Source organism: Mesoplodon densirostris, chromosome 2 (genome assembly GCF_025265405.1).
Source record: "Mesoplodon densirostris isolate mMesDen1 chromosome 2, mMesDen1 primary haplotype, whole genome shotgun sequence".
NCBI classification, from domain to species: Eukaryota; Metazoa; Chordata; class Mammalia; order Artiodactyla; family Ziphiidae; genus Mesoplodon; species Mesoplodon densirostris.
Window position 1 is genome coordinate 131,958,807 of NC_082662.1, and position 72,089 is coordinate 132,030,895.

Here is a 72,089-nt window from a genome sequence, read left to right on the forward strand (position 1 = left end):
TACTAAATAGCCTCTGGCCCAGGATTGACCTCTACATATAAAACTTCTGTCCACTTTGGTTGAGAAGGAACTATAAGTGAGTTTAATTGTTCTACCTACTTTGTTTCCAATAAATAGGTCTCTGGTGCTGATCTGTTTTTATAAATTTGTGAATGAACTCAATTAGTAACATTTTTTATAATATTAATATTTAATGTCTGATTTCAAGTCGTGGATGAAAAAATGCTAACATCAATGAAAACGACTACTTGCCCAAATAGATTAATAATAGTAAGAACAGTTAAAGTAGATTTTAAATCTACTGTCGTGTTTATTTACTTTCCTGAATTGTTCCCACTGTGCCACTTCCTTACTTTCTGAATATGACAGGTTCATGCATGACGTCCTCCTCTAGATGCTGTGCCATTAAGAAATCTCACTGATTATAATAGGTGATCATCTATGATGGATAATAAGATAAATATGCTTGTGCATTTTCAATCACAAATCCATGTCTTGCACAATGAAATGATTTTACTAGTTGCTTGATCACGGGGACTTCTTCCTCTGAATAAATAAGACTTGACTTTGCCTCTTTATGCAGTCATCTGTTCACAGTTCTGCCTCTCTCCAGTAGACTGTGTCTCCTTAAAGACAAATGAATATTCATTCATCTTTGATCCCCATTGCTTAGCATGCATAGTAATTGTTCAACAAATATTTGTTTAATAAGTTAAACACCAATATGCCGTGAAGTAGGAAAATCTGGAGATGTGAGTGGTCAAGATGGGGGGTGTGATTAAAGGACCCCTCTGAATTCTAAGAACAACATACTTAGGAGGGAATGCATGAGTAATCAACGGGGCTGACTACTTGACAACTAGTATGTATTCAACTTTCAAATTCTATATTATAAGCATCCCTGAGTGTAATTTGAAATGGACAGACAGGAATTTTTATTTTATTTTTTCTAATGAGGAAGCAGTGTAGGTCTCTATTCTCATGGCCTCTGTTGCTTCCTATGAATATTTCTCCAATATCTTGACATAATCATTTTCAGGAAGCCAAGGGAGTCCAAAAGAAAATGACAAACAACAGAAATTGCTTTCATTTTCTAGTGTTTGGAAAAACATAAAAATAGGTTTAAGTTTTTCAAACATACTTAGATTTCACGAGATTTTACTTGGTTTATAATCAATATGATAAGATGCATATATATGTATATAGAATCATCATTCATTTTAAATTGCAAATAATGTGTATCCCCATGGTTGATTTGCAAACTGTCAATAATAAGAACCAAGCTTATGTCCTCCTAAGTCTTTTGTAGCCCCATTTTAACACATTTTCTGAAAGTTATTTCACTTCAACCACTCTAGATACTTTCTAAAAAAACAATAGATGACTTTTTAAAATTTTCATTTCAAAATGAAAATATTAAAATATGCTACAGATTGGTGCAATAATGGAAGCTACAACTTACCATGTAAGTTTGTTTGTAATTGAGCAAAATATGTTCCAATAATTTTTGCATTGTATTTGCCTTTCTCTCTGTAATTACTAACCCTTTTTCTTTCACTATGGAATGGGAATTTTGATTTCTCATCTTCAAATTTGCCTTTAAATACATGTCTACCCCTATTTTTCTTCCATCTGGAAGCTAAGTTTTCAAGAGAAAATTTGTTTCCACAAATATTGAATGTCTTCATATTAGGAATAATTCTAATGCAACTACTTTGTATTTGGAAATGTGCCACTGTGTTTAGGAAGGCTAAACACATACTTTTGGGTAAGTTCAAGAAAGATTACTCCAATGATTCAACCAAATATATTTCAAGCATATTGATAAGAAATTTCAAACTAATTGTGTGTGATAGCCATCAATTAAAGATGTAAAATGAATGCCTGCTATTTTAAAACATAATTAAGCCAAGGAAAAGCTATGCATAACTAGCATGTTCCGTAAAGATAATTGGCTCACTAACTAAATTCTAACAGCCCATTCACATTTCTAGATTTTAATTGAAGAATGGATGGAAATAGTAAGGTGAGCTCATTGCCCAATACACATAAGCATTTAACAATTTTAATTTCTGCAGAGATGCCCATATCGTATGAAATCTTATTAATATTGTGATGGAATACAGTGAATCATGCTGTGAAAGAAGCACATATTTGACTGTTGTACATGTGTTCACACACACACACACACACACAAACACACAGATACACACACATTTCTTTTCTCTCCTCTCTATTCTCATTTCAGTCCCATTTTTCCTTTTCTTAGGTAACTGGTATCATGAATTTAATATAAATACTTTGAATCCATGCTTGAAGTTTTTACTATATGCAAATGAATCCATGAAAAATACATGATTGCTTTGAGTTTTAAAAATTTGTATACATGTCATCATGCCAAATATGTAATCTTGAAAATCATTTATCATGTATATAATTAATTATTTCGAGTGAAGTATTGCATTGCATCTTAAAAATAGTTTACATATGTCTTTTGTAAGCAGCAAAAACTGGAATTTTTAAATTTATTTTTATTGTCTCTGTGATCAAATGTATTGTGATTATTGATCTATTTCTCCTTTATTTTTCCATGTTTTATCCCTCCTGGTACTAACTTCGTTTAAACACATTTTTCATTCTCTTTTTATGGTCTACCGTTTTATGAATCATATATGAAGTATTCATTTTTAGTGTTTTCTGAAAAATTTGACATATATTTCTAACTTTAAAAAGTCTAAAACTAATTATCTCATCTTCCTCCTAAGCGGTTCATGGACCCCTCAAATTTTAAATCTGATCTCCAGTATTTCAGTATATTATCTAGTGTTTTAGTTTTACTTTGTATATACCCCCATTGGCTATTATTTTTTACACTCAACCGTTATTCAGATTCATTCCAACATTACAAATTTCTTTGCTGGTCACTGTTCAGTGCACCTTCCTACTTCTTTTTATGCTTATTTTCTTTCTTACTGAAGGACATTCTTTGTACAATGGTCTCCAATCTTGCCTAAAACACATGAGAATTATGTGAGAACTTTTTAAAGCTCCCATTATTGAAACACTGCCTAGATCACTTTGGTTAAAAAAAAAAATCTCAAAGTATTGGCTTTAGGCATCAGAATATTTTTTAATGCCTTCAGACAATTCCAATAGCTGCTGCTACTGCTTTAGTCATTTTTTGTTGTTGTTGTTACAGTTTGTGGGTGGTAATTCCTCTTTGTCTGTGAATGAAAATTTCTTTACTTCTTGTTCTTGAGTAGTTTTTTAAAATGAGGTGTAGAGGTGTAGAATTTTAATTTGGACAGCTATATGTCTTCAGTACTTTGAAGATATTATTCTATTGTTTTCCAGCATCTACCTGTTTTCTGATAAGACAACGGCATCTACCTGTTTTCTGATAAGACAACGAATATTTAAAGCCAGCCCTCAAAAACAAGGCTTATTATTTCCAGGGCCCCCTTGAATTTCTTGGTTTCAACTCCTCCTCACTATTCTAATGTTGAATTTGTTTTTTCCCCTTAAATCCTGAGACTGGGGATCCCCCCCCCCTTTTGTGTAAGCTTGTTCATTTGCTTTTTATGTGTTCCTACATGTAAAAGCAACATATAAAAGAAAACACAAGTATAACAAACTGTGTGTTCAGATTGGAAGAAAGGATTCTCAATATCAGTTCAGCCTATCATATTGACTGAAAGCATTTACCTTGTTTCTTTTACAACTAACTTGAATATTATGAGTGTTACATCTAATATACAGTACTCTTCACCCTTCTTGGAATGTCTATGCTCAATAAGGACGTTAGTTGATTTGTCACTAATATTGCTTTCCCTACATGTGACCTCATTCAGAGTTCTATCCTGTCCCATATACATAGCATAATCTTATATTTTGTATCCAACTGGTATCAGTTTTCCGTTTTTTTTTTTTTTTCGATTTACTTCTAAGCTTTACTTTTAGCAGGACTGTACTGAAACACTCTTACACCTTAATAGATCTAATTGTCTGGACTTAAAATAATAGATTTCTCTATCACAGGGGAATTTGTCTTTACAGATACTGATTTCTGTTCTCTGCACATGTTTTCGTGTTATATGCCCAGTGTAATATGAAGCGAGTTAATTTATTGTGTTACATAAAGAATCCAGCAGAATAATGTTATTTAGGTTTTTTTTCATTATTTCTATGAATAACAACAACATCAACAATAATAGTAATAGAAAAGATAATTTTTACCTATAGCAAGTCTCAGTTTTTTCTTAAATGCAGTAGAAGGCCCTTCACACTCTATTTGTCAGCTTGGCTTCAGGTTTTCATTTTGTTGGCTAGAAGACAGATAAAGGGGATTATGGACAGAACTGAGCCTGGTTTCTGCTAATCTCCGACTTGAATTCTTTCAAGGGTTGCAAAATATGATTCAAGTATTTCACAGGCCTTTATAACCTTTGTCATCTGTCTGGTATATGTGCCATCATGGGTGGATTTGGAACTGACATTTTATATCTCTGATCTCAACTGTATAAATATTTGTTTAGACTGACTATCAACATAGAACACAGACATCCTCTTCTGATGTATGGATGATACAATAGTCCTTAACTGGGCCCCTAAGGATGGGGCAGGCACAAACTAACAGAGGGCAATGAGGCAAATTTACAATGAACTCAGATTTTATAGTTTCCTTTAGGTAAAAGAGTGGTTGCTTCTATACCAAAAAACTATTTCTTATAATTTGGGTTACATTAAAAATATCTCATATATACAGCCATTTATCTGAATCTATAATAGTGACTTGGTTTTCTCAAATACATTATATATGGAGTCCTTTAGACTGGAATTAAATTAATCATGGTTGTATTTTTTTTCTATTGACTTCCCAGCTATTTACCCCTAGGAAAACTCTCTTAAATAATCAAGAGAAATATTTTAGGCAACATTATGTAAATCATCACCCTTATTAGATGAATTAATATTCTTGAAGTTACAGCTCATTTCATGGAAATCAGATTAACCTGGTGTTATGGGCATTGTCATTTATCAGTAGGTTATTTGTTAATATGCTCAGTATGTGCCATAAAATATGTAACTTTAATAAGAGAATGGATCACCTCAAATAATTGATCAAATCTTGAAAATGATAAGGATTAAAATTGTGGATGTATAAAGGACACAGAAGCTTGGAGAACTTTAAAACCATCTATTTCTATCCTGTTTCCCTCAGACAAGGAAATGAAGGCTGACACGTTAGCATGGTTTGGAAATCCTTCTAAAAATTATCTGACTTTCTCTTAGAATTAACAAGTAATTTAAAGTTTTAAGAACTGCAGAACTGATCACATGAATTACCATAATTTAGTCAAGAATTTTTTTGAATATCCACCTTTTGACAAACATTGTGCATATATGTACCAGGCTGTAGAGATGAATAAAATCATCCTTAGTCTCAAATAACTGAAAGAAAAATCCCCCAATATTAGTGAATACTGAGGAATTAAGGATGCTGCTATGAGAAAAGTTTTATAATGTGAAATTTATTAAGTTAAATAAAATATTTTGCTTTTGAGATTAGAATGCCTTGTTTTTGTTCTAATGATACTGATGATAGATAGTGGTTGTATTTTGCAGAAGTTTTATGGGAGCAAATTAAAAACTTGGTAATGTGATATAAATTTGGTCCCCCAAGGCGATTTTTATTGTGATTTCTATTGGTGTTGTTAATGAGAGAAATTTCTGTGAGCTATTAGAAAAGAACATGTGGATATCAATATCTAATCAAAAAGAAGGACAAAGTAATGGATAATTAGAGAATATATATAACCAGTAAATTAAAAATATACTCACATGCTAAGGAAGCACAGTGGTGGAAGTTTTGCTCATCATAAAGCTTTAACAGTGAGTAGAAGTTATCTTGGTGTCTTGGGTGTGGGAAGATATGCTAACAACCAGTGATAGATCCGTTGTAAAATTTGGAACTGTTTCTTTGGTATTCAATTTCACTTAAGACCTGTGCTTCTGGACAGGATGGAGTAATAGGAACTGGATTTACTCTCCTGGCTTAAACTGCTAAAAGTAAAAAAATATATATATTAAACAATAATTTTAGACATTGAACAACAAACAGCACAAGACAACGGTTGTATAAAACTGTTAATTATAATGATAACCCATAAAAACCAGTGGCATAATGTTTTGTGTAATACAGTTAAATGTTGGTGTTTGAACAAGTCCCTGGTCACCTGTAAAAAATAAAGGTGGATTCTCTTTTCATATTTATTAACAAAATGAATTTCATAGGGATACAGTATTTAAATATGTTAAAATACTACAGTTACTAGAAGAAAACATTTTTGTTTTATTTAATAAAAGTTAATTTTAAAATTTTTAAAATATTTTTATGTGTTGCATTTATTGCTTTAAGATTATACAAATATGTTTTGATATAATTTAATACATGCAGCATCAACTAGAGTATTCAATACACAGAGTATTCAATGGGTATAGCCTTAGTAGTGGGACCAAATTAGCCCTAGACTAAATTGTTTCAGTTGCAACCTAATAAGGCTTACAAGGAAGGCTCAAAATGATCAAACTATTTCTTAACTACCTCTTTGAGCAAAGTTACAAATATTTAAAAAAATACAAAAACGCCCTGCAACCAGTAAAGTAAAATTCACAATATCTGACATGCAATCTAGAATTACCAGGGATGCAAAGACAAAGGAAAATATAACCCATAACAAGGAGAAAAATTAATTAATGAAAAGACACTGAAAAATGGTACAATCAGTAAACAAAGACATTCAAACAGTTATTATAACTAATTTTCATAGGTTCAAAAAGGTTAAAGGCAAGTATCAACATCTTAAATAGACATATAGAGGATCTAAAAATAACCCAAATTGAGTTCCTAGAGATGAAAAATATAGTTTCTGAGATGAAAAATAAACTGGATGGGATTAAAAGAGATGAGGCAATGCAGAAGCAAAGATTGACCTCCCTGCAAAAGCAAAATTTTGTTATTATAATCTGTCCCACTGAGTAGTCCAAATATAAAGTCTGAAATGAAAAATGCCAGCTTGGTCACCTTTTTTCATTTCGAATTTGCTTTACCCTTGCTTTACCCTTTCAAAAGTAATTAAAGTATAAAATTATGAAAATTGTATTCAATGGTATTAATACTAAGCATCTATCCATCTTATGGATTGCCCTGCATAATGCAAATATCTAAAATCTAAATATTATGTGTATATATACGTATATGTATATATATCTCACTAGCAGAATGAAAAGAAGATATGAAAGTACACCACAAGTTGTGGAGGAATATAGTAAAGGAAAGTAAAATAGTATTTTTGTTTTTAGATATAGTTGCTCTACGCAGTGGAAAAATGATATATGGATTAGCATATTTTATTTTCTGAGAAGCATGAATCAATTTAAAAGGCGAATGGGCAGATGAATTTAAAGAATGATTAATTTAAATACATTATCAGTCTTCAATTTTTCTGTTACTGACAACATCCCCTTTAAGATTTTCAAAATGCTGAAAGGTGGGATTCCAAGATTTTTAGTTGCTATAGAAGCAATTATTAGCAAATCCTTTCTTCTAATCTCATTACAGAAAATACTGCTCTTTGTGCCCAGAGAACTCCCATTAGAACAGATAGCTAGTGGGAAGCAGCCACATAGCACAGGGAGATCAGCTGGGTGCTTTGTGACCACCTAGAGGGGTGGGATAGGGAGGGTGGGAGGGAGGGAGACGCAAGAGGGAAGTGATATGGGAACATGTGTATATGTATAACTGATTCACTTTGTTATAAAGCAGAAACTAACACACTATTGTAAAGCAATTATACTCCAATAAAGATGTTAAGAAAAAAAAAAAAAAAAAGGAACTGCATTTCGGAGCAGCTCAGAACATAGGGTGTAGCAGTCTGGAGCTATCCCACATTTCCTGTGTCTTATTAAATATTGTGTATATGTGCTATGTATTTATATCTCCATCTAAATATACATCTATATCTCCTAAAATACTGTCTCACATATAATGAAGGCACAGTTTCCAGATAGTTGTTCTGGTAGTCATTAGACAAAATATAGTCTCATTTATTTAAAAAATGTGAAATGAGAGAAATGTATGAAAAACTTGATCCATCTTCTGACTGAATTTGTGTTATTAGTACCTTCAGAAGAGGAAATAATTAATTTATTGTAAATTATTTTATTCCTCATTTATTAGAGAGGAAATTTATAAACTGAATCTGTTAGGGCTTAAAGGGTTTTTTTCCAGAAGATAATATCTGTGGTTCTCACCTTACACTGAGCAGTATATCACTAGTGAACAATCTGACAAATATGTACATTATTAAGTTATTTTGTTTTAACCTGGCTTTTTAATACTATCATCTGATATACATCATATTAATTGACACTGCAATTTCTTCCTTGATTTGTATATTTTTTCTACAAACACTTTGCATTCCATCTTCCACGTACCTTATTTACTCAACCATGTGATGGTCTTCATCTTCAGACATCTTGCTGTCTGAGCTGTTCAACCCTGTGACAGTAAAAGCACACTCACTAGGGACTAGGAGTTTGAGAAGGACTTAGAAAATTGTTTGACACCTGAAAAAAATGGCTCCAGAATATGAAAAAAAAATCTGCAAAATTGAGATCAAAACTTGTGTAATTAATATTTTCAACTAATATTACTACAACAGCAATGTTACTCAGCTTTCATATAGTTATCTATAAATTATATTGGATATGTGACTTGGGCACATATTAATGCATTTGATAACATTTAGGGTAAAGCTTCTAAAAGGGCAATTGCCTAGGACTGAGGAAGGTTTAAAAGTGGCCCTGCACAGAATGAACTAGAAGTGACTTGAATGGGAGGCTGAGGCAGAGATGCTGGACCCAGAGAGTTACAGAGCAGGCGTACATTGGAGAGAGCTTTCCTATATAGGAGAGCCAAGAATTTGTTACTTATTGAGTGGGGAGCATGAAGGTAGTGGACCCTATAATGAGAATCCTAGGATTGCTCCTAGATTTCTAACTTGGATAAATGACAGGACGGTACTCTTTGGTGAATACTAAAGGAACAGCAACAGCAGCAAAAGCCTAAGAATGGAACTTTAACATATCACAATGCCACCTTTAAAGTAAATTTGGCATTCTTCTTTTTGAATGAATGAAAATGCATTAATTAAAGACATACACGTTCGTTCACACACCTGCTAATATCTGCTCTTCTGCAATCATGTGTTTTCTGTATAGTGTCTAAATATCTATTCCAGTTGAAGTAGTGCTTAAACACTGCAATATGCCTCTTTTCAGCCAAAAAGAAAAACTGTCTATGACTGCTTCAACATATTTTAAATATATGTATAATCATTGCCAACTTATCTGCTTTGCAGATACTAGTTTCCTATACAATATTTAATATCTCCCTTTATTGAAAATGTCATTGCTCAGTATTATGATTATTTTTCATTTTTATTATATGTCTGAATGTTAGAATTATTGATTAATCTCTTTATTAATGGAATGATCTCAGCACAATGTTAAATACTCTTCTTCTCTACCATTATTATATGTTATTTTAACGATTTTCCATACAGTTACTTCAAATGGGATTTTCAGATTTTTCAGGCTTTTTGAAGTCAGTAGGATAGGCTCCACTGAGTAAAAGAAATGCTGAACAACAATATGAATTAAACAAAATTAAGTAGTTAAGAAAGCACTAATCTAGTCATTGAGAAATATATAATATTTACATAGTATGTATATATAAATCAATAGTTTCAAAATGAGATAATCTATTGAACAAAATATCTTAAAATGAGAATGAAAAGATGTTGTAAAATCTCTATATGATTAAAGTACAAAAATTTTTATAAGCTTGGAATATAAATAATAAGTGCATTTTTGTCTGGGAGACAAGTTGTTATCTGGGAAACCTCAAGATATTTTGTAGATTATCGAAGTCACTTTACTATCAATCTTGAGCATTTCTCCCATCAACTCTATAATTAATATTGGAAATTAGCATAATGACTATTTCACTATCAGGAACATTGAAGAAACTAAAGTGCTAAACATTGGTTTTAACAAAAAACAATTCATCTGAAGAAGATGTTACAATGAACTGAGGAATTAAAAGATCTCAAAGTAGAGAAATTTCACTGACTGCAGTATAAACAACTTGAGGGTAGAGAGTGTCTGTTTTTCCTGTTTGCCCTCCAAATTTGGAAATAGTGTTATATGCACGGTGCAGGGTAATAAGCAAATATTTAACAAATGAAAAGTACTGAATTCATTACCTTGTGGTACAAATTAGGATTTCTTTTGTACTGTAACAAGAAGATTTTAACTTCAGCATTATGAATTATTAATGTCTTTATCTGATTCCCAGTTCTGTGTCAACCAAACTTATTTGAGTGATAATTAGAGGACTTCATGTTTATCCTATCTTCTAGGATTTCACTTTTGCATATCTGTTAATTCATAATTTTGACATTTTTATAGCACAACCAAAGACTATAAAAACACATAGAGCAAGCACTTGCCAAAGAACTCTAACTAAAACAGGTGTCAGATATGAAATTAGAGCCATGCTTGGTTATACTTCTAAGTGCTTCATCTAAAGAGAGACGTGCAACACTGCTGCATGAATTAATCACCTAGGGTGACTTTTAAACCTACCAACAGCTGGCCCCTCTATCATATCTGATTTTATTCAATAGTCTAAGTGATAATAATTTTTTGATCAAGAACTTTATTTTACTGGTTGTAAAGGTGCGTGCATGCACGCGCACACAATCCCCAGTGCTTTTAAAAATTGTGGGACAGAATTAATCATAACTATTGAGTTTAAATGTCATTTATCAACTTATTAAAGTGCAAGCATGCAGGGAAAATAAGCTAAAGACAAGACTTTCGTTCTTCAATTTATTTTTAAAAAGTCTTGTAGAAATCTTTATGAAATTAACACAAAATGGTGGTACCAAAAATCTTTTGGCTTTGTTTATTCCCTAGTCTGTGGCAATGTAAACAGTGGAAGTTAACCCGGAATTTAAGTTATGGAAAGCTATATTGTATTAAGTTTAGCCAAACATCGTCTAACTTGCCATCATATTTTTTCAAATAAATAAAATTTCTATTCCCTTCCCTCTCTCCTCATCTCCCTTAAGGTATGTCAACTCTAACCCCGACCCCCCCATACATACACCTTGTTGCCTCCGACATTATCTCCTCTACTAGACGCCCTTTTGTACTTATTGCTACACAATAGTTCAACAATAAAATGTGATAAATGCAGGCAAAGGTGTTTCAAGAAAGAAGGTAAATGTCCTTACACATTTTCAACATAGAAACAGAATTTTTCAAAAATGAGTTACAAAACAGCAAAATTAAAAAAAAAATAGTTATAAAGTTTGCAGATAATGTTGTCATCCCTCTTAAAAGAAGAGGGATAAGGCACAGAAGAAATGTAGTGTTGAGGACAATGAAAATAAGCAGTTATTGCAATCTATTTATGCTGCATTTGATGGATTTAGAAGACAGAGGCTTGAGTGCTGTCGTTATTACTTGTTTGCCATTTGATGGTGGGCAAAATATTTAATTTCATTGGGTTTCTCTTTCTATGCCTCTAAAAGGTGGATTCCCAGGCTAAGAAAATATTTCAAATCTTTTCCAGGTCTAAAAGTCACAGACCTTAGTGTACCCTTTATAAAGGCCACATTTTCACAAAAAATTGCATTCTTGTAAAACACCTTTATAAGAAAGAAAAAGCTATATTTAGAAGGTCCACTCAGTGTCCAAGGTTTTCTGAAGTCGTACTGCTGTTTATGACCAGGTGTAGGCCAGTAGGACAACACATTTGCTTTAATAACTGTCCAGATTTCTTGGAGTTAAAGATAAGTTTTTCATTATTCTAAGTGTTGACCTAAGAAATTATTGAAAGTAAGAATTGTTCTAATTTACTTCTTGAATTGCCCAGTTCTTACATGGCCTGACATGAAAGGTGATTTAAAAGATTGCATTTAAGTTTGGACATATAGCCTTCATCCTGCTGTTTCATCACAGACCTCTTACAAGATAAACATGTGCAACCATTTTGAGTTTCTGAATGGGAGTGCTCCTTATAGTATTTTCCCCTTAAAAATTTCTTGCCAACTTACTCCAATTTGAATGCAGGTAGAAATTTATAAATTTCTCCAAGAACTTACTTTTATTTTTATGACTCTTTCTGATTTTGTTTTAATACCGAGGACTTTATCAAATTCATAGACATTTGATAGAATAAAAAGCAAAAGCATAATTAGGAAAAATCCAAAAACCTCAAATGGAAAATAAGATGCTATGTTGTTAGTAACAGAAATTAGCACAAATAGACTGAAAAACTGACCACCATTGTAAACTGAGCTTTTAACTACGGGAGTCGCCAGGAAAAGGAGGGTTACCTGACTCAGGGGTCTTCTCCTCTTTCTTTGCCTTCTTTTAACAATCTCGAAAATTAAAGAAAGATTGAAATGACAATAAAAATAATTTATTTCTCAAACCATTTGAGAGTAGTTGCCAACACAATGCAATGTCTCCTCCAAATCCTCTAGTATTTCCTACAAACATATATCCAAATATAATCATGAAAATCAGGAAATTAACACTGACACATGACCAGAGAGCTACTAATCCTCAGACCCCTTTCAAGTTTTGTCAATTATCCCCATCATGTCCTTCATAATAAAAGGATCAGCCCAGTGTCACATGTTGCATTTAGCTGTCCTGTCTCTTTAGTTTTTTAATCTGGAAAATTTTCTCAGGCTTCCCTTGAATTTCATGAACTAGAAAATTTTAAAGAATACGGATCAGTTATTTTGTAGGATTTAGCTGTTTGTATTTGTCTCATGATTATTCAGGATATGTGTCGTTGGCAGGAATAACACAGTGGTGAAGCTCTGCTCTTCTCACTGCTTCCTATCAAACAATTTCGGCCAACTTTTAACTTGTAACCTTACTGGAATATTATGTTACTCATTTGATTAAGGTGTATCACCCAGTCTTCTCCATTGTAAAGTTATTTTTTTCTCCTTCATTATTAATAATTTTTGTGGTAAGGCACTTTGTAATTATGTAAATATCCTGTTCCTCATCAAACATAATTTATTCAATTTAATTATTTAAATCAGTATGAACTCATAGACTCCTATTTTATTCAATTGACTATAATACGTTTCTACCATTATTTATTTTGAGGCTTAGATTGTTCAAGATTTGTCCAGTGGAAACCCCTTCAGTTTGGCTTCTATATCCTTTGATGTTTCCCAATTATTCTGTGATATCTCCCTTCTTTTTTTTTTTTTTAACATCTTTATTGGAGTATAATTGCTTTACAATGGTGTGTTAGTTTCTGCTTTATAACAAAGTGAATCAGTTATACATGTATCCTCATACCTCTTCCCTCTTGCATCGCTCTCCTTCCCACCCTCCCAATCCCACCCCTCTAGGTCACAAAGCACCGAACTGATCTCCCTGTGCTATGTGGCTTCTTCCCACTAGCTATCTATTTTACGTTTGGTAGTGTATATATGTCCATGCCACTTTCTCACTTTGTCACAGCTTACCCTTCCCCCTGCCCATATCCTCAAGTCCATTCTCTAGTAGGTCTGTGTCTTTATTCTTGTCTTACCCTTAGGTTCTTCATGACAATTTTTTGTTTTTAGATTCCATATATATGTGTTAGCATACGGTATTTGTCTTTCTCTTTCTGACTTACTTCACTCTGTATGACAGACTCTAGGTCCATCCACCTCACTACAAATAACTCGATTTCGTTTCTTTTTATGGCTGATCCCTTACTTCTTGAAACAATAATATGTTCTAGGGTCATCTTATATTTTCCCTGTAGTGGTTCTAGAATCAGCCATTTCTCCAAAGAGCTTTTGTTCCTTCAGTTGGAGAGCTGTATTTAGAAACCAAGATCTGGACACTAGGTGTATTCATATTCATTGCTCTTGGGAAGTAGTGGTCCCAGGTACTCTCAATAGGCAGAGCTAGGGGATTTAGGTACATATATACATACACACATATGAAAACACATATTCATAACCACTTACACATATTCACAAGCACATTCATAAACATATGCAAACATATTGTCTATGTTTATTTCTATAATGTCTCTATATTGAAAATCATGTGTTCACATTAACATCCTCCATTCCCTTTCAACACACTTTCATTCTAGCTTTTGCCCTTTTCATATTTTAACTCCCTCCACAGATATTAAAATAACACTGATTACCATATCCTTAATATCCTGACTTATTTGATCAATCTTCCTGTATTTAAGTAAATTCTTGTAGCTGCCACTTTCCCATCCACACATTTTCTCCACCTGGCACGGGTTATGACTATCTGTACAGAGTGGTTGCCAAGGCCACTTCCTCACGTGGATGCCCTTTCACACGAATCAGACTTCAGCAGTCAACTCCAGGCTCCCTTATGCAGACATCCTCTCCCCTTTCTCAGACTCTGAGACCCAATGCCAAGTCATGTGGTTCCTTGAATGCCCACCTACCCCATGTTGACAAAGGTTATTTTACCTCACTTAATGGACTAATTTGTTCAAGAAGGGAAGGGATCACAACACTATAAAGCAATTATACTCCAATAAAGATATAAAAAAAAGAAGGGAAGGGACAAGGAAGGGGATGAAGGGAGGTGGACAGGGATGAACAGGTATCTTTTTTTTCTAAACAATATTTGAAGAGGTCCTTCATTTAGAAGTTACAAAGACATTATGAAGTATCAGCTGAAGAACTGAAACAACGACATATATTTACACATCTATATCCCTACATCTATGACACACAATGTACACTTAATTTTATAGCAACCAAAATATAATTTAACGAAACTTATGATGCTTAGCCATACACTTTAATACTCAGCAACTTAAAAAAATATGCAGTGCCATTTGGCTGTTAACTATCAGTCCATTTATATGAATGGATTTGTAAAACTCCTAGCCAAGAGTGCTTGGGATAGCGTCTCTACTGGTCCTACTGGATCCTCTTCTTCTTTTGTCACTCTTTTCGGTCATTTGTTGATTCTCGATTGTATCTCATTGGTGACTTGCATGACCTTTGCTAATCATATCTGGGCAAATACCCCAGCTTGGTGTCTCTCAAAGGGCTGACTGAAAACCATCTGCAACAGAATCAACTGTGGTACTAGATAAAATTCAGGTCCACAGGCCCTGTTCTGATTTCCTGCTCAGAAGCTCTTTAGAGAGTAATGAGTATTTGGAAAATACCTTAGCTAATTCTCACACATTAACACGGAAACCATGGTGTAGTTTGCATGTCTACAATTCCTCAAAGTTCACGGTTTAAAACACGTAGGTCTCACCAACTGCAGTTCTTTTATTTTAGCTTCATCAATTCACATTTGTTATTTAACCAACTTGGAAATTGCTAGATGTGTGATAGCCGCCAAAGTAAAATTTATCTATCTTCTGCAAAAACGTCTTCTACCAAATATCTCTACAAAATGAAATGTAAATACCTTCTAAGATCTTGCTTGGAGGAATCTTACAGATTTTTAAACTCTTCCAGGTTGTAGGGAATAGCAAGTGCAAAGGCGCTGATGTTGGGAAAGCCACTGCAGAAAGAAAATCTGGATGTGTGTGTGAGAGAATAGCAGTAGTAAACGAGCTTGGAGAGTAGGGCAGAAGAAATACTGAATAAAGCATGTAGGACACGTAAGAAGTTTAATTTTTATTCTAAAGTGATGGGAACGGGTTTTGCAAAATAATGTGATATGATTTATGGTGTTTTTTTTTTTTATTATTCTGGCTATTGTATTGCTTATAGACTATAAGGATTGGGGCAAGAGGGGAAGAAGCAAGGAGGTTGTGGAAGAGGCTGCCTATTGCATTAGATGAGGCAAGCAATGATGGCTTGGAGTAAGTAAAGATGGCAAGAGTAAGGTGAGAGGTAGGTGGATTCAGGATGTATTTTCAAGTTAGACTGGCAAGAATTTCTGATGGACTGGACATAGGAATTGTGGGAAAGTGAGAGTTTAAGGATGAATCTAACATTTTTGGCCTGAGCAACTGGATGAGTTATGGAGCCAGGAAAAACTGGAGTGCAATGGATGGATCAAAGCAAAATATTTAGTTTTATTTGCTAAGTTTGAAATGTCTAGTATGCATAGATTGGAGATGTTTAGTGGGAAATTGGAATTAGGAGTCTGGAGGTTAGGTGAGTGGTTAGGGCTAGAAGTATGAATTGGGGAGTCATAAGTCATCTTCCCATTAAAGTAATGGGACTAGATTAAAACTCATGAGTAGTTAAGGTAGATGGAGAGTGAAGGGGGCCAGGAATGAGCCTTAGGGCATTCTAACAGACTTTGAGGGAGGGGAGGCATCACCAAGGGAGACTTCCAAGGAATGGTGAGTGAGGAGGGGAGAAATCTAGGAGAGGATGGTGTCCTGGTAGCCAGTGAAACAAAATATTCATTCTGGAAATTATGAAGTTCATTTTCCAAAGTTTCTTGAATTGATGATCATTTGAAACTTGGTATTTTAAAAAGAGCTTTAGCAAACAGAAAAGAGAATAATTTTCTATCATGAGTGATTGATTGCAGTAGCATGGGGAATGGAAAAGTTGTGAAAAGGGAATCAAGAATTTATGTAAAAGACAATTTTAAACAAAAGTCTTCATTTAAAAAACAAGTACACAATACTTAGACATTATATTTTGTCTTTGTGTCAACAGCAGCTACAGCATGCTGTAAGTGAAAGATGAAGGATTACAGTTGAATATCAAATCAGGGAAAAAGGTGAAATAGTTGAATTCTTTGTAGATTTTTAATAGATTTCAAACCTCTATTGGTTTTGAATAATGTCATATTTCAAACATAATTTTCTAAATAATCATAACAATTTTAGAGTCAGAATAAAACTTATACAAGCCTTATTTAAATGCACATATAGTTCATTTTTATGGGTAAAACTAGGACTCTAGTCTTCTGATTACCAGTACTATTTCTTATTGCAACACACTGTTTAAATGTATAGATGATTGAAAAAAAGAGCATACCAGTGATCTCTTAAATGGTTTACAAAATATTAAGTAATTAAAATTAGGGGAAATAAAGCTCATGAGGATTAAACTACAGGAAGAGTTTAAAGGGGCCAAAGAAGTAGGAGATGTATTTCCACATGGATAAATATGATATTTTAGGAGAAAATGACCCAAGCTGCATTTATAAGGTCATGATACTAGCTAAATGAAATAAAGACAACCATCATGTGAATAACATATAATTTTGATGGTGAATTTTGAATATGGAGACTGATACAGATTAACATCTGATTATAATAAAAACCAGATAGGCAGGGTAACAAGGTCTTCTTCATCCAATCACAGCCTATCAGGAATAAGGGAACCTCTTGTGCCATTTTAGGACAATGAACTTGCTACAAAGTGAACACTTGACACAAGAAATAGCTTAGAAACATAAATATGATTCAAGAAATTCATGGATGGTGAAAGCTATGTTGGATTATTTCAAAAAGTTGGGGATGACTAGGTTAAGTAACTTCTCTTTTTAATAACAGAATAACTGTCACATGAAAGATCTCACTATGCCATTGACAAAGATAAAATCCCGGGACTCCATGGTTTCACAGTTTAATAGTCTAGAGATACAATGTCCAGTATAGTGTCCATTAGTCACAAGTGGCTATTAAATACTTGAAATGTGGGCAAGTTTGACTTAGGAACTTAAATTTTAATTTTATTGAACTTACATTTAAAAATTTAAAAACATATGTGACTAATGGCTATAGTTTTTGACAGCACTAAGAAGATTTCCATTATCATGGAAAAGTTCTATTGACCGGAGCTGACCCATAACATTTTTATTTAATTTTACATTTATTCCTCTTTGCTAAGAAAATCCTCTCTCTTACTAAAAAAACAATATTAGCAAGATGGCTAGATATAAGCTCAAGATGCAAAAGTCTATTGGATTTCTATAATCCAGGAACAAAGAGAGAGCTTAAAAATTATTTAAAATGGAAAAAAAAAACTACCTAGGAATAAATCTCAATAAAAATGTGCAAGACATTTATGGAGAAAATAAAACCTTATTGAAAGATATTAAAGAAGTCTTAAATAAATGGAGAGGTACATCTTGTTTATGGAGAGAAAAGACTCATCATAATGATGTAAATTTTCCACAACTTAATTTATATAGTCAATACAATTACAATAAAAATACTTAATAGAGGTTTTACAGGATTGCCAATTCTGAAATTTATGTGAATGGTCAAGAACAGCTCAGACACACCTAAAAAAATCCATTCATTCCAAAATGGTCCTGGAAAACTTAATTATTCATAAGAAAACAAAGAAATTGGATAATACAGACAAGTCGATTGTAAGTGAATTAATGGCTTGAATATAAAACAAAGATACACTAGAACTTTCAGAAGAAAATATACTATATCTGGGTAGCATTAAACTAGGGAAGGACATTTTAAGTAGAACAAAAAGACACTAAGCTAAAAGATAAATTTGATTTCATTAAAATTGAGAGCCGCTATTTATCACAAGACAACATTGAAAAAGCGAGAAGGCATGAAGTAACTTATTTGTGTCATATATAGCTGACCAAGGATTATTTGCTTGTATTTAAAAAACAATAGAAATAAGTAAGAAAAAGATAAACAGTAGAAAAATGGACAAAAGATATTCTCTGGACTTTCATAGAATAGGAAACATAGGCAACTATTAAACAAATGAAAGGATTCTCAACCTATCGGTAATTAGGGAAATACAAATTAAAATTGTTATGGACTGAATTGTGTTCCCTAAAATTCGTATGTTGATGCCCCATCTCCCAATGTGGCTGTTTGGAGACAGGGACTTTAAAAACATAATTATGGTTAAATGAGGTCATAATGGTGGGGCCCTAACTGATATGACTGGTGTCCTTGTAAGAAGAGGAAGAGATACGGGGGATGTATACACACAGAGAAAAGGCCATGTGAGGACATAGCAAGGAAGCAGTGGTCACCTGCAAGTCAAGGAAAGAGGCCTCAGGAGGACCCAAAACTGCCAACATCTTGATCCTGGACTTCCAGCCTCCAGAACTGTGAGAAGATAAATCTCGTTTTTTAACCCACTGAATCTGAGGTATTTTGCTAGGACAACCTGAGCAGACTAATACAAGGAACAAAAGACTAGAATGGCCATTCTAACTGGTGAAGCTATAGAGCAAAAGGGCTGAAAATTGATTCCATATCTTTGGAAAACATTTTGACGTTATTTTTTAAAGTTGAATATTTGAATTCCCTACAACTCAGCAATTCTACTCTTAGTATGTCTACTCTTTTACTTACGCTAAATCTTGCACATGTCTACCAGGAAACATTAAAATAAATGTTCATGGAAGTACTGTCCGTAATAGGCCCAAAACAACCCAAATATCATTAATAGAATAATAAAGACATTTTCTTGTATTTATACAATAAAATATTATACAGTAGTACAAATGAATGAACACTAGTTAAAGTAAAGTGGGTGAGCCTTAGAAATATAATGTTGAGTAAAAAAAGCAAGCACAGAAGACTAAAGTATGATATCAATTTTATAAATCTCAATAATAAGCAAAATCAGATAAAAATTATGTGGATGTTGAACATAAAGCCAAGATCAGAGTGATTTCTTGGGTGAAAGCAGGAAGGTGGGATCAGGGTAGAGAACAGAGAGAAGACTCAGCAGTTTTGATTCTAGTTCTTAGTTTCGGTGGTGTGTTTCAGGAGTTTTTATTATTTATCATAACTTACATACAATTAAATATATTCTTTTGTATATTATCTAATCATATTCAAAAAATCAAAATCCATTGTATACCAAAGATAACCCTTAGACATTAATTATAGAGAGTCCACTTTGAAACAACATACATAGTTACTCATAAATCTTCTGTAGTTGAAAGCTTTTAGCTATGAAATTCTTCCCCCTTCATATGAGGACTTTATGTTCCATAATGAAGGAAAATTGTTCCTACTTTGGGACAATTTGCCTTCTTTATTTAAGTGATACTAGTCCTTTGGCTGCCTAGAAATTTTAAAAACAACCGATAACTACATCTACTGCCTGCAAGAGAATAAAGGAAAAGGAGCATAGGAGGCAATCTCATACATTATTGATAAACACATACAAAGACAGTATTGGTACAGAGCTATTTCTCCATATAGCAACTCTGAATTTTATTAATAAATACATATATGTATATATATCAAACATTAATAAAAGAATACAATTATCAAATATGAGTACATTTGCTCTTTTTTTGCAATTAGTTCCAGGATTCTATTTTAGATTATTACTTCATATCTGCGAGAGTTGGGTGTGTGTTTGTGTGTTTGGTTTTGTGGAAGTTGCATTGTGCTAAATTTTACATTTCTTTCTTGAATTAAATGGCTTTTGTTATCCCTTGGGAATACTGAAGATAGCAACAGCAGGTTACTACCTACCGGTGGAAAAGTATAAACAGCAATTTTAGCTGCTAGTGATTCTGAAATTGCCCTTAACTTTGCCCTTCTAAAAATGCTCCAAGAATTACGTTTTGCAAATCCACAGATTTACTATGCATATTCAAGTCATTTACGTGGACAAAGAATGTAGCCTGCGGTACCAGTAACAAAGGATGTTACAGCCATCAAGCCATCAGCACCCTGAGGGGATTCAGGATGGAGAAAACAGGATACTGGCCCTAGATAATTAAAGTGCATATCAAGGGAAAGATTTCCATGAGACCAGATTCCTGCATCTCACCATATATAGGAAAGTGCTAAATTTATTAAGTTAACTTAGTTTCTTTAATTAACAGTAATCTTTTAATGTTCCAACTACCTGGGGTTTTTTTTTGCAACAACCCCTAAATATCCTGTGCCCTCCCTTACCTTTTCAGAAGGGTCTCTCAGAGCTATCTGAGAGGCTGTCTCCTGATTTAAGTCCTCAGTATGTCCTCCAAATAAAACATAATTCTCAACTTTCAGGTTGTGCATTTTTTTCAGTCAACATTTAATTGTATGGCTCACGTAGGTACTATGCCTAGATGTAATGGGATGAGATGTAAATTATTAAAACTAGATAAATTCTGTCAGCTCTACCACTAGCTGAGATCCAGGCTTTCATCTCTGGATACTTCTGTCATAGACCTTGGCAGATATGGGGTCTGTGTTGGTCTTAAATTATTCTTAGAATTGTGGGGACTCATTCATTCTTTCAACAAAATTTTATTGATTATATTCTATGTGTCACTTACAGTTCTGGGTCTTGGAATATAGAAGTCAACACACAAAAATACAAGGATAAAACACATTTTCTACCATATTAACTTTCTTCATTCATTAATTCATCCCTAAGTCATTCAACACGCATCTTCTTATTGAATACTGATGAGGGGTCAAATGCCATGCTAAACACTGAGTATATAACTGCAAATGAGATGGATAGGCCCTGATTTTGATGTCACTACTATCTTTTGTCCTGCCATATAATGGGACAGCTTCATTATTCCCTTTACCCTAAGTTTTTATCACAAATTGCTAATGAAAATAAAACTGTTAGTGGAGTTTCAACATGCATAGGTAAATGAGAACAGAGAACTCCCCTTTCGCATGCCCCATTCTCCTCCTTCTAACTCCCTATGTGAACTCACTTTGTGCCAAGACCAAGAAGATGTGCCCCAATAAGAACTAAGCTGATTTCCTCACACTGACTGGGGCTTTGCTCACTTAGAAGACTTGATGCTTAGTTTTGATAAGCAACTAGAAGACCATGGAGACAACCTATAAAAATGATTTGTCTTGGGAGAAAATACTAAAAAGGGTCAATGTGCTGTTCCACATGTCTAACCTCCTGGGATTAAACCACAGGCACCAAGATCACCAAGTGTACGTGGCAACAATGAGCTAAAAATGAAAAAAAAAAGCATCATACTGTTATTGTATTCGTCTTCCCCCAAGGCACTCTCTAATAAACACCACAACCTCTAAGGGAATTGAGACCAGCTTCCTTGTGAGGTAGGTTATATATGCATCTTTTTCCAAGAAGTTAAATCATATCCAGCTATCAGCACACCTTACTTAAGGTGATTGTAATGTATGAGATTAAATGTTCCTACCTGATTGGAAACCTTCTTGTCCTCAATTCATTGGCTATACTGGATTATTTTTCTTGGGTCAGACCTTCAGACTTCTACCAGAAATCGTTCCTTTGGGGAAACAAGGCCTTCCCAGGAACTCAGGAAACTGAAATGGAAACAGCAAGAGAGAAGGAAATTATTTGGACATATAGACCTCAATTGTTTGGTTTTAAGTAAACGTCCAAGCAAACATCTTCTAAATGGTATAATAACTTTAGGGAAATTCACGGTTTCTAAGTTTGTGTACTCATGAACTGAACATATTATAAGAGTACAGGTTGCATTTTGTGTCTTCAACTCAAGCAAAGACTTCAAAAAAGGCCCAGTTATCCTTTGTTCATTAAGATACAAAGAGAGGGCAAAAAGGGCAAGTTTCTAAGTCTTTTTCTTTAAAATTTACTTCCTTTCTTCAGTCTTCATCAAGATCTTCAGGAAATTAACTTTACTAAAGTTAATTATTCATAAAATAAACATAGGAACCTGCAGAAGACTATTTCACAGAGACCTGTAATGTACAATATCCATTGCATACATGCACCATGAGCTTGTCTTTTCAAGCCCTGGCATACACAAAACTCTGTGTGTGTGTGTGTGTGTGTGTGTGTGCACATGTGTGTCTTTTTTGTGATGGAGCCATAGGGAGAAAATAAAGCTATTGGCTGCAATTCAGTGATGTAGAAAGATTTAAGGGTAAAGGAAAAGGCTACATCAAGCGAAGCAATAAAGTCATGAGGTTGTGCTTCCATAATAATAACAATAGCAGTCTTCTGTAACCAAGGGAGCAGGCTCCTCAAATTATAGTCACACCTGTTAGACCATCTGCCCATAAATTTCACACTATCATTAATGGAAAACAAATGGCACTGTCTCTCCTTCCCTTTATCCATTGGCCATTCTCATTCAAACGATTTTTCTCTTCAAGGTCATACTCTTTTCTATCTGTTTAAAAATATTAGGATTTAGGAGGAGTGATACATAATGTGCCATGCCTTGGTACTTGTACCAGTGATGGCTCTCTAAGGAGCACCGGATTGTTAGGAGGCTATAAATTGAATTCCCCTAGAAGCAGAACCTGAGGCAATAATTTGAATGCAAACTGTTCATCTGGGAGGTGCTTCCAGAAAACTCAGAAGTGGAGTGGGAATTGAGAATGGAGGCATGGAAGGAAGCCAAAAGAGGTGCATTACTGAATAAATTACTCCTGCAGGGACCTGCTGCCAGTACTTCAGGGGAGTTCTGTGAAACTCTACAGAACATGTCTCAGAGTTATCCCAAGAATCGGTGAGAAACTTGAAGTACTTATCTTCCAGTCCCCTCTGTCCTTGGTTGAAAGCTACACCCAGATACATTAACTCCTGTACACTTCTGGCCTGCCCTAAGGTGGATAATTGCAGGTGGTAGCATGATTCTATCAGCATATAGTGGAATGATGAGTGCTGGGGAGATATGAGTGGAGCAATGAAACCATCTAATACAGTTGGGGCAGAATATATTAATTATTGGCTTGCAAGTCCAAATGGATAACCTTAAATTCCTGGGTTAATGGTTTTACTTTGCGGTATTTAAACATGATGTATGAGTAAAAATTCCTCTATTAGATCAAGTTTAAGATCCTAAGTCCCTAATCTTCTGGAAAACTGTGGGTATCTTTTAACAGATTTTTGAAAAGTAACATGATTAAGATTTCAAATTGACCATTCATTCATTCATTCACTCATTCAACAAACATTTATTGAACACCTAAAGAATGCCATGGGTTAAACTAGGCAGGCACCAGTGTTACTGTTACTAAAATCATTATCGTGCCACCTAGAATTCAATGTATTGTGACATTCAAATAAGAAAATCCATAGTTACCATAAAGATTATTACAGAATGCTATAGGAAGACACGGTAAGACCTTAATGCATGCTGTGGAGAGTAGTATATGGGGGATATCAGTAGGGCTTCCTGTAGAAGGCAATTGAAATGGGTATGTAACATGAAGGAAGGGTGAATTTTTGAGGAAAAGAGAAGATAAATTCATGTTTGCCAGAAAATGAATGGTTAAGGATCAGTCCAGAAAGGAGTTCCATTCATAATCAGTATAAGAAATGCTCACTGGGGCTTCCCTGGTGGCACAGTGGTTGAGAGTCCACCTGCCGATGCAGGGGACACGGGTTCATGCCCCAGTCCGGGAAGATCCCACATGCCGCAGAGCGGCTGGGCCCGTGAGCCATGGCTGCTGAGCCTGCGCGGCCGGAGCCTGTGCTCCGCAACGGGAGAGGCCACAACAGTGAGAGGCCCGCGTACTGCAAAAAAAAAAAAAAAAAAAAAAAGAAATGCTCACTGGAGTGTAAGAAAAGAAGACAATGGAGAGGGTAGAGGCCAGACCATGAATGGTCCATGTATGTATAGTAAGTACTAAGGTCTAGTCTTTGTGTTCCCCTCCAAATTTATACGTTGAAATCTTAATTTCCGGAGGTGATAGTATTAGTAGGTGGGGCCTTTGGGAAATGATTACGGTATTAGTGCTCTTACAAAAGAGACTCCACAGAGCTCCTGAAGCTCTTCTGCCATGTGAGGTTACAATGAGAAGTCTGGAACTCAAAGAGGGCCCTCATCTGACCATACTGGCACCCTATTCTTGCACTTGCAGCCTCCAGACCTGTGAGAAAAAAATGCCTGTTGTTTATGAGCCACCCAACCTGCAGTATAATCTTACAGCAGCCCAAAAGGACAAAGAGAGTTTGGGTGTGAGATTTTACTCCAAGAAAGATGGGAATCCACTGAAGGATTTTAACTGGTAACTTAGAAGAGAGACAAGTTTCATAACACAATCAGGTATTTTTATAAGAAACATTTGTTTCATTTTCAGAACGATCACTCTGGAAATACTGTGACTAGATTTTTGGAGAAGGGTGACGGCAGTCCCGGATATAGAAAGATGAGTTAGTAGTCCATTAATGTAAGTCAAACAAGAAAGTGGAGATCAAAGTGTGAATTTGTGGCTGAGCGTTCTTTTCTGTTAGCACTTGAAAAATGTTATGTCAATGCTTCTGACTCCAGAGTTTTAGACAAGAAATATGCTGTCATTGGAATTGGTGTTTCTCAATAAGTGATGCATTGTTTCTGCCTGTCCACTTGCGAGAATTTTTTTGTCTCTACTTTTCAGAAGTTTAATTATGACGCGTCTTGGCAAGGATATCTTTGTGTTTTTCCTCTTTGGGTTTGTTCAGATTCTTGAATTTGTGTTTATGTCTTCTAAAAACCTGGGAACTTTTTAGTCATGATTTCTTTGAATACTTTGTCAGTCCTACTTGCTCTCTTTTTTCATTCTGGAACTTTGATGATATGAAAGTTAGTGCTTTTGTTACTGTTTACAGGTTCTTGAGATCCTGTTCTTTCTCCCATCTCTACCCCTCAGTCTGTTTTGCTCTGTACATTTGGTACATTGTACTGATCTCTTCCAAGTTCATGATTCTATGCTTTGTAATCTCCACTCTACTCTTGAGCAAAGTTGTTTGATTGTTGTATTTTTCAGTTCTACTGTTCTCATTTGTTTTTATTGTTATAACTTCTAGTTCTTTGTTTACATTTTCTATTTTTCACATTTCTGTCAAGGAACGCATAATTGCTCATTGAAGCATTTAAGTGACAGCTTATTTAAAATCCTTGTCTGATCATTTCAATAGATGTCTTATCTCAGTGTTGGTGTATGTTTATTGTCTTTTCTCATTTATTCTGTGATTTCCTGGTTCTTGGTGTCATGAGTATTTTTCCATTGCATTCTAAACATTGTGAGTTATTACATGACTGTGTATCGCATTTAATTTTATTATTACTTTTTAGAAGGAAGTCATCCTATTTGAGGCGTAGTATGAGGACTGGGGGGTTACGTACAGATTTCCATTGGGCCCTACTGACAATACCGCAGCAAAAGTGGGCACTTACATTGTCTCACTGCAGACAGATCAAGTAGAAGTTCAGCTAGCCTATTGGCCCTTCTGACACCTTCCCCCCAAAAGTGGGAACATTAATATCATTTTGTTGCCTTTTAGTAGGAGTGGAAGTTCATGTCCCCAGTAGTTTTCTTGACACCAGGGGAGGGGAGAAGTGAAGTGTTTGCTGTCCTTCCTCCCACTTCATTCCTTCTTGTTGATCCCGGGTGTGGGTAGAGGGTCAGCTACCTGCTGGCCCCACTGACACCAGGGTAAGAGGAAGAGAAGTGCCAACTAGCCCTGCTTGTGCCACCTCATTCTGTCTTACTGCCTCAGGATGGTTATGGGGATTCAGCACCCCAGTGGGTCTCACTGACATCATGTGTTGGGGGTTAGTGGGGTGCCTACTCCCTCCAATCTGTAACACCCTATTCTTATTGATATCAGGGAGAGATGGAGGCTAAGTCCCACCATTGGACCCCACGACTGTGTGAGGGCAGCCCAGTGTTAACTAGCCTGTCAGGCACCACCTTTTAAAGTCTGTTTGCTCATGGAAAGGGGTGGAGGCTCAGCTCACCACTGGACCACACTGAAACAACCTGGTGGGGAACCAAGAGCGCTGGCTCTTCTGGAGGGCAGGAGTGGGGTGGTGTGGAAGATCAAATCCTACCTTGGCCCAACTGAAACGACAGGACATAGGGGATGGGTGCAATATTCCACTTGGCTCGAGTAGTGTGTATATTCCACTGGCACTTGGCTCGAGTAGTGTGTATATTATTGCCCAAATGGTCTTCTGTCTTTAGCAACCCCTTTCCTCATACTTTGGCTAGGGGGAACAGGGTTTTGTGGGGTTTTCTTCAAGTTTTTTTGTCTGTTGTTCTGTTGGTGGTTATTGATTGGGGGTCCTGTAATACCCTCTCCAGGATGTATGGGAAGCAACAGGAAACGCAGGGGACTCATCACCACATTATTCCTCAAGTCCCAAAGTCCCTAGTTAAGTCTGCCTTCTCATTTCCACCTTTCAGCGTCTTCCTATGTTTGTTTGTTGTTATGTTCAGGGTTTTAGTTTTAAGTGGGAGAACCTGGGAGAAATGGGCTACTTCATCTTCTTGGAAGCAGAGGTCTGGAGGTCTTTTGATGTTAAAAAGTACTGCTGACTGTAAATTAAAATTTGATGATATACACCTTGCCCTTTAAGAATTATTCTGCTAGATGATGTGGCTTCCCAAAGTTGCTACAATTTGATTTTCATACTTCTAGAAGCCAAGTGTTTTGCTGGAGTTTAAATTTAAAGATAAGCAAGAGATGAGGCTAAGATGATCTATGTGGTAACAGATTAAAGTTGGAAACATCAATATACATTCATGTTTAGCTTAATATTGCTTCATATTACCTTAATACACATGGTCATGTAGAGAGATACTTAGAGATATGTGCATATACATGGGTAATGTACACAGATATTATCTCTTTGCTCTGTCAGCTGAGAAGATCTAGAAGCAATGACATCTGAGCAGCAATTAGCACACCCCACACCCAGATCCTGCTGTCTAATACCGTTCTCCACTAAAAAGACCTAGTTATCCTTGAAGAAATAGCTGATTCTAGGACTGGGGCAGTAAATATACAAGATTTATATACAAGACCATCTTATAGTGTCAGAAAGTAAGGAAGTTCCAAAAAAAAAAAATATATAGGACGGGGATACCACAGAGTGGCACAAGAGCCAACTGAAAAGAGTTCACAAGGGTCAGGACTAGAGCAATTTGAGGAACAAAGTGACTAAAGTAGAATTAGATTATAACCCAAAGTATAAAATAAAAATCCATGAGTTCTTCTGATATAAATAAATAATTGGATACATAAATGCAGGAGAACAGATAAATCTCCAGTGCAAAGGAATTCCAAATAGTTTATGTAGTACTCCATCTTAAGCATAACTCCCTATTCCTTAGTTGTGGGCTGAGCATATTGACTTCCTTCCAAACAAGTACAGTATGAAAAAGGGAAAACAGTAATCTTACAATGGAGAAACCTGAAAAACACTACCTCAGCCTGGTGATCAAGGTCCACCTCAGCATTCATAATGCATATTGATACTTTGTACACTTGATGTGATCTGACAAAATAACCCTTCTACTCTGTGGTCTTCCTCCCCAAAACACATAATCCCAATATTATCATGAAAAATGCATCAAACAAATTCTAGTAGTAGGCATCCTACAAAAACCTAACTACTCAAAATTGTCAAGGTCATCCAAGGAAAACCTGAGAAGCTATCAAACCCAAGAGGAGCCTAAGGAAACATGGCAACTAAACGTAATGTGATGTTTTGGATGAAATCCTGGAATAGAAAAAGGACATTAGGTAAAAACTAAGGAACTGGACTAATGTATGGGTTATAGTAAATGATAATGTATCAATATTTGTTAATTGATTGTAACAATGTAACATACTAATGTAAGTGGATCATCATAGAGGGAAATAGGTATAGTGTATATGGAAACACTTTATACTATCTTCTCAATTTTTCTGTAAAATTAAAACACTTCTAAAAAATAAAGTCTATAAAAACGCTGTGTTTTCTTGTTTTATGATTATGTGCCTGTATTTCCTAATAAATATGTAAATTTGCTTTACCTTCCTTGATACTGATATTACAGAAAATACTAAGTAACTCTGAAAGAATTTGTAACTCCAATTCAACAAGCAATAATTCTTGGTATTAACTTTTTGGAAGAACCCACTGAATAAATCAAAGCAAATTGTCTTTAAAGGCTGAATTTCTTTTCAGTGTTTAATCTTTTATATGATTAATGCATACCACAAGCATGATTCTGTTTCAAAGGGCAGAAAATGTTGATTGTAGGCAATGACTAAAGTACAGTGAAATATTAATGCCTGATGCTATAACAACTTTAATGTATTTTATGTTTTCAAAATGATGAATTGTTTTTTCAGTTAATAAAGTACTCAATTTTATACATTTCCTACCCACCTTTTCCCAAAACACCCACAAGGAAATGATACTATCATCTGATATTAGGTTCATCGATTTAAATTGGAGTTTTTGGTAGCTGTGGTTGCCAATGGTACTGGAATGTGTGATACTTTTACAGATCCTATCCATGGCAAAATCTGATCTTCACAAGGTAAATCACAGTAGGTGCGTAAAGCCAAATGACATATAGCTTTGTAGCTAGATTACCAAGCATTTTACTTGGAGGCGCAATAGGATGTAGAAAAGGCCATTTCTCTTTCTGTCTTTTTCTGCTCAAAGGTCACTCACCATCTTACTTTTCCTCAGCCATCTCAGAAGTTTTCCACAAATTTAGACTATATAATGTCACTTAATGTGAATGTAGCTCAACATTCTGTTTTAGTACAGCTAATCTCACATTATTTTATTGGTGCTAAATATGTAAATCATCAGCAAATTTTTGTACTTAACTTTCTTTTTTTTGATGTGGACCACTTTTTAAAGTCTTTATTGAATTTGTTACAATACTGCTTCTGTTTTATGTTTTGGTTTTTTGGCTGTGAGGCATGTTGGGACCATAGCTCCCCGACTAGAGATTGAACCCACACCCTCTGCATCAGAAGGCGAAGTCTTAACCACTGGATCACCAGGGAAGTCCCTGTACTTAACTTTTAGAAATAATTAAAATAAGCTATTCAACACATTTTCCCTTAAAAGAAAAAAAGCAATTCTTCTTAGGCTGGCCCTGGGTACATACATGACTTTGCCATTTTTTCCATGCACTATTTTCTTATCTGTTTTACTGTGTCACATTTGTTCTACCTTCTCAAAAAGAAGCATTTAAAAATTCATCTACGTGTTCATGCATTCATACATTTATTAAATAAATCTATTGAACACCTACATACGGCACAGAAAAGAAGGCAGAAAACTAATCTGGGTTTCACAGAAAGTAATGAACTCAGTTAAAGTTTTTGGTGAAAACAGGTGTTATTCAATCTACTGGAAATTACATTTAATCATGGGGACTCACAGACTCAAGGAAAACCAAGACCTAAATAATAATAAAGTAATAAAAGTACTAGCCATTTACTGAGTGCCTGCTTGTACCTGACTCTGAAACTCTAAAATTATTACGGGTGTTTTGAGGATTGTCTGATATAATTGTAATCTCCATTTTACAGATGAAAATAACAAGGTTCAGAGACATTAGGTTACTTGCTAAAGTGAAGTGGTCCAGAAACTACAGAACTGGAAATTGAACCTTAGACTTCATAATGCCAAAGTCTGTGCTTTTAATCACAATGTGTGTGTGTGTGTGTGTGTGTGTGTGTGTGTGTGTGTGTGAGAGAGAGAGAGAGAGAGAGAGAGACAGAGAGAGAGAGACAGAGAGAGAGAGAGAGAGAGAGAATGTGTTTAATAGAGAACTTCTGAGAAATGGCAAGAAAACTACCAGGTATCCATAAAACAATAATTTAGGAGCTTCCTACTATACAAGTAATTGTTAATCATAGGGCTGAACTAAGGATCTCTCACTTTTGAACTAAGAAATCAAAAGCTTCCAGAAGTTGAGTCTAAAGTTTACACTTACATAAGATACTTCATACAGAATGCTAAAGTATAATAACTAAAGAGCTCTGAAAATATTGGAAACATTCATATTAGTATGGTTTCATATTGTGGATAATAGAGGATTTAAGAAATTGGCAGATGCAACTGCAGACTCATTTGTTATCATTCTTGTGAAGGGCAAGATAAATGAACAAAATGAGAAAAATGAAAAAAGCATGGCTAGCAATTTTAGGTATTTGCTTAATCTCCATACTAGGAAAGACTAAGCAAAAAAAAAAAAAAAAAAAAAAATTCTCGAAATTTTATTTTGAAAGCACCTACAAGTGTATATGGTCTTTTTATACCAAATAACTTCGAATTATGAACTGTCAAATAAGTCTAATCTCCTCTGATGATAAAATTGCTGACTTTATTTGAAACTATGAAATGAAAAATGAGGTAATAATCAGAAATTCTTAAGAAAAGGAGTAGAAAAAACAAAATTATAAGAGTTATGTTAAAAAATATTTTGAAACAAACATAAAATCCCCATTACTGGTACAGAGCTTTTAAAACCTTATTTTGGTTTTAAGTGTTAATAAATATTTATATGTTTACATAATTACTGTCATAAGGAAGACACAATTTTAAGTCAGCTTTCTTCATTCTTTCTTTATTAAGCATTATTCTATTTTGCTCCATCATCTTGTAATTATAATATAGTAACTGTGTAGCTTTCTACTAAGTGGATATAATTTCCTTAACTATTTTCCTATTGTTAACAATTAAAGGTGTTTCCAATTTTTTGTTATTACAAATGACATGACAATGAGCATCTTTATATAATAATTTTCTGGATTATAGATTATTTATTGGCATAAGCTTCCAGAATTAGAATTAATGTGTAAAAAGCTATTAACATTTTTATCTTGCTAGACATTGCCAAATTACTTGTCAAAAGATGGAACCAAATTATATTGCAAAAATCTTTGCCAACAGAAGACATTATATATAATTTTTGATTCTGCTAAATTAATAAGTTGGAAACCTATGTTCCATTTCTTTGAATTCTTTGATAACAGAGTGCTGCTGGAGGCTGGGAGGGCAGCCATGTCCGTGAAGGCTCCCCAGAGTTGGAGCGGGGAAGTGGAAAAAGGTAAAAAAAATATTAATTGTATTTTCCCTCGATTGTTATCTCTCACTCTTTTCTGCCTCTGCGTAACTTATATCCAGGTAGCTGGAGAAAAATCATGTGGCAGGGCAAATTGGTATTCCAATAAATTAATAATCACCAACTTCAAATGGATTTTCAAGACTGGAAATATTGCTCTGACTTACAGTACGTTCTTTCTAATTCTCCTTACAGACTATTTTCTGAGAAGCTTTACCTGCCCTCCTCAAATGTCCCTCCATCCTCTCTACTTCCTTCACTCTGAGCTGGTGAGGTGCTTCATGACTCACTAAGAACACAGAAGTCAGTAAGTAAATAGTCCACTGCCAAATCCATTAATTCATTAGCATTTGCGTTGATCTTTGTATTCCCTTTTACTACACGAGTGAACGTTAAAAGGCCATGTGCACTACAGACAGCATTTCATTTTCTCTCATCTTCTCAAGTACTTCACAGCACTGCATTTTCTACAGCCCATCTACTCCTTATGAATGATTCTTGCCAAAATTCAACCTCATTCTAGACTAGTAACTCCAACTTAAAATATTATAAACTATACGTGTAACATGAAAGCCTCCCTTCTCCCCTAATCCCTGCATATCTTCTTTAGCCAATTCCTGTCTGAACTTTTCAAAATTGTTATCTTCATATATTGTTTCCATTTCCTCACGTCCCATTTACTCTATAATTTACATCCATCTGACTTCTCTCACCGTAATCTCTTTGCCCACTCTCCTGAAATTTTACTTATGAAGGTCACCAGCGATCTCCATGTCAGTATAGCCAATGAATAGTTTTTGTCCTAATTCTAGGCTCTTTCCTTCTTTAAAAAAGAAAAAGAATAAGAAAAACAAAAACCGTTTTTTTTTTCTTCTATGCTTTTACACTCTCATCATCTTCTGTCTTGGTATATTTTACTGGCTTTCTGTGTTTAATCTGATTTCTAATATTCTATTAGTTTCCTTTATCTTCAGTGGAATAAACCACTATATGAAGGATTATTCTCAACAGTTAGTTCTCAAAATAACAGTACTAGTAGCAGCAGTCAATACTCTATAATGCTTACCATGTGCCAGACACTCTTCTAAGACACTGTTTAAATACATATACATAGACATATATATATGAGGTTTTCCTCCTCATAAGCCTATGAAATAAGCCTATTATTATACCCATGTTACAAATGAGAAAACTGAGGCAATGAGAGGCCAAGGTCACATGATCAGTACTTGCTGAAGCCCCGCCTGACTTAATGCCGGAACTTTAGAGTAGACAAGTTAAATAATGTCTCACAGATTAGCCTTAAAAGCGAGCAACATTTAATTAATGACTTGTGAAGTATCAGAAAAAAAATGGAACATTTTAAATTGAATGGGAACTACTAAGTCATGTATCAGTAACTAAGATTGACTCTTATTGAATGAAATTATTTTTCATTATTCTTTTGAAAGAAGAATATTCTTGTGTTAGTGTTTCACAGTATTTTTTCATTCACGTATTTATTCATTTATTAGACACACATTTCCTACACACCTTCTATGTGCCAGTGTCTCCTGCAAGCTTTGGAAGATTCAGTGGTGAGCAAAAAATTACAAAGTCCTTGCTCTTAAGCAAGTGTCCAGTGGTGGAGGAAGACAGAGTCAACATGTAAATACATTTTGGACAGCGACAGAAATACGACTGGACAATGGGATGGAGAGGCAGTGAGGAGGCAGGTCTCTTTGGTCAAGATAGTAGTGGTGGCGTTTGAACCGAGACCTTAATGATCAGAGGGAAATTGGTCTGGGTAGAAGGATGAGCCAATCAATCTAAAGCTGGGAGAGCAAGAACTAGAGCTTGTTGCATCTGAGGGACTGAAAAACATAACTGTGCCTCGAACCCCATGAAGGTCAGGGAAAGATGTAGTAAGTGACCAGACCACATGGTCCCTGTGAACCTGGCTAAGTAGTTGAAAATTTAATCTCTTTACAATAGACAGCCTTTAGAGGTTAGAAGCAGTGCGATAATAGCATCTGATTTGTGCTTTTTGAAAGACTACTTTGACTGTGGAGAGTCCAACAAAAGCAAACTACTTGTGTCTCTATGAAGTGCAGAGAGTAAATTTTAAAAAGCCCAATGAGCTCATAAGCAGTTGGTTTACTAACTGTAATCATTTCTCTTAACTAGACTTCATTAATATAAGCTTGGTGACCTTGGGGTCTGGGGACATATTAGATTAGGGAAACCCAACTATTTTCAAATAGTGTGATTTGAAAAATTCTCGAAATTGTTGGGGTTCAGGAAGATTATTTTATTGCTGGGCCTGGATGGGAAGTTTAGAATAAGAAAAGAAAGTATGATGGCTGGCTTCCATCTATTCTCCCTTTCTGTGGGAGAAATGATGGTGGGGTGACTACTTTGCTGTTGACCCAATGCTTAAATTTCAGAGCTAGTTCAATCCAGTAAATATTTGCTGAACAACTATTATATGTTAGGCACCTAGCTGAAACTGGGAATATAAAGAGAATAATTAATAATAAAAGCAGGTATTACTAACAAGAGACAGGCACTGTGCTAATGCTTAACATGCACCATCTCAAGTTACATTAATTTACACACTAACCGTATGGGGTAGATGCATTTATTATACCATTTTCCGGGTGAGAAATCTAATCCCTTTAAGGGGCTTAAGTTATTTCTCCAAGGTTACACAGCTAGTTAGGGGCATAGGCAGTATTTGGACTCAGGTCTGGTATCAGCACCAATTCTCTTAACCATTATGCTCTATAAGGACCTTACTTGAGAAGTTCAGGATTATACATATATGGGTACAACCAACCCTAAGACCATCTGGCAAAACTGGCTGCTTGAGAAGTCCTGGATTTATGTAAGATGCTCTTGGAATGGAGAAGATCGTGAAGGAGGGTCCCCAAAACACACTCTCTATACTAAGGGGCAACAGAAGAGAGAAAGAATTAGCCTACAGCAGTATGATACTAAGGACCAAGAAACAGTGTTTCTCTCTTTTGTGAATAGTTATTAAATTATTTCTACTTCAAAGTATCAGAAAGAAATCACAGTACTATGGACAGTTTGCGGAGCCACCCTATCTTAGCGTGAATCCTGGCAGGTATAGAGTCCATAGTATGACCGTGGCACCTAAGTGTAGTTAAGTAAGCTTTCATTTTTCTTTAGCCTTAAAGCAAAGTAGCTTTCTGATAGGTATAATTTAGGAAAGTCTTCAAAGAAAATATTTGAAGTCCACTATCTCAGAGAAAAGAAATTTTGCAAAAGATCTATCAGCAAAAGCAAGGCCAAACACACTAATTATTTAGTGAGACTTGTATTGTTATATCATTGCTCATGTTGTTTCTTTATGCATTTACCTGGAAGAAGGCTTTTAATGTTCAACAATTCTCAAAGAGATAAAGACCCACACTGATGTGTCAGAAGGAGCTTTGCCCCGGAATTAGATCAGTTTAGGTTTGGCTACTTACTAGAATTAGGTAACATTCTTAATCTTTCTGAGCCTGTTTCCTATCTGCAAATAGGGATAACACTATCTATTACAGAGGGATGGGGTTAAATTAAATGACACATGTAAATGAAATATATCCTTCCAGACTGAGAACATACCTAGTAAATGTTAAGTGATCTGCAAATATTCTGCTTTCTTGAAATGGATGAAACCTGTTATGTTCTTAACCAACGGTCTAAATATCAAGACAATATTTAGTTAAAAGTTATATTTGTTCTTTCACTGTCCATCTGCATTTTAACATATTCTAACATATTCTCCTTGATCAATTGTGTCAATATTAGTAACATTTGTCATTTAAGCTATTACTGTTCATATGTTTAAAATATTTCAGTGTGATATAAGTCATTACTCAAAGGGATGCCTAGCTGGCTTTATCAAAGATTTATTTTAAGTAAAAATAAAAGACACATTTTTCATTTTCACCAAGTTTTATTGAACAGTGTATTCATTAACTGTATGAACTTTCTGGCCAACCCAATACAGTAGCCAAGACACGGAAACAACCTCACTGTTTTTTTGTGGATAAATGGATGAAGAAAATAGGGTGCATACAACCTACAATTATTCAGCCATGATAAAGAAGGAAATCTGGCTATTTGTGACCACATGGGTGGATTTGGGGGGGCATTAAGCTAAATGAAATGTCAGACAGAGAAAGATAAATACTTTAGGATCTCATATGTGAAATCTAAAATACTGAACTCATGATAGAAAGAATGGAATGATGGTTGCTAGAGCTGGGGGTTGGAGGTGAGGAAAATGAGTGAAGATGATCAAAAGATAAAGACTTCTAGTTATAAGATAAGTGAGTAACGGTGATGTCATGTACAGCTTGGTCACTGCAGTTAACAATACCGTATTTTATGTTTGAAAGTTGCTAAGAGAGTAGATCTTGAAAGTTCTCATCACAAAAATAAAATTTGTAATTATGTGAATTAAGGTTAACTAAACTTATTGTGGTAGTCATTTCACACTATATATATATATATATATATATCAATCATCACATTGTACACCTTGGACAGATAGAAATCAATTAAATCTCAATAAAACTGGAAAAATCTCATTTATATTTTAGCATAAATATATCAAATTGGGTTTCTTGAAAAGATTAATAATAACTATAGATAAAAGGAAATAAGATATTGTTGTTGCTGTTGTTTGCTTTTCCGGAGTGCAAAACACTAAAAAGGGGGGAGGTGAGTATGGGCTTGCAAATGCTGTTCCATGGGCCCTAATGCTATGATACAGACATCTAGTCCTGATCTGAAAGAGAACTTGAGTCATTTCAACCAATCTGCAAAACAGTCGTGTTCAAACGTGAAGAGATGAAGAGATATCAGTAAATTCTTTTTCACACTGCAAGAAATCTGCCTTCAGCTTTCAGCAAAACCTCAGTTTTCGGGTTATGAGGGTAACAGTTCTTAAGCAAGCGGTACAATGCTTCCACCAGTGCTTTCTCCCTACGATGAATAAGTTTTCAGTCTCCCCACCAGTGCTCATCCCTTCTCCCCTTAATGTCTTGGCCAAAATTCAACCATCAGCCCAGGAAACTCTTTCCCAGTTTCATTGCCTGTACATGACCACGTTATTTCAATCACCTTGGCACATTTATATTACCTACTTCCTAAGTTAGGTATTATATATATGAGATTTTAAATAAAAGAATGCCTGTAAAGTACTTAATGCTCAACTCCTAGCACAATATGAATATTCCGTAACTGCTGACTAGCATTATTATTATATCATTTACATTAAAACTGATCTGTACTTTCTTTCACACACCCATGTTCTTTGTCCCCAACTGGGGTAAAGGAAATAAATGAACATTTATTGATTATCTACAGTAAGAGTATAGAATGCAGTGTAGGCTATAGAATTAGTGGTGTTCAAGACTGAAACTGACCTGGATTTGAATTCCAGACCTCTCACTTACTTAAGACTTTACGACGCCTCAGTTCCCTTACTGATAATTAGAGATAATAGACATTTCAGGGGGCCTCCCTGGTGGCGCAAGTGGTTGGGAGTCCGCCTGCCGATGCAGGGGATACGGGTTCGTGCCCCGGTCTGGGAGGATCCCATATGCCGCGGAGCGGCTGGGCCCGTGAGCCGTGGCCGCTGGGCCTGCGCATCCGGAGCCTGTGCTCCGCAGCGGGAGAGGCCACAACAGTGAGAGGCCCACATACCGCAAAAAAAAAAGAAGAAAAAAAAAATAGACATTTCAGGGACCACGGTAAGGATTAAAAATATTATAATGTTTGGATCCAGAAAGGGCATTCATTACCTCATTTAATGTAAACTCTTAGATAATCTGATTGAGTTTTGAGAATCTGATAACGGCTCTGCATCCTTTTGCTAAAAATAATTAGATAGGTAGATAACTATTCATAGCATTTTGCATAGAATTCCAGGGCTTTGCTAATACGAAAATCAATCAAAGGCTTTAGTTGGCACAAAGAACTCAGAGAAATTGTTATGGGGCAAGAATTAGAATTCTTCTTGAAATACAGACTATCATCCTGGAGAAGAAAGGACAACATTTTAATGTGGTTAAATTTGGGTCAAAACTATGCACTTCCTTAATGGTGTTTCTACCAGGTCTTGATTTGACTGGGATTGAAATTTCTGACATTACTGTCCCCATCACAGACTTGAAAACCTGGCAGACAATCAAGTGCAACCTACAGTTAAAGGTCGCTCATCTCAAAAAATGGGTATGTTACTACCATTCTGACAAGAGCGTTATGAAGATTAAGAAAAAGCACAAATAAACTCTCCTAACACCTGACAGCCAAGTAATACATCTTTCGGCTCTTTCAATTCTTTTTCCTGCTTACCTGACTTATTTCCTTCCCTGCTCTGAGTTCTCACTGTGTTTCATGTCCCACAATGCTGAAGTCATTGTAATGCTTTTACTCAGGAATCTCATTTAACATTTAGCATAGTAAATAAGAAAGCCTAAGAAGTGACTGAGGTAGACTGTCATTATTGCATCATTCTGATAACCTGATTTGTCCAGAAATGTAACTATGTGATTCTCCTTTACTTCCAGTTGCTCACCATTCATGGGCACAAACTGAGTGTATATCAGATATATTAAATTCCTGGAAAATTATCTGTGGTGTGATTTGGGGTTCTATTTGTGTACTACAGCTTTCCTAAAACTAAACTATTATCATTTCTACCCCTCTTCTGTCTGAAAATCCTCAAAACATAAGTTCTAATTAATAGTTATACTAGTTGGCATTATAGTCATTCTTTTTTGCTTTTTCTCTGATTATAAGTATCTTCTGACTCTTAAGTCAATCAAATGGGTTCTCTACATATGAGGAAGCTCAGAGAGGAAAACAGGATGAGTAGGGTAAGAAGACATTCACACATAGAATTAGTGGAAGCCTTAGCAGTAACAAAGCTGGTGAAATTGGAGCTAATTAATTAGCAGTCAGGAAAATTTTGTCATGTGCTGTCATTAACTGATCAACTAGGGTAATTAGGCTTACAAACAATAGAAAGCAAAGACTGGAAAATCTATTGTTTCTGCCAGCTTCTCCTGCTTGTTATCAGCGCAATTTTCTCCTAGTTTATGAAACAATAACAGTTCGGTATTAGAATTTAAATGCCATCAATATAAGATATGGAGATATGTGAAGCCTACTACACTTTCTTCGTAAACTAGTACTATAGCATCATCAATTCCACAGTAGAATGATTCAGTTGAAAGACAAGATTCATGCAGAGTACACTATTTGTTTAAACTTCAAAAAAATCAAAAAAGATTGCTATATCTTGTTAGATATGTTATGAGCCCAAAGATATGTTATGAATCCCAAAGCCAGCCAGGCTATCCCTCTGCATTTCTTTGTCCTAACACAGGCTTTTGTCCACCAGCATCCCCCGTCGGCCCCTATACAGAAGAGAACACCGTCTGTTCATCAAGAGCCCCACGCCGCAGAGTTAGAGGCTCAACGATGAAGCTGGAGGAGAGGCAGGGATCTCCCAGTTGTGTCTGGCCTGGTGGGATTCTAGAGAAGCTATTTCTTTAGTAAGCGTCCCTTTCTTTAGACAGACTGGGGCATTTCCAGTGGCTGGCCACAGTGCCCCGAAAAGGTGGACTCAGATGGACTTGGGCATCAAGGAAGTTTCTGTGGGGGGCTCACGGGCTGTTCTTCCGTGTTTCGAACATACAAATCAAGTTGGGGGCAGGCCACCACTAGTGCAGGGCCGACCAGAAGGCACGTTCAACAAAGTGTCCCCTCCCTAACCCCTGCAGCCCCTTCTAACAAAAGGAAGACCACAAGGAAGATGTCCAGGGAAGCCTCATCTAAAAGGTGGAGGAGCAACATTCCTCGGTGCAAGTGTCCTGGCCGTGGCTGCAGCGGGAGGGCCACACCATGCCACCCCCTGGCTGGGTGTCATGATGAAATTTGGACATTATACCAGAAGCCAAAGGGTCACTCCACCAAACCCTTAAGAAAAGGATGAGGGACGAAGCATGTGTGCCCTCGAAGCCCCAATCTTCTGGTGCTCCAGTCTTCAAAACTTACACAAGCTGCCTCTTACATGTCTCCTTTAGTTGTCACCTTGGGACAAGGACCTCTGAGCACCTGACTGAGGAAACAGAAAGGCCGCTGCCACAATCATCCTACTGAGCCCTCTCCCCTCCCCTCAAAAAGGGCCAGCAGCCCCCTTCCCTTGAAAGGGCTTTTCTTTAGAAAGGGCGGCCTGGACTTAGCATGAGAGGGGAATGCAGTTTAGAGACACCTGGGACCACGGGGTGCTTTCAAAGCCTCTCCCCGCCCTTCCAGGTCTTGTCTGGTGGGGTTTTCAATATTAACGCCGCACAGAGAAATAACACCCAGTGTCAGGATGAAGTGTTCTTACGTGCACAGGTTCAGATGGAGGGTTGAGGCCCCGAGCGTGGTCCAGTGTCACGGGAGTGGGGGCGGGGCGGGGCGGGGGGCTGGCCGTGAAGAAACAAGAGGAGGAGGGGCAAGGCTCAGTACTGGATCCTGTTGACTACACACACACACACACACACACACACATAATCTTTAGCTTCCCCATGAACTTTTTGTGAACTGTTTAAAACTGGAGGCTGTTGAACAAACAGCGGCGCCACTGCCAGCCATAATTTCATTGCAACGAGCTAAAGACTCTTTAACTCTTCAGGTTCCAGGCCAAAGATGGACCTGAGTGGAAAGGGCCAAGGAGCCGGGGGCCCTGCCTGGCGTGAGGCCCTTCTCCAGAGTGACAGCCCAAATCCTGGGCAGGAACACCCTCATCCTGGGCAAAGGCTGTACTGCGTACACCCCACCATCACTGAGAAACGGGCCCACCCCCCATCTCTCTGGGATGTAGAACTAACTAAGGGGATCTTGGGCACAAGGGACACAGAGATAGGGTCAGAGACACTGCCACGCTCACCCCATTCCTCTTCTAGAAGCGGCTATTGAAATAGTTGGGGGTCTTTCTTACTTTCTTCTTCTTCTTTTTTTTTTAACCTCCAAGGAAAAGTTCTTCAAAAGTGACTTCCCTCACCCTTGGCTGTGGGTCACGCTGCAGGGGGCAAATGACGTGATTTAGATGACAGACAGAGCAGGCGCTTTGCTGCTGTATATAAGAGGCTCATCTGCCCTTATTTCTCAACGACCCCCCCCTTTCTTCCACAGGTGGGTGATGCTTCTGGAAGTGCCAAGGTGTGTGAAGTCAGTCATGAAAAGCACTTTACAAGCACCAACCTGTTTCCAGTGGGAGCTGCTAAGCTACACCTTGGCTCTGGGTTTTAACCCTTTTTTCCAGCAGTGGAGAGAAGGGGGCAAGGATGTGGGATAGGGATGAAGAGGGAAGGTGGCCAAGAGAAGGGGTCAGCCGGGGAGACGGAGGAGCATCTGGTTTCTGAAGAACAGACCAGGAATTGTGGTGGCTGCCCGCTGAACACCCAGTTCTGGGAGAGACCCGGCTTGCAAAACGCAGACTCGCCGCGTGGTCTCCGGCTTTCGGTCTGGCCCTAGGGGCAAGCACAGGAGAGCTTGAGTCTCCCTCGACAGACTTGGGCAGTCATCTGGTCCGGGAACCAAGAGTTATGATTAGCATCCGAGCTTGGCCTGGACGCTGGGGAGAAGAGCCTGATTGGCAGAAAGAGGTCAAAGGGACCAAGATTAGGAGCTGTCCCACCACCCTCGGCATCCCTGAGTGAGGGCACCTTGGCCCTCTGTGAAAAGACACGAGGGGGCACACGGGTCCCCAGCTGCACCCATCACCGTTCTGCCGATTCCTGCCATGAAGACACCATTATGGAATGAGGAGAAGGAGAGAACGTTTGTTTTGTTTTTTTTCTTTAAAGGCGACTTCCCTTGGCAGGCAACAAACAGATTGCAAAGGAAGGAGCAGTGGCCATGAGAGGCTGGCGTGAGCGCAGGGAGGAAGGCAGCACCAGGCCACTCCTGCCACCTCTCCTTTCTCTCCACCCCAGCTCCTCCTGGCACCGGGCCACTTTCCACTGCCTCCGCCCTTGAGGCGCTGATGGATTGGTTCAAGTCTGCACAGCACGCTTGTCAAGTGACAGCGACCGACGGAATGGGAAGCAGCGCCACCAAACCATCCCAACTCCACTCCAATACTAACGGTGCCCCTTCCTAGGGCCTCACTCTCTAGGCACCCCATGCCGCATCAGGCACTTATCCAGTTAGTGACCAAGAAGACCTGGACGGGTTTTGGGGAGCTTCCGGCTCAGAAGGCCGGGCAGACGGCAGGGCTCCCAGCCAGCATGCCATGTGCCACGGTCCTCCGTAGGCTGGGGACCTCTCTGGGGAAGGGGTGTCTCTCACTGCACGGGCATGGCTGGTTCTCTGTGGAGGACACGCGCGCGCGCGCGCGCAGTCACCACAGCCTCCCAGCTCCCACTCTCATCCACGGCGTGTCTTTGGGCAGATGGCCGGACCTCTTCAACTTTGGCCCCCTCATCTGTAAATCTTTGGCACCGTGTTTTCCAGAGGATTAAACTGCACTATGGACTTGAGTTCTGCCTGGCAATAGCTGGTGCAGGCCACATCTAACCCATTAAACAGCATCTGACTCCACTAAACATTCTACGTAACAAACAAACCCCAGAATGGCTACATAGTTTCCTTGCGGCAGAGGGAAGGCTGAGGCAGGGACACAGAGGGGGCCAGGGAGGGGTGACCTTCTGCAGAGTGTGTGGCTTTCATGGACGCCCAAAACTGATGGCACGGGAGCCCTTCCTGGGACTGCTCCAAGCGCAGACTGAGTCACACACAGGCACTTCTCTACTGGCGTCAAGGAAGGGAGGGATGAAGAAGTTCCCATTTTAGCACTGGGGGCCGCGAGGAGGTGGGAGATGAGAAAAAGCGGTCCAGGGTGTGCAGCGTTGGGGCAAGTCCTCCTGGGATGTTTTCCCCAGTTATGTGTAGCAGTGGGGAGAGGGGAACCCCAAGGATGCCCCCAGGTCGGGGGGAGGGTCGCAGGCTTCCTGGGGTGTGGCTGAAGGAGGTCGCCCGACTGGGTCCCGCAGCCGGGCATGGGTGCTGGGGGGGAGTGGGGGGTGGGAGGAGTGATCCAGCCTGCCCAGGCGCTGTCTTTTGGCACACTCCAAGCCATGGCTGTCGCCGCCTCCAGAGGCGTCCCCACTCACGACCCAAGTTTTGCATTAGTAACAGAGCTGCGGAGCAGGAGTGCGGGTGTGACGGGGTGGGGCACGGGAAACTCACGCGGCTGGCCCTGACCTTTTGAGCAACCAGAACCTTCCCTGCCTCCTCCCAGGGCGCCAGGATAGCGCCGCGAGCCACTCGGGTCAGTCGGGAGTGAACTTGGCCCGCAGCGGTGGCGGCGAGTCGGGGAGGGGCGCCCCCTCGCCCCCTCCCCCGCCTCAGCCCCGAGCACGGATGTCGGCAACAAAGGGATTTTCTCTCCCACCACACACACCCGCGCTGCCGCAGGCTCCTCGCCCCTCCTCCGCCAGGTCCGCGCGCGCGGGGCCGACCCCGCACACGCACCCCCTGCCCGACCTTCCAGGACCACCGGCTCTCTCGGCCAGCCCCCGACCCCAGCTCACCCCGCCCGCGCGCTCCTCTGGGATCCCCCTTCCCAGGCGCCTGCCGCTGAATCTCTGACAAAAAGCAACTTTGGGTGGGCGCGCGGAGAACCCAGGATGTGCGGCGGCGCGCCCCAGGGGAGTGGGCACTGACTGGAGACCGCTCCGGCCCATCGTCCTGCGCTCCCTTCGGCCAGTCTGGAGTGTTCTCTCCGTGGACGCCTCCCCCACCTTCCCCGATTCAAAGATGCAAGCCAGGTGTAGCCAACTGTAAAAGGGGGCTCGGGGGCTTGGGGAGGGGGGCACCAGCAAGGATCGACCGGGAGAGCCGCTGCCAAACCGGGGCTGCCCGCCACACACCCCCTTTCCCAAAAGCAGAGCCGTGGCCCCCCGTCAGCTCTTGGACCAACCTCAGACAGTTCCCCTTCCCCCCGCCAACCCGCCCCCGCCCCCGACGCCAGGCCTCGGCTTTTTGTTCCTTTCACTTTCTTTCACGGTTGTGCCACACACAACCACGCGTGTATGCAAGAGGGGGCCCCATTTGGAAGCTGGTGTCCCTCAACAGGAGGCAGCAGCCCAGGACAGGAAACCTAGGTTGAATGCAATTAATCGACCTGACTCCACTCCTCCCCGCCCACCCACCCTCCACCCCCCCCCCGGGTCTGGTCCCTACAGGCTGGGATCCCACTTGGAGTCTACACAACCTGGAAACAAATCCAGAATAAACGATCCATAGACCACAACTCTAGAGGGGGTGTCACTGCACTGCAGCCTCCATCGGGGCTTTGTAGAAATAAACTGAACTCACTGCAAACTCCTCCCCCCACAAGGAACAAGCTATACCAGAAAGCTATTAACGACAGCTATCATTAGTACACACAGGAAGCACAAAGGAACTTTTTACGAATAAAAGATGCATAAAACACAGGGTCCTGTGATCCGGCTTCCCTGTTGATTGTGTGCAGCCTGGGAGTCCTGGGAAGGCTGGGGATGAGGGTCAGAGGAGGACAGGGGCTCCCACTTTCTTTACGAGGAACAATAGGAACCCCACGTCTGTTCATCTTGGAACCCGGAACACCCCAAACAAAGCTGTGGGGAAACTGCGGTAGACGTGGGGGCCCGTGAATTCTTCTAGCTGTTCAGAGCTTAATTACTCCTCCTTGATCCGTGGGACCAGACACGACACCACCAAGGTTAAAATGCCCCAAACAGCGCCGAGCAGATGTGAGCGAGCTGGCAGACGGGCAAATGAGGCCTGCCTCGGAGCACGATAACAAGAGACTCATACGTTGCATATCGTTGAAAGAAAATTATTTTTCTCTGATTTGCATTTGCTTCGGGGGAAAAAAAAGCCAACCAGAGTCCCTCTTCACAAGCACGAGTCTAATCCTGGAAATGCAGCCCGGCTGCTTTAAGAGAGCTGGAAGGAGGGAAAGACTGCCAGCGCTTTGGCGTTGCAGGCTTGTCTATCTTTCCGCCTTTCCTCCAAGGCGAAACTCGTTTTGCAAGCAACATTCCTACAGAAAATGGCACACGTCATAAAAAGAGACCAATTTATAGAACTGGCACCGAAGTTCATGTATCATTCCAGAAGCATCTCCCAGCTCCCCACTAGGGAACCCAACTAGATGTAGAAGTCCACATTATAACTCAGAGAGTAGATCTGGGGGCAGGGTGGGGCGGAAGTGGACCCATAATTTGCAGATATCCTGCAAGCTGTACACTCAGGGGCCGAAGTCACACAGAAGGGCACGATATAGAGTTAAGTCAGCTCTAAATGATCCTCCAAAGCCCGGGGGCCAGGGCTGCGGAAGCCTTCAACCTTGAGGTTGGGGGGAGTGGTGTTTACACCCAGCTTGCCCCAGGACAGCCCAGGGGCAGGCCCATCTTCTGGAACATCCTGAGGACCATCCTGAGCCCGCCAGCTTGGACCGGCCCAGCGGGGTATTGCTGCCACCCACCAACTGTTCTCCCTCCCACCCTGGCGCCTCCCCGCAGTGCCTGGCAGAGGACCAGGAACTCAGAGAAGGCCGGGCTCTGGGCATCTCGTTGATTAAGTCACACAGTGGGTGGCGCTGTGGGCAGAGCTCAAGACAGCACCGCTGGTCCTGCAGCTGAAAGGCAAGCGCGCTCTAAAAAAGCGGGAAGGCAAAGGGAGGAGGGTGATCGAAAGCCGACTTGCACCCCTCCCCACCCCCATTCACCCCCCTTCGGGTCCTGAACCTACACACTTGTGTTTCCAATCCAGGAAACGGGGCCGAGGGCATAGAACACAGCGGCCGCCCGTCTCTTGAACTTGTCTGAATAACAGGGCCATTTCAGAGGAAGAACAACGGCCTTCAGAGCCTCTGCAATTTCCAGAAAGCCTTCAGTTAATAATACATTCTTTCCAACAGGCTTGCTTTAGGGCGGAAAGTTATTTTCCCAAATCTTAACAACCCGGTCACAAGCCACTGAGGCCCCAGGTCAACAGATCCCGGCCAAACCCCTCCAGACAGTTGACACTCGTGACCCCGCAGGCCTTCTCCTGCCACCTCTGCCTAACAAGTTCCCTAAACCACAGCACACCAGCCAGCGCGCACGTCCACCACGATCCCAGGAGCCAGAAAGATGCGTGTCGCGGGGTGCGGGGGGGGGCGGGTGCCGCCGCCGAGGGCTCTGTCGCAGCGCATCCGAGGGCTCCCGGGCCAGCAAGGGGCGGCCACCTCTGCAGCTCTCCGCGGGCCTGCATAGTGCGCGCTTTGTGTGAGCGCCGAGGAGGCACAGCGCTGCTCGTGCACCAACAGCTGTCACATTATTTGCACTCGCTGTAAACAGCCTTCACACTCCTCCCTTACCACACAGTTAAAGCCAGACTAACAATCCAGTTAGAGATCAAACCAACAACAGCAGCATTGTGTCTGCCTTCGCACCAAGCCCAGCAGCTGGCAGGTTTCTCCGGAACAAGAGACCCCCCTCCCCCCACCCCTCCAGGCTCCAGCCAAGGCTAGCCGAGGCAGCAATGCGTGTGTCGCTGCTGATTGTTAAAGCAAGAGAACACAGCCATTTCGCGCAGAGTCTGTGCGGTTCATCAGCTCTCCCAGAGTTTCCTCCTCCCAGGCCCCCTCCCCCATTTCCTCAGCTGGGAATAAAGGTTGTTCAGACTCCCAGGGTCGGTTTCTCTGCTCAGCAAAGTGTGGGTCGGCCTGCCCCGGCCAGGCCTGGGGTCCTGCAGCCCTCTCTACCGTGGTCCCAGAGGCTAGGCAGCTCGGCACTTTCTGCAGCCTAAAGCCTCGTGTGTTTCGGAAAACCGTCCAACTCCCTGAATCCTTCCTGGTCGCCCCACTGACCAAAATGTCTCCTTTTATGATTTTTGGTTAAGTCGAACATTTCCATAATCGTCATTATTAGCGCAAATTACATGCTTAATCGGTCCTTAAATAGATTTTAATTAAATAATCATACAAGGCTCATTTTATGACTTAAGAAAGGCATTAGTTTTCGTTATAAACTTTCCACCAGGATATAGAATAATGATAGCAGACAAATACTTATTCTTTGAAAAGCACCAATAACCGATGGGCAGAGTGTTGGGAAAGCAGACCCTGCTTCACACCTTCTGGAATCCAAGTGGAGACTAGACAGACCACATCTGCACAACTTTCCTCCGGAGAAGGGAGAGGGGATTTCTTCCTCCAAAGCATTACTTTTGTCTTCTCTTTGGGGCCAGGAGAAAGGAACCCCAAATGTTCCTTTTCCTTGCCCATCTGAAGAGATTTCTCCAGCTTAGAAGTCTCTTCTAGAGACCACTCCTCGCCACCCCCATCTGTTTTCCACCCCTCAGTCTGCTGAGAGCCGTGGTGGGAAGCAGGCAGGCTGTGCTTGTTAAATGCTGTGTAAAATGCTGTTAATAAAATAATAAATACAAAGGATGGAGGCTGCTGGTTCCATGGGTGTTTTGACTGGAAATGCCTTGGCACTTGTCATGTGTTTATGGGAGGGCAGACAACTCTAGGATTTACATAGTTTGGACATCTCTGTACTTCATTTATTCTTTCCTAATTGACGTAGGCCTAGAGCTATTTCAAGTTTGCATTTGTACACAACTGTTAAATGCCTAAGAGTTTCTCCAATTAAACCAAGTTTTAAATCAGACCCAAGGCTGGAACGTACTCTCGGCCTCGACCCACTCCACCCCTCTGCCTCTGTGGCTGGAGAAAACAAACAGACACTCAACAACGATCCCCTGTCCTTGCTCTCCCCACCTTCACCACCCCCACCCCCGGTGGGGGCACCTAGGGCAAAGGTTAAGGTGTCTTCAGATTACAGGCAAGGCCCTGGCTACACACACTGGAAAGCACTGCAGTTGGGCGCATCCTGGGCATACTCGAACCTCTAAAATAGTGAGCTAAGATGGGGGGAAAACTGCTGGCCCGGTAAAACCCACTGTTCACAAAACAATGTCAGCAAAGGCTGAAAGGCATTCTTTAGAGAGGTACCAGGGACTCATGCCTACTGAAGCTCTTTCAGCACAAAGGCTTTTAGGGGAAGAAGGGAAAAGGGGGGTGGGGGGGAGGAGAGAAAGGGAGGGCTCCTGTTTCAGAGCAGGCATCCCCAGAGAGTCAAGAACCAAGTGTAGCTTCAATCAAACGCTGACTTCCCCTCTGGGAGTCTAGTAGGAAACCTGATCACAGTAGCTTACTACCGGCCTGGATCCATTCAGGTCTGGTTTTCTTCTCATGCTAGTAATTTTTTAAAATACATATCGATAGAAAAGAAGCAATCCCTGACAGACTTTTATTGAAAACCACACTGAGACCTCATAACATCCAGACTTAATCCCTATCAGACAAACCACAGCACCTCTGGCCTCTGCAGCGGGCCAGACCCTTTCACCTCTTCCCACCAGGTCTCTCCCCTCCAGCCGCTGCTGTTCCCTCTCCCCGAAAGAATGATGGGAGGACTTGCCAAAGAGCACCTAGATACCGGTTCTGGAATCAATTCCTAATTCCTAATAAATGACCCCACTTAGGGGGAGAAAAAAAAATCCCAGCATTTTCATATGGATTCCTTTAAAGCCCAGAATGCAAAGAACTGTAACAAAGGGAAAGAGGAACCCACGGAGGCAGACCTGGAGGAATAGCCTCAGGAATACCCTTGGAGGGGAGCTTAACCCGCAGGTTGGCCCCCAGACACTGGCCTACGCAGGTCTTGGGGGGGGGGGCTCGGGCATCTCAGGGGCAGCAGGGAACGGAGAAGCAACCTATAGGAATCTGACCAGTCATTCAAAGCAATTACTAATCCTCCGGGCCTACTATGTGCCAAGTATTCTTTGATCCTAAAGGTGGAAAATTATTCCCAGTCTTACAAATGAAGAAACTTACTGAGGCTCAGAGGCCATAAATAACCTGCCCCCAAGGTCACACAGCTAGTAAAAATGGGCCACGGTCAAACTCAGTCCTGGAGTTGCGGAGAGGAGCCAATTATTGGTCAAATTGTGCCATCCAGAATCCCCAAGAAGTTCGGAAGGCTTCCTTAGCCCTTGTACTCCAATACAGAGTAAAAGGATAGCACTTAACACCTATGAAATTCGGTCCACAAGGAGCCCGCACCCTAGTTTCTTCTACACCCAGAAATCTCTTGGTCCATGTGAAGTCTTTCGAAATTTCTGCCAACATCCTACCCATCTCCCTACATTGGAACACCCTGGTGTGAGGCCAGGGGTTCCCAACAAGGCTCCACTTTCCCCTCCTCCAGGAGCCCAGAACAGGCAGTGGGAGGTGGGTGCTACTCTTAGGGCTCTATAAAAAGTGCTGACACCTGGAACTAGAAGAAGGCTTGCCACACTAGTTTTGCCACATAAAGCAATAAATCAAATTATCTAGACAGAGCAAAAGCCCTTTGGAAAGACTGCCTACATCTACCTTTCCTAGGACTTTAATGAAAAACCCAGAGACCAAAGTGGGCTGGGGAGGCAACTGAGGGGGAAGCGGCTTGCAAGATGCTGGACCCTCCTGGACTCCTGGGGGTCCCCACAAAAAGCCAAGTCCCGAGACAAGCCGGAGGTTGGGGTTCTCTCTCCTCTCCCCAACTTCTCATCCCAGCAGCGCAGGGTCAGCGCTCCACATGCCCTCCCCACCCCATCCTCAATTTCCTGCTCTGCCCCGGCCTTTCAGAAGCTCCGGGAACCATCCGCACCCGATGCCACAGACGCCACAGGCTCCACGACCGAGGGCCGTCTCCAGCTCAGCTCGGTGGGAAGGGGAACGGGCAGGAGCGCCGGACACTCAGCCGTCCCTGCGGCTTCCCGGCCCCGGGCGGGTGGCTCCTCCAGTGGCCGAGGCTCCGGATGTGTGAAATGGCTCCAGGAGCGCCCGGGGCAGGCCAGGGCCTCCGCAGCGGGAGGGACCGAGGCGATGGCGGAGCCGGGTCCTCACCCCTCTAGTCAGCCAAACACGCCCCGGCGGCCCGGCAGCCCCTGGCTCGCAGCCAGTGGCTTTCTCTCTTTTTTAAACTTTCCGGCCTTGGCGATCAACGCCGATTGGGACAGGATTTCCAGCCCCCGCCTTCCCGCCTCCACACCCTTCGTGCAGGCCCTTCCAACCTCCAGGGAGGTGACCCCCGTCCCCGGGCACCGTGAGTCCCTGGCCCCGGCAGACCCTCCCCCGCCCCCGCCACTTGGGCCACCTGGAGCGAGCCGCTTCCCAAAACGATCAGCGTCCGGCCGAGTCTGGGGCTGCTGCTGCGTCCAGGGAGGAACTCCCGCAGCCTCCAAAGGTCCAGGCCTGCCCTCAGCGGCATGCAGAACCGCCCCCTACTCTCGCTCTCTTCGAAAGACCAGACGCGGGCGGGGGAAGTTTAAGGCCTGTCTTTAATAAAAATTTAACTCTTCAGATGCAAGAATTTGGGTGCCCTTGGCACGGTTATGAGCGCTCAGGTAGAACAATAGAAATGGGGGGTGCCGGAAATGGTGCAGGAAGACCCCTATAACCCTATAAACCTCTCCTCCCCCCTCGCAGTTACTATTAGCATTAAAAGATCCCAGTGCCTTCAATGCAATAGTGCCTGTTTATAACTTTTCCCTGCTGGATCCCCACACCCTAAACAAGCCCCCTCCCTCACGTTTTGAAATCACCAGGGCAAAGATCGCTCCCAAATCTGTGACCTCCCGGAGCTCTTGGGCCTCTCACCTGCTCTGCCCCTGGCACCCTGACCTGACTCACCCTCTTCCCCCTAGTAGTTCCTCTTGTTTGCACCTAGACAAGAAATTTAGTTTCATTTAGCTTCCGGTCTTTAATTTTAGCAGGTCTCCTTTTTGCATGCAAATCAATATGGCAATTACCATCTAAAAGCTCGCCCAGCCCCGGGTCAATGTAAATTGATCATTGTCCGCCTTCCACAAAATAACACCGGGAGTCTGTGATGCATAATGAGATTATACTGGAAACTGTCTTTTAGATCAAATTCTATTTTATGCTGTCAGGATCTTCTCCTAGCGGACTTCCCCGCTAGTCTAATCACGGGGCGCCGGAGCCCATGGGTGCTGAGGGGCGATGGCTGGCCGGGGAGACATGGTTCTAAGAAATAACAAAGTGCGGGGACGCCCCCCCCCCATTTCCAACACCCTCGACTAGGGGCCGGCGGAAATGAGCCTGCGCTGGGAAAGGGGGCCTTCTACAGAAACGTTGCTGGGGGGAAAAGTTCGTTGGTTAATTCCCATCCAACAGAAAGTCAGCTATCCCTTCCGGAGGAACACATGGGGGGCAACCAGCGGAAGCCGTCGGGCCGGGCTGGAGGTTGGGAGACGTCCACGGCCAAGTGCTCGGGGCACAGGCGGCTTGGCTGCCACGGGGGTGGCCTGAGAAGACCTTCCACTCCTGCCCCGGCTGCTTCTCAAGCCAGCGCCACCATCTAGGCCCCGGCAGCGCAGCCAGCCTTGCAAACAGACGGAATCCTGCTGGCCGTACACTCGGGCGAGGCAGCCCGGTTGGGCCGGGCCCCCTGACTGGGCGAGGCCCCTCCAGGCCCGAACCGTGTGAGCCGAGGGCTGGAGGCCTCCAGCCAGGAGAAGGCTCCCGGGGCACGGGTGTGACCCAGCTTAACAAAGGGCCTTCAGAGCTCCTCGGGCTGGCGGGGGAGCGGTGGGGCCAGCGGGGAGAGAAGCGGTACGGCGGCCCAAGTGAGGCCCCCCGCCCCGCCGGGCTGGGTCTGCCGGGCCCGCCACCCTCGAGGAAACCACCGAGGTGGCATTGCCGGGGCCGCTGGGCACTCCCGAGGACCGTCCTGGGGTTCGGGCGGCTCGGAGGCCGGCGAGCCTCCTGCCCAGCCCCGCGGGCCCGGCTGTCGTGCCCGACCCAGCGCGGGCTCCACCAGAGTGCGGTCTTCCCAATAAAAGCTGGAATTCCCGGCTGGGCTCAGACAAAGAGGGACCGCGGCAAATCGACGCCGCGGGCAAACCAAACCCAAGCCGAGTTTACGCGCGCGTCTGGGGTCACATAGGCGCCTGCTAATCCTCCCTACGCTGGCCGTCCCCGCACGGTGTCCTCAAGGGGGGGAAAAAAAGGGAAAGAAAGCATACCTCCCCTTGATTCCGCCCAGAGGCCGAGCTTCGCACTTCTTTCAGTTCAGTCTCTCTCAGTTCACTAGGCCCTGCGCCACCTTAGCAAACAGGGCTTAGAGGAGCGCAACATCCCTTGCTTCCGACCCAGAATGCAAAGCTATCCCTCTTTTTCCTCCACCATCCATCCTCTCAGGGTCCAGAACTCAAAAATCTTTCAGAAATCCTCCTACCTGCTCAAGACATACTCTCTTCCCCACTCTAGATGGGAAGAAACTATAACCAGAAGCAATCTTAGTAACCAAGGGCCATCCACCCTTAGCTAGGCACCGTCGCCCTCAGTTTCCCTCTAGCCGAAGACACAGTATTTCCCAGTGAATGAGTGTGCGAATGTGGTTGTGTGGCCCACACTTCCGTGCCCTGCTCTGTCTCACCGGGCAGGAAACTCTTCATCAGGCATGGAGGGGTTTTTGTCATTCAGCCTGTGTATCTAAGCATGGATGTATGCATGTGAATGCTTTTTGTGTTTCCAAGTGACCCTCTTCACACCTTTAAATGGGCTTTTGTCTCTCGAACGAACTTACAGAAATTCTGCTCCAGTTTCCAGCTCAACAAAGTCTAGAATCTCGCTCTAGGTCTAGGTATTTGCATACCCATGTTTACATTCCTCGCGGCCAGTTCTTTCTCTCTTCTGTATCTCTTGTTCCATGTGGGCACCAGAGCCCAAGTGTCTTGATTTGTCTCAGCACATGTCATTCAGGCGCACATCTTAATCTGTGCATTCCTGTCTAACACGTACACCTCCCCACGACTTACATTCTTGCTTTGCCTATAATGGGGCTCGTTCCCAGACCAATATGGGTTTGCAGTTTAATGTAACTAGAGGATCCCCTAAGACTCCAAACCCTAAAAGGAAGAGGAGGGGGAATGAGAGAGGAGTGTGACTAATGATTCATTTCTCTATAGGGTAACCCACCCACCAATTTCTACCTCAGGGAAAGAACGAGACCAATGCCTGCAGAGTTGTATTAAATTTTTAGACCCATTCAATGTTGACCCCATGGATGTGTATACAAATGATCGATCTTGTACACATCGCTGTCCAACTCCTGTTTGGAGGCTGCCTCTCTGCACATCTTATTTGAACTCTCCACAAGTTCATGGTTAAAAGTGTTTTTATTTACATCGACAACTCAAGGACCCCTTTGCTCTCTCCGACGCATACCTGTACGCACTGGCCAGGCATTTCAGGCTTGGGTCTTTGGTAGGCAACACTCTCGGTCAGAGGCCCCACTGACTAAAGCTCTGAGCAGACCTTCACATACTGGGCCGCTGGGAACGGTAAGGTCTAACCTCTGCATCTCCCCAACTCAGTTCCTTAAGTGAGGGTGCCCACTGTGTGTGTTCACACCTTCCCCAGTGAGAAGTATCGGGTCAAATTAGATCACCTAGCAGCTGCGTTTGGTTCGTCGAAGAATCGAGCCCAATGTACCAGGATGTGAGACTGCATACACAGAAGAGAAAGGAAAACCCTAAGCCAGACTCCCGCCTCCTCTCCCCAGGGGGCTACTTTGCCTCCAGGAATTTCTACTACACTCCCCACCCCCACTCTCCCTATCGTCTTTAAAGGGTTAAGAGAAACCCTCGCAGCCTTCCCTCCACCCTGGTCGCTTGGGCCCGAAGGCTCGCTCGATCACGGGAGTCTGCCGCCGCCTCCGCGGCCCGTTCTTCAGCCGGGAGGGAGCCTGCATGCCTGTCTAGACCCATCTATCACAGGCACATCAACAACACCCGCGAGAGCGCGGAAACCCTACCCAGGTCCCCCTGCCCGCACGGTTCCCGGCGGACAGAACGCTGGAGCGTGACCGCGCCTGCAGGGTCGGGGTGGGACTCTACGGGCTCAGGCTGCCCCGAGCGCACAGCGGGTCCGCCCCGGCCCCGGCCCACAGCGCTCCCGCCGGCCCGGCTGCCGGGGCACAGTCACAGCTCTGCGCGCTGGGCAGCCCTATTTTTATCTTGTCTAATCCCAAACTGGCTGGGGAGCACAGGCGTCGTGCTTAGAGAACAAGAGATAGGCGAGGGAGGCGGGGAGGAGCAGCCAGGCAGCGACGCGAGCGGGAGCGAGTTAAAGACACAGTCGAGGCGACCGAGAACAGGAAGAAAGAGCGGGCTGCGCGGGCCTCGAGGCGCCGCACGCAACGCGCCGCCCGGCCAAGTTACACTCGCCTCCCGGTCGCCCCTCGCCGCCCATACCTCCCCACTTCCCAGAGGCGCTCTCCGCAGCGCGGGCCGCGGGGCCCCGGCCTGTGTGGGAGGCACAGGCCCGGCTGGCCCTGCAAAGGGCTGGAGAGAATCGCTAATGAGCTGTGCGGCCCATTGATCCGGAGAACACTTCCTAATTAACTCTCAGTCACCTACTGGTGACAGCACCTCAAAGGACAGCGCTGGGGCCGTCCGAGCCCCAACCCCGACCTGCCCGCGGAGCGCCTGGCGCCCGAACCCCGCGCGGGCCGCCCCCCCACTACCCCAGGCAATCCCGGTGAGTGGCGGCGTAAACCCGCACACTAAAGGCCAGCCTCGGGTTAAACCTGGACGGCATATTCATCATCTCCATCTCCCCCCTTCCTCCTCGCGGTGAAATCATGCCCAAAATAAACACGGGAACCAACACTGCAAAGCCCAGACCAGATAACAGGTCGGGGGTGGAGTGGGAAGGGTCGAGAGGCAAATGTATTTTCCAAGCGTCCACGTACAGGAGTCTCGGAGGCCGACAATTAAAATGCCTTCCACACAAGCAATTCTGTTGGCCAAACCGAATCCAACACCTCGTAAGGGTTGATTTCGGCCCGCGGTGTCCGTTTCCAGTGCCACAGGAAGTGTCAGATGGCTACAAATACCCAAGTCTGTCTGCGTTCACCACCCACCACCTTCTGGAGTGGGCCATTTCCTCCTCGTTTTTATTCCCAAGTCATTTTAAGGATTTTTCTCCAGAGACTACCCCTAGAATCAAATACCACTACCCCTCCTCTGGCCTTGTCTCAAAAAAGAAACAAACAAACAAAAAAACCCAGCTAAAACCCTGAGCTGTCTACTCTAGACACAAGAGGCTGTACGAATACCTATTTGAAGCGCGCTGGTTTCTTTTTTTAAGGTTTGTTTTTAAATACACATAACCCTCCCCCCTCCTTCGCTCTTCCATCCCCGCAACCCCCCAACCCTTTAGACGCCGGTGGCGCGCGCCCTCGCGCGCGGGCACTCACAGCCTCTAGCTGGAGATCGCGGACTTTCTGGAAAAGATTCATTAACTGCAAATTAAGCCTCGCCCCGGCTTCGGCCTACACGCGGCCAGGCTCAGCCATCTCAGGGACCCGGGGACGTGCCCACTCGAGAGTGCAGGCGGCGGGAAGCCCGCCGGGACCACGCGTGCCTCGAGCCGCCCTACTCCGCACACGGCGCCCCGGGGCTTGCTTGGTCAACAGCAGGAGCACGTCGCCGCCGCCCCGAGCCCCCTAGTTGGCGGAGGCTCTGCAGCGCAGCCGCCCGCCTGCTCCGAGCGCGGGCCCCGCGGCGCAGCGGCGCCTCGCCCTCCCCGCCTCGGCCGAGGATCGCGCCCGGGTGCGCAAGTTCCTCTTCGCCCTCAGCCTCTGCGCCGCACGCCCTCCGAGTGGGACCAACTTCCTCCGGCCGCAGACTCGCACACGCCCTACAGGGCTTTCCACCAGACTCCACGCTACCCAGAGGAGGACCCAGGTCTCGCCCCCCCGCCCGCCGCCGCCCCCGCCCCCGCACGATCTACCCCCACCCCTGGGGGTAGATCTTAAACTTAAAACCAACTTAAAACCAACCCCACGACGTCGCGGGGAAGGTGGGGGTGGACCAGGGTGGCACATTAAAATTTTTAAAGAACATTTACAAAACAAAGCGTCTGACCTGACTGGCTGGCTGGCGGGCGGGCCGAGTCGGAACCCCTCGCTCTGCTCGATTTCCTAGTATTTTTTAAAAAATCCATGTGATTCACGCTTTGGAGCAATCCAAAAAAAGCCAAAAAAACAAAAAACCGGGACTCCCCTCCCGAGTCGCGCGGCAGCGGCGGCAGGTCGAGCTCGGCTCGGCCCGGGGCGCCCGCCACACACACCCTCGCGCACGCACACGCCGTCGTTCCACGAGCAAGAACGAGCTGCCCCCGGAGAGGTGAGACGAGGCAGCGGCGGCTGGAGGTTTTTACAGTTCTTTCCCGAGTCGAAAAAGAAAGCAGACGGGAACCCGCCGCCCTCCCCTTCCTGCTAACGAGCTAACGCCGAGCCGAGCTTCCCAGCTTCCAGCCCAGCTCACCCCCCCGCCCCCCACGCCCGGCTCGCGGCACTCAGCGACGACCGCGCTCCCGCGCACACAGGCACACACTTCCTGCAAACTTCCAATCCGCGAACTCCCTGCTCTCCTCCCAGCCCCCAGGGGGGCGGCAGCCCACCCCCCCGCCGCGCCCCTCCCTCCCCGAAGCCCACGCCGGGCCGCTTAGGTTGCCTGCATTTTTAATAACTTACAGCTAGGAAATAAAAACGAAAGCGAGCAAAGCAGCCAAAGTGAAGCGCGAGGCACAAGCTTCGAGGGGTACGCCAGAGAGTCAGAGGAGCCACCCGCCGCTAGTCTGGGCCCCGAGGGAGGGGGCCGACTGCAGCCCGCCGCACGCACGCCCGCCAGCCCGCGCGGCCTCCGCGGGGAAAGGTGTTCCGGGCACTGACCTGAAATCCCCAGCCGGGGAGTAAGCAGGGAGCCTGCGATCCGGCGCTTTGAAGTTTTCCCCGGAGCAGAGTCGAGGCGGCGAGGAGGAGCGACGGGAGGTGGGGTGGGTGGGGAGAGGTGTGCGGGGTTGAAGGAAGGTGGGGTGGCGACGTTGGCGATGGGAGAAGGGGCCGGGCCGGGAAAGCGCGGCGAACAGCAAAGTTTGCCGTCCCCCGCTGCCCGCAACCCGCTCGCGGCGCCGCGCTCGCTCGCCTCCCTCGCCGTCTGCTGCCAGCCGGCTGCTGCCCTCGGGGTCGGCCACGCCGAGGGGTGGGCTCTGGGCCGGGTGGGGGCGGGGGCGGGCTCAAAGCCTCCGGGCAGGTGGCGACAGCCCCGCGCGATCCTCCGGGCTCCGGCGGCTGGGCCGGGCTCGGCCGGGCTCAGCAGCTCTCGCGTCGCCGCTGCTGCCGCCCGCGCTCAGGCAGGAGCCCCAGCGCCATGCTGACGATTAGCCGCGAGCGCCCGCTCAGGCTGGGTGTGTGAGTATGTGTGTGTGAGTGTGTTGGCCAAGTCTTCCCTGCGCGGCGACAGCGCGGCTTGGGCTCCCCGCCCGGCAGCTCGCGGGCTCCCCCTCTGCCGCCGCTGCCGCCTCGCTCCCGCTCTCGGTCGCGGTCTGGGCTCCGGCGCGTCTTCCCCGCTGCCGCCGAGCTCGGTCCGCGTTCAGCAAGGAGCGTAGCTCTGCCTCCCCTCGCCGCTGGGAGCCCAGGCTCCGTCTGCCGCCGCACGCCGCGATCCCAACGCGTCCCCCCTCCCTGGTTCCCTCCTCTTCCTCCTCCCCCTCCCTCCCAGCAGCCGCCTCCCCTCCCCCCGCAGGCGCAGCGCTCGGGCGACAGCCAGCCGCCCGCCCGCCGCCGCCTCCAGCTCTCGCAAGTCTGAGCTCCCCCAGCCTCCGCTCACCCTCCGCTCACCCTCCGTTGCAGCGCCTGGGCGGTGGGGTGTCGGAGGGGTGATTCCCCAAAAAGGTTTGCCCGAGTTTCCCCAGCCGTCATCGATTCCCGGCGCGTTTCGCCTATCTGGGTCCGAACCCCAGACCACTTGGGTGGCGTCCCCCTCGCCCCTTGTCCTCCCCTCCCCCGCTTGGACCGAGTTGGCTGCGCACACCCCGCCCGGGCGCGCGTCCTGGGCGAGCGAGAGACCGACTTGGGCGGCGGCGGCGGCGGCGCGGGCGGCCCGTTGATCCTGAGCCGAGGGGATGGGGGGCGGCGGGGGCGGCTCTCCCAGCCGCGCGCGGAGACTCCCCTCGCTACCCAGAAGGCCGGTGGAGGACCGCAATTACCGTAAAGCGCCTAGCACTCGGCTCAGCGAAAGCTGTCAAACCCCAGCGGCAGTCGCCGCTGCCTCCTCTCGCCACCAGCGCTGCGCTCTCCCGGTCGTGCGTCCCCTCCAAGACGAAGCAGAGCCTGGCGAGTGCGCGTCGGTGCCCATCCCCACCCTGGGTCCCCCCTTCCTCCCGGAGAAGCCCTTTACCATTTCGGTGTCAAGAGCTAGCTGAAAACACTACTGTGGGCAACGGTGGCCGTTCCGCCAGAACTCCGCGCCCGAGTTCCCCGGACGTTTCGATTGTGTGGGAATTGTTTGGAGAGGCGGGGGATGGAGGAGGCAGCCCGTGGGGCACAAGGAGGCGGGAGTGGGGGCGGTAGGGGAGTGGAGATCCACCAGAATTTCTCCCCGTTCTCGGGCATTTCACAGTCTGCATCTCAGATGATTAGAGGGTCTGTCCTGGCCCCTCACCCCTGCCTTGGGAGATTATCTCCCGCGTTTTATTTTCCTTGGCAGGGAGCAACTTTTGGCTTACACCGTTCGCTCCATAAATTTCCACTCGGTAACGTCGTGCTGATAGGAGCTCGGCGGCGGCGTACAGCCTGCGCCCGCAGCAGTTCAATTCAATTGACATGTGTTGAGCTTCTCCAGCGCACCCGGCGCGGCGCTGGGCGCGGGGGCGGGGGGCGGGGCAGGCAGGCGAGAGGGGGAAGCGGAGAGGCGAGGTTCCGGCCTCCCCAGAGCGCAGAGCTTCTAGGGCGAGCCGAGAAGCCCCAGTTCGTGAAGCGGGCGGGAAGGGGTGGGAGCGGGGGAGGGGTGTTCCGGCCTAACCGGGCCCGGACACCGCCGCAAAAGGTGACCCCACTCCGTTGCTGGATAGGCTCTTTTTATGCTGAACGTGTGCCGGAGTCCAGCTCCAGCGAGTCCAGGGATACCCGAGGGATGGATAGCGTCGGTGAAGGAAATAATTCTATTACACTTCTTAAAGTATCAGCATTGCATGTTTCTCTTATGTCTTTATTCTTCACAATCACAGGTTTATATATTGTAGTTGATTACATTACCAGGTACGTGGCCAAACAATCTTAGCACAATCAAACCGCAAAATGTTCTATAAAGATTTTTTTTAAAAAAATCCCCTAGTTTCTAGATGTCCTATTAAAATATTTCCCCAAGTTCCCATTAATCACAGGTTATTTCTTAGTAACCAAGCCAAGCAGTTATATGATTATTTCAATTGTAAAAGTTTGAGCTACTTGTTCCTATTTCTCTTCTTGCATGCGCAACCTATTACAATGGTTCCATGAAAATATTTACAATATACCCTGCATGCTCTTTCTCCTTGTTTCCTTCAACTGAGACAGCGTTTTCTCCCTACCCTAGCAACCAATTCTGCTCTAGTCATTTGCTTTTCTATAATTAATCTTCCTTTATAATAGAACCATAAATTTCCTGTGTCATCAGAAACTCCGGCCCATGGCCATAACTCCATACTAGAGGGTGTTTTTCATAAAAACATCCCCTTAGTTCCAGGCTCTTAATTCTTGACCTATTTCCCCGGGGCTTTAGTGGGTACTTCCCATTCTGTGGTAGTTTCAGGAGGGGGAGTCCTAGAGGAATTTTTCTTTCACGTGGAGCAACATCCCCCCAAAATTGCCCCTGTATGTAAATTTATTATCATAAAACATAACAACAGAGCTGTAGTCCACCTTCCTGGCACGGCGCTGCCTTGCAGTTTCGCCTTCCGTTGCTCATGACTTTGTCATGGTGCAATGGCTCCAGGATGGCTTCCGACATCTCCCCCTTTTTTATTTTTTAAAAGTGCAGTATGTAGCTCCACGGAAAGTTGTTTGATGCTTTTAATAATTATTCTGACGATGACTGGGAGTAAAAATATCAGAATTAGTACAACTACTGCAATGATTCCTCCATTGATGAGCATTGAGAATAAGGTTTTATGTGACACAAATGACTTAATACTTTCAAAAAAGTTCTGAGCAGGGCCTCCCTGGTGGCGCAAGTGGTTGAGAGTCCGCCTGCCGATGCAGGGGATACGGGTTCGTGCCCCGGTCTGGGAGGATCCCATATGCCGCGGAGCGGCTGGGCCCGTGAGCCATGCCCGTGAGCCATGCCCGTGAGCCATGGCCGCTGAGCCTTCGCGTCCGGAGCCTGTGCTCCGCGACGGGGGAGGCCACAACAGTGAGAGGCCCGCATACCGCAAAAAAAAAAAAAAAAAAAAAAGTTCTGAGCAGACTGTGCCGGAGATAAATCTAAGTTTGTATTTCCTATGTCATGAATCTCTTGAGGTAATTTAGTAAGGTCTAAACTAACATCTGTTTGGTTCCAAACTCCCATAATCTGAGTCTGAATTTGTTCCCAAGAATATAATGATTCATTCACTTTTAGAGGAGTAACACAAATCCATCTATATTTTTTATGACACCTCAAAGCTAATCTTACTTTGAGCGCTGTTAATTCCTGCCCTATGTGTAAAATTGCTTCTTCTAAGGCATCCACCTTTGCTTCTAACTTTCTGTCTATAACTTCCTGAGTAGCCAGAGCTAAAGATACATTTTTTGAAAGCTCATTTACATGTTGAGCTGTATGTACTTGTTGAGCTAAGGAACTTACTGAAAGAGAAAATGATTCTATTACAGCTGTAAATGTAGATATTCCTAGAATCAAAGCTGCAACAACTCTCTTTGAATGTAATAAAACTTCAGTTTCATGCAAAACTTGTAAGCCATAATCATACCAGGCAGAGGATAATTTTACAGGCAACATAATGTATGGTGGTCGTTTATGAATCATTAAAACTCGTACATTCATAGAGGAATTTATACAACTTGTCAAAATACAATCATAGCAATGTGTCCAAAAAGTAGAACCAGAAGTATTATGATAAATATTTAGATCCACATATTTTGGGGCTACCAAGAATACATAAGGCGCTGACATACAACCCTGCATAAAATAAATGCCCATATTTTTAGGTCTATGAAGAATAACTGGCGATGGTGCAGCAACAGCTTTCCAAAGCTGGGTCTGTGCATAATACATATTATCTTGAGCCATAGTTAGGATAGGAGGCACCCATCCTCCAGTGTGCCATCTATTAACACGCATAGAAGCAGGAATGAATGAATTATTCCAATCATAACGTGCATGATGTTGTAAATAAGATCTATAATCCTTAGATGGATCAGGATTACTCCAATCATGCACATTTTTTTGTGGTATCCTGTATGGGAATATCTATTCTTGAAGACTATATACAATAATTCCATGTAGGAAATCCTGTATTGGTATCTACAGCATCCCAGTTACTATCCAATTGGTCTTCCAGAGATTGTAATATAGATGATTGTACTCCTGTACGAATACCATAAGGAGGATTACAAGGAGGAAATTTTAAAGGATGAGAGGAAGGCTGATTATAAGTTGGATCTTCTCCGGGTGCTAGATAAATGAAAGACCAAAGAAGTCTCTTATTAGATTGACTCGAAGGAGAAGCAGTAAGCTGTCCTTTAAGAAAAACCGGTATACATCCATCCTTACGAGAGGCTACAGAAGTATTAATTGATGGAAATATAAAACATATAGGATGGGGCCTCCCTGGTGGCGCAAGTGGTTGAGAGTCCGCCTGCCGATGCAGGGGATACGGGTTCGTGCCCCGGTCTGGGAGGATCCCATATGCCGCAGAGCGGCTGGGCCCGTGAGCCATGGCCGCTGAGCCTGCGCATCCGGAGCCTGCGCGTCCGGAGCCTGTGCTCCGCAACGGGGGAGGCCACAACAGTGAGAGGCCCGCATACCGCAAAAAAAAAAATAAAAATAATAAAAATAAAAATAAAATAAATAAATAAAACATATAGGATGGAACCCTGATTTTCCATGAAAAATAAAATTATTATTTGTTTTAAATTTATTATACGGATAGGAGCTTAGGGCTCCTCCCATTAACCTGGGCATAGTAGTAGATACTGGTATATCCTCATTATCCCAGGCTACAGTTTGTAAAATCGGTGGATCAGGGAGATAAGTCCAATAAGAATTACCCAAAACATTTCCCCTAGTTACCTGGCAGGCCGATATAGCAAGCATAGCAACAAAAAGATTTCCAGGTGTTAAGGTAGCTCCCTGGTCTGTTACCACTTTCTCGGCGTCGTCAGCAAGTCATTTAATCTGACCCCAAGTTGGTGGATTCGAAGTTCTCATAGAGATGGCTTGTCTCTTGCGAGGTCTCGGGCGCGGACGCGGCAGACAAATAATTGGTCTCTCTCCGATGGTGAGGTTTTGTATCTGCTGCAGCAGCGGTTTCTATATGAGGAAATAGCTTAACCACATACTGTGAGTCTGAATATAAATTAAAAGTCTGGTTCTGCAGCTCAGCGAAAGCATGTATTATTGCAATTAATTCTGCTTTTTGAGCAGAAGTTTCCTGAGTTTGAATTACCTTTGGAACATTATTAATAAGTAAAGCAGCTTTTCCATTAGATGATCCATCTGTAAAAACTAAAGCTGCATCTTCTATTGGCTGATCAATGTAGAATTTAGGAAATATAACTGGAGTGTAGCAAAAAATTGTAATAGCGGATGTTTTGGCAAATGAAACAGAATTTGTCCAGTATAAGAACTAAGAGCTATTTGCCAGACTTCATCATTCTGTAATAAAATTTGTAGTTGATCTTTATTATAAGGGATAATTATATTAGTTACATCCTTTCCAAACAACTCCTTACTTCTTTTTCTTCCTTTAGCTATTAAAGTTGCTGTTAACATAGGATAGGAACTAACTATTTTCTTTGAAGTAGCTGGTAAATGGATCCATTCCAAAGGTCCTTCCTGCCAAAGTATACCTGTAGGTGTAACTGGAGTGGGCAAGATTAGCAAACACCATTCTTTTGTGGAATCTATTCTTTGTAAGAAGCAGTTGTTTAAAGCAGATTCAATAGACTGAAAAGCCTTTTCTGCTTCAGGAGTCATATTTCTAGATGAGGTTGGATCTGAATTTCCCTGTAATATGTTAAATAAAGGCTTCAATTCTGCTGTAGTTATTTTTAAATAAGGCCTAATCCAATTAATATCTCCCAATAGTTTTTGATAGTCATTTAATGTTCGTAAATTATCTTTCCGAAGTTGTAATGGTTGATGTGTCACAGTTTATGTATGTATTATTCTCCCTAAATAAGTCATAGGTGGTTTAGTTTGAATCTTTTCCGGAGCTATTTGGAGTCCATTTTTTTGCAATGCCTCTGTTAAATGCTGTAAGACTTATTGTAAATATCCTCTATGTGAATGGGCCAACAATATAACATCCATATAGTGTATCATATATACTTCCGGATTATTAATTCTTATTTCTGTTATAGCCTTATCCACAAATTTTTGACATAAGTTTGGACTATTTTTCATTCCCTGAGGTAATACTTTCCATTGATATCTTTGATAAGGTTGTTTAAAGTTAGTAGAGGGTACACTAAAAGCAAATCTTTTTCTATCTTGAGGGTCCAAAGGAATAGTAAAAAAGCAATCTTGTAAGTCTATAATAATTATATTATAATTTATTGGAACAGCAACAGGAGAGGGCAATCTAGGCTGTAAAGCTCCCATATCTTCCATAGTATTATTAATTGCCGTTAGATCTTGTAAGAGTCTCCATTTTCCTGATTTCTTCTTTATTACAAAAATTGGTGTATTCCATGGACTGTTAGAACTTTCAATATGTCCTGCTTCTAATTGCTGTTGTACCAATTGTCTTGCTGCTGACAATTTTTCCATAGTTAACGGCCATTGTTCTACCCATACAGGAAGATCTGATTTCCAAGAAATGGGGTCAGCAGCACGAGAAATGGCCATATTTATAAATTTGGATAACCCAAACCTTGCCTAAATTTATGTTGTTTAGTTAGTATGGGCAACATATCACCTTGTTGTTCCTTACCTAATCCGTTATTGGGATCATATCTCATATTTAACATTTGAGAAGTAACCTTTTCATCTGGGCTATATAATAGCATTCCCATTTGTGCCAATATATCTCTTCCCCAAAGGGTAAATGGCAAAGAAGGTATTACATAGGGACAAAATTACCTGATTGACCTTCCTCATTGGTCCAATGCAATATTTGTGAAATTTTTGCTACAGATGGAGCTTTCCCCAAACCTGTAAGCTCATTATGAGTACTTTTAGTTGCCAGGCTGGAGGCCAATCCTTACCAGCCACACAGGACACATCTGCTCCAGTATCCAATAATCCTATAATCTCTTTTCCATTAACCCTTAGTGCTTTTGTAGGTCTAGACTGGGTAATTTCCTCTACCCAAAAAGCCATATCACTAGATCCAAAACCTCCTTCATTTCTAGGTTTATCAATTACAGATGGTCCCATCTGATGATATGGGAGCAAAAGCAATTGAGCTATTCTTTGACCTTTAAATATTTGTTGCGTTTTTGTAGGGGGAGCCACCATAATTTGTAGTTCTCCTGTATAGTCAGAATCTATAACACCTGGCAAAACTGTTAACCCTGCAAGAGATGATGAACTTCTTCCCAATATGAGACCCAATACACCTTCTGGCAATGGCCCTTTGATTCCAGTAGGAATTTTTATTGGAGGAGCATCAGGAGTTAATATTGTTGAGGTGGTGGAACACAGGTCCAATCCTGCACTGTCTGGGGTTGCTCTGAAGAGTTCTGAGATGGAACAAAAGGAAGGAAGGGGTTCAGATGTTGGGATGTATTTATTTGTGTTGCCCCTATCATTTTTGGGGCCTGGGGCAGGGCCCCCTGGAAGTTTCCCAAATTCCCTGTGTCAGAATTAGGTGGTAAAAGTTGTCCATTCTTATGAAATTTAGATCTACATTCTTTTGCCCAATGATAACCCTTCTGACACCGTGGACATAAAGTCTTTGCAAGATTGACTTTTGAATTTATAGGTGAAGGAACCGATAGTGGAGGCATGTTAGGTGCTTCTTGTTGGTTATCTGCATTCTTATAAGGACATGCTCTACTAAAATGACCTGGCTTACCACAGGCATAACAATAATTTCCGGGAGTACCCCCAGCCATAATGACAGGAGCTCCTTTTTTCTTTATTATATTTTGTACATATTGTGGTTACATTTCCCCTTTTAATGCAGCTGCTATAGCAACACCCTGTATAAAGGCAGGTCCTACGTCTGCACATTGTTTAATAAAATCAGTTATATTTCCAGTTTTCCTAATAGGTCTCAATAATGCTTGACAGGTACTGTTTGCATTTTCAAATGCCAATTGCTTAACAAGCATATCAGCTGCCTCTTGATTGGTAATTACTCTCTGTACTGCCTGTGTTAATCTTGACACAGTCTTCATATGCTTCATCAGCCCTTTGCTTAATTTCCCCCAAGGTAGTTGCTTTCCCAGCCACCAAAGGAAGAGATTTCCAGGCATTAACAGCACAACTAGTGACCTGCATCAAGACTTCCTTATCTAGGTACATTTGACTTTGTGCAGTATCATAATCTCCCTCACCTATTAACATATCCAACAAGATATCAGCTTTCCTTTGTCTTTTATTAATTGCAGTTTGTTTTCTAGCTAAGTCTTCATATTCTCTTCTCCACAACAGATATTGCCCACCTGAGAGACAGACTCGAGCCGACCCAATCATATGGTGTCATCCATCTGTTAGCAAGAGCATCTAGCAAAGTGAGTGTATAGGGAGCTAGTGGTCCATAATCAGCACATGCAGCCTTTAATTCTTTGAGAATCTTATAAGGCAGAGGTTCCCATGTCACCCCATCATCAAAGGCTCCTTCAAAACCTACAGGGAAACAAGCAGCAAATTCTGGATCATCAGAGACCTGCATTCTTCTGGAATGCGTCTTTGGCTTAATATTAAATGTATTTTTAATAATTTTGTTAGTTGGAGGAGGTGGCGGTGGTCTCAAAGGCATCTCTTGTTTATAATCTGGTAATGCAGGATAACTAATTTTTGGCAAAGGTGTTTTTGTCTCAGAATTAATAACAGGAAAATCCCAAGGATTTGGCTCTCTATGATAAGCAGCAGCAGCCTCCTCCAGGTCTTTTTGGTCCTGAGGTGACAACTCATCATCATCATCATCATCTATTTTACATTTTTCAAATGTAGCTGCCAATACTTTCTTAGGAGGTGGTTTTGGAGGTATTAAGGGAGTACTTTCATCTGGAGTTCCCATATAAGGTATTCTCTGTCTTTCTTGTACTGGATCTAAGGTATCTCTAATGAGATTCCATAGAGCAAAAGTATCTACAGGAACTTTTTCAGGCCCATGAAGTGAATAATATGTTTTTAATTGATCCCCTACCTTAGCCCATGTATCCAAATTAACTGTACCTTCCTCTGGGAACCATGGACATTGTTCTTGAATAAAGTTTAAAAAGTTAGCTAATTGACTAGTAGTTACCTTAATACCTCTTCCAGATAACATATGTTTAATAATATCAATAAATAATTTTCTCTCTTTAGATTCCTTATGACCCATAGTTAACTTACCTTTTATATTACTTATTAGATTATCCACCCTTCACTTACCTTTCCTATACTCTGCAAGGGGGTCGGCAGCACCCTAGGTGGAAGCCTAGCTATCCCGAACTCACTCTATTTACACTTACCCTTCAGGTCCCTGTTCGGGCGCCACTTGCTGGAGTCCAGCTCCAGCGAGTCCAGGGATACCCGAGGGATGGATAGCGTCGGTGAAGGAAATAATTCTATTACACTTCTTAAAGTATCAGCATTGCATATTTCTCTTTCTCATGTCTTTATTCTTCATTCTTCTTCTATTGTTTACAATCACAGGTTTATATATTGTAGTTGATTACATTACCAGGTACGTGGCCAAACAATCTTAGCACAATCAAACCGCAAAATGTTCTATAAAGATTTTTTTTTTAAATATCGCCTAGTTTATAGATGTCCTATTATTTCCCCAAGTTCCCATTAATCACATGTTATTTCTTAGTAACCAAGCCAAGCAGTTATATGATTATTTCAATTGTAAAAGTTTGAGCTACTTGTTCCTATTTCTCTTCTTGCATGGGCAACCTTTTACAATGGTTCCATGAAAATATTTACAATGTACCTGCATGGTCTTTCTCGTTGTTTCCTTCAACTGAGACAGTGTTTTCTCCCTATCCTGGCAACCAATTCTGCTCTAGTCATTTGCTTTTCTATAATTAATCTTCCTTTATAATAGAACCATAAATTTCCTATGTTATCAGGAACTCCGGCCCATGGCCACAACTCCATACTAGAGGGTGTTTTTCATAAAAACATCCCCTTAGTTCCAGGCTCTTAATTCTTTACCCATTTCCCCCGGGCTTTAGTGGGTACTTCCCATTCTGTGGTAGTTTCAGGAGGGGGAGTCCTAGAGGAATTTTTCTTTCACGTGGAGCAACATCCCCCCAAAATTTACCCTGTATGTAAATTTATTATCATAAAGCATAACAACAGAGCTGTAGTCCACCTTCCTGGCACGGCGCTGCCTTGCAGTTTCGCCTTCCGTTGCTCATGACTTTGTCATGGTGCAATGGCTCCAGGATGGCTTCTGACAGGGAAGTAGGACCGGCTAGCAAAAGCACTCGAGGAAAGAGAGAGGGGTCGCCCCAAGATTCTGTTGCTGTTTAGTGGTGTCCTTAGTGGACAGATGTTCCCCCTTTAACTACCTGGCCTTGCCCCAAGTGGAATGCCTGGTCTGGTGACAGCTGTAACATTTGGAAACAAACAAGCTGAAGCCACATTAACAGGTGGCTGCATCTCTTTCTTTCCCGAAGGATTTATCAGAATTGGCTTTAAGAATAATATTAGCATATACGTATATAATAAGCCCTTTCCTTCTCTCTTTAAATTGGCACCAGCTATTAACAGGTTTCTCTCTCTGTCTCATCTTCCTCCCTCCCTCCTTCCCTCCCTCCCTCTCCTAAGCTGACCAGATCATCAGTTTCCGGACTTAAGGGGGAAAAAAGGCCAAGGATGTGCTCTCTTTACAGCTGAACCAGGGCTGATTTTCCCAGTGTTGAACCATTCCCAGGTAGAGAGGCTCTTTGACACTAGGGTTCTCTGTGAGTGAACTTCTCACATTCAGCTTGCTTTTGGAATTGCCCATCACTAGGTCCAGGCCAGTTTTATCCTTGGATTTGTCCAGCAACCTAAACAGTATAATTGCACAAGGCCAAGGCAGTACTTTTAATCTAGGAAGAGTTCCCAACTCTCTGTTTAGCAGTTCCAAAATTAGGAGGTAGTGTAGCAAACAGTTTCAACAAGGCTCAGTAAGAATTCTTGACCCTAGAATGCGGGCTTTTTAAAAGCTGGAACAACCTAATTCATCTCTCTGAGTTTCACTTTCATAAAATTAGACCTCACCAAAGAGCAGGGGATTCTTAATATGTATCAAAGTGTATGTGGAATCTGGATGGGAATATTACATCTTTAATTTCACTAACCTCTAGCTGCAATTTAGTATTTAGCATGTCCTTTAAATCTAAATGCAGACAACAAACCACAGTAACATTAGGAGTACCTGTGACTATATCCCCAGCAGATTCCACAGACAATTTCCTAAGGCAGTTTTTATAGATATCTCAAAGTATCACTAGTCTGATGTTACAATCAAATCATCATTACCTTTTTTGTTTTATCTAATAGACTATATCTATTTTAGAATGGTTTTAGATATACAGAAAAATTAAGGGGATAATACAGAGTTCTTATATATCTCATTCCCAATTTCCTCTATTATTGACACCGTACACTAGTGTGGTACCTTTTTTACAATTAAGGAGCCAATATTAATACAATAATATTAACCAGAATCTGTACTTTATTCAGATTTCCTTGGCTTTTGCCTAGTGCCCTTAATTCCATTTCAGGCTTCCATCCAGGACACCACATTACATTTAGTTATCAAGCCCCCTTAGGCTCCTCTGGGCTATGGTAGTTTCTCAGGCTTTTCTTGTTTTTGATAACCTTGACAGTTTCTTTTAAAATTTTATTTATTTAATTTATTTATTTTTGGCTGTGTTGGGTGTTCGTTGCTACGTGTGGGCTTTCTCTAGTTGCGGAGAGCGGGGGTTACTCTTCATTGCAGTGCGCCGGCCTCTCATTGCAGTGGCCTCTCTCGTTGTGGAGAACGGGCTGTAGGCGCGTGGGCCTCCGTAGTTGCATCATATGGACTCAGTATTTGTGGCTCACGGGCTTAGTTGCTCCCTGGCATGTGGGATCTGCCCAGGCCAGGGCTCGAACCCATGTCCCCTGCATTGGCAGGCGGACTCTCAACCACTGCGCCACCAGGGAAGCCCCAACCTTGATGGTTTTGAGGAGCAGTGATCAAGTGTTTTGTAGCATACCTCACTAATGTAAACTGTCCAATGCTTTTCTCATGGTAAGACTGGGATTATGGTTTATTGGGAGGACAACCAGATAAAGTGCCTTCTTTATAACATCTTATCAAGGGTACATGCTATCAATGTGGTTTGCCTGTTGATGTTGACCTTGATAACCTGGATGAGGTAGTGTCTCAGATTTCTCCACTGTAAAGTTACTCCTCCACCCCTTCCACACTGCACTTGTTGGAAGGAAGTCACTATGTGAAGTACAAACCCAAAGAGTGGAGAGTTATGATCCACCTCCTTGAGGACAGAGTATGTACATAAAGTATTTGGAATTCTTCCACACAGATTTGTCTATTTTCCCCTAAACATTAATTTATTCAATTATTGACATTTATTTATATCAGTATAGACTCATGGATATCTATTTTATCCTTTGGGTTATAATCCAATACTACTTTATTTTGTTGTTTGAATTGTTCCAGCTTTGGCCATTGGGAGCTTTTGCTTTTGGCGACTGCGCTCCTTTGACATACTCCCTTTGGGGTGTGTGAGTTTGTGTGTGTCTGTGTATCTGTGTGTATCTGTGTTTAGCATGCATGTTTGTGTGTGTGTGTTTAACACTGCCTGACTTTCTGGTACCACAAGATGCTCCAGGCTCATTTTGTGTATTTCCTGCCCCAGTCCTAGAATCAGTCATTTCTCTGAGGAGCCCTGATTCCTTTTATTGGAGAGTAGTAATAGAAACCAAGATCTGGGCTCTAGATGTGCTGTTGCTAATGGGCTATTATTTGATTAGGCTCTCTTAACTGAGAGAACAAAGAAATATATATGTATACTAACCCATGTATATACACATATCAGTAAATATTTCTATATATAACTATCTATATCTATATTGAGCTGAGTGTATACTGATGTCTGCAACTATAATCCATTAACTCTGAGATTAGTTTAGCCTTCTCCTCTTGTTTATCTGTAAATTCATACTTCAATATTGAGAAATGTGGCTACCACCATCCACCATCTATTTAATTGTTCAATTTCAGTACCCATGTATCAGAGTTGTGAACCCATCTCCCCAACATCACTATTTTTAAGTATAGTAGTTAATAGAGTCTCTGTTATATCTTCTTATTTAATGAGTTTAAATACCCATTTGTTTCTATATCACAAATTTGGTTCTTAAAATAGTCTAATGACTGCATTTAAAACATAGTAACTAGTTTCTTTTGAGATTCTATGTATTATATTTTATGAATTTAAAAGTGTTATTTTAAGACTCTTTAAATGGGCTACTCCATATTGTCAAAGGGATCCACAGTAAAAAGAAGGTTAGGACCCCAACCTCACAAAGATTATTGTCAGTTTATAATGAGATGATGTGAAATTGTCTGGTGCAAATGTTGGGAGCTCATGCTTGATAAGTGTTAGCTTTGTCCACTTGGGCAGGCTTCTTTCTCCTTTAAAGTTCTAAATACCTTGGAAGAGAGAACATGCTAAACCTTATGGTTAATAATTTATAATGTAGTGGAAGGATTTGCTAGGTATCAGGGTTGGAGGTAAAGGTCCATATAAGGTTGACGGAGGATGAGTGATTCCACTGCAGAAGTTTGTACTTGATATAAATTAATATAAGTGCAAGCAATGTATTTTAAGTTCATTCTAGAGGAGTAGTTCAGAATAGCTTCATAGAGGAGAAGACCTGAGCTATCTTGGGAGATGTTTAAACAGATGAGGAGTGGAGCCGGAGTTGGGAAGGCAAAGGCAGTGTAGCCTTAGAATGCAAATGTTCACAGACATGATCTTGTGGCTTATTCACCATCCTTACCAACCTAATAAGGACACCTGCTGGTAGCTTCATCATCATCATCATCACCATCAACATCATCACCATCATGTTAATAAAGAATGGATATATTTGCCAGGTAGTCAAACAAGCTCTTTGCACATAGCACCTAGATGTTTTCTACGATCCACCTTATGAGTTCAATCATTGTAATTATTCTCATTTTTCACATACAAAAATGAAGACTTAGAGAGATTAAGTAATTTGTTCAAATTTTGGTGTGTGCCCTCTCAACTCCATGCTCTTTACCTCTGTGCTTAACAGGCTAGGATGATTTGCCCATATTAAGGGCTCAAATATTGGTTGATACGTATAATAATCTCATAAAAGGAAAAGTGAAGTAATCTACTTTGATGTTTATGATGCAGTTTGGTGAATGCACTTAAGTGCCAATAGATGAATAATAAAAGTTAGAAACACACAAAAATAGAGAATAAAAATTCATATGTGTATGTCTGCTGGGAACAAAAAATCCTCCTGAATGTCTAACTTCTTAGTAAATATCAGGATATCACATACACATCATTAGGCAGCATCAATGGAGGATCCTCTGTACCCTGCAAGAGGGCACTGTTATAGATGCACAGAAAGAAAATTCATATTTCCTGTACATTATAAATAAGGACATACTATGATCACTCTTTAAGAATGAAGTAATTTGAATTTTTAAATTTTCCTTATGAATTGGTGTATATGAATCATGTTAGGTGAAGAATTATTGGTTGATTGGACATTTTATGTTTTAATTCTTTACAGAAAACAGTAAACAAATCCTTTTAGGCTTAAAATATCACATTCAGCAAATGAGTTATTATACTGAAGAAAGTGATGAATTCAGTAAAGTGTCTGGAATCTAAAATAAGAAGTAATTGAAGGAACTGGGAATAGA